We start from the raw sequence: 62,391 nt of genomic DNA on the forward strand, positions 1-62,391 counted from the left end.
AACATTTCATATCTGGGTGACACGCTGAGCAAGACACCTGCTATGCCCCTCACGGCTTCTATCCATGCACCATAGAGCATCCTACAAATGTTGAAGGAGGACACTGTTATTCCAAAAATGTGGGTACCCACCAGGGAAAACAGAGGCAAAGTCATAAAATTACATATCCAGGCTGCATTTGAACTATTCAGGTGGTGACAAAACAGCCTGACTAGTCCTGCTGCTGCGCCACAGCCCTTAATGCAAAAGCAGTTTTAAGTCTCTTGCACTCAAATACCCTCCTCTTGCCTCTTTATTCTCCCTCTCTAATAATCTGCATTATGCTGATACTAATCCCAGCCAGAGGACTGTTGTGCTGGATACTGTGCTTACAAAGCCAAGACCAGTGCCCTAAAGAGCTTTAAACCTCACTTTAATTTTGGTGCAAATTACGTAAAACAGTGTTCACAGCACTGTTCAACAAGCTGGGGACTTACTTCAGGAATTTGTATTATGTTGAAAAATGGAGTTGGACTCTTTTTCTTTCTTCAAATAAAAGCAAAACAATAACCTCACCGTCAGCAACAGCTTTTACCAACAGTAACCTGCAAAATTTTTACAACAGCAGAGAGTTTTTGACTGATTGTCCTGTGCGCATCAAATCTCAGCTCTGCTGTGGTGGAGACCTGAGTAACAATAACCACAGCAACACGCTGCCTGCACCTCTGCAACATCTTTATTAATGATGTACAGCCGAGCCCCTGCTGCTCGCTGGCGCTTACCACCAGATTTATGGCTAACTTCCAGGGCCTTTCCCACTACTCTTAATTTATTATAACAACAGTGTTCATACATGAGCCTTTCGTGGTAGGGAGACAGCAGCACGTCCCGTAGCATTACAGCAGATGAAGTCTATTAAAGTCCTACCAGTTTAGGCAGCCAAAGTCTCAGAAAAGCAAGTCTCTCCCAGTTAACAAGCTGTGAAGTTACTTTTTTAGCCCTTGTAAAGTGGAAGTTACTCTCTTAGCCTTTGCAAAGTGTTTATCACAGTCGTAAAAGAGTAGCTTGCATCTGGCCACTGACTCTTGCAAGGTGTCCCCAGGAGGGTGGCTGCAAAACTGCTTAAGTCTGAGCTGAGCCCTTTCATCTCCCACCAAGTTACCGCAATTCAGGTCACGGAGGGTAATCTCTTTTTCCAGTGTGATTTGATTGTAACTAAACCTCCCCAAATTCCCACCTCAGCCCCTCCTTCCTGTTAAATTTACCTGCTTTCTCATCATATATTTTTTACTCTTGTCCCAAACCGTATTAAAGGGCTGGCGGGCTCCAAGAGTGATGTTCCCAGGGGACCACACACCTTCCCCGCACCAGAAATTATGCAAAACCTGTAAGATTGAAGAGCAAAGTCTGGCCTCTGCAGCCGTCAGAGCCCCTGCACAGCCTGATCATCCTACAGACCTTAAAGAGATAAAATGGAGCCGTTTCCCTCTCTCTTGTCATCCCTGCCTGACATGCCACCTCGGACATGGAACTGAATGATCCTCTGGGGCCTCCCAGAGAAGAGATTCCCACCACTCTCTGTGAGGGCTGGAGGCAGCGAGCTGCCCTCCGGGGCCAGCCCTGGTAACGGTTGGCAGCCTTGTTCTTCACCATCAGTGCACTGGAAGCACAGGTTCATAACCAACCAGCATGACTTGAAGGTAATTTGCAATGTCAGATGAGACTTCTGGACCAATTCCTTCAACCAGCATAGTCAGAGATGCCTCCCCTACCCTTGTTATACCCCGTGTTATCTTACTCCAGCCAAAGTATACACATGAGACCGTCTCAACCCTGCCTTGTCCCTCCTGGGTCAGTCTCAGGCAGTCCCTAGCTCCACTCTGATTTACCTTGGGAGTGCAGGGCGGCAGTGATAGAAAACCAGCCAGGCAATCTTGCTCATAGGCAAGGCAGCAACAGCAAAGGCCCTGCACAGTTTATCTGTAATTACATTTTCCAGATGTATCCTGAATGAAGAAGTCATACATATTTTAATATGGTCTAATAACAATTACTCTATGAATCTAAACTATTTAATAGTAAATGATCCTTTCCAGTAATTTTTTTTAGACATTCTAATAGAATTTCTTTATTAGTAATTTTTTATTAAATTTGACAAGGTGATAACAAAAGGCTATAGAAAAGTATTCAGCTTTATTGTAGTCTACAGTACTTTTCCATAAAGGTTAATACGGACCCACCACTACTAATAATTAAATGGCAATACTTCTGCTGAGACTATTCAAACATTATAGTTCTGCCCTTTCGAGAACAATCCTTTGTTTTACATTTATGTTCTACTCTACTCTTCTGTGGTTTTCCCCATCAGTAAGCTACATTTGCAGAAATTTAGGACTATCTTCTCTTTCCTCCCCAGGTACTACTGGATATGCTCTAGTAAAATACAAAATAAAATCTACTGATCAAGACAATTCTAAAGCTGTCAACATATTTTGTTCCCTAACTATACATCCAAATCATCTCAAAAGTATCGTAGTCTTCTCTTGGAGTTGATAAGCCATTTAATGTATTATTCTGGTGACAGACAAGCTGGCATTTGCTACAAGCATTTTTATGATTCAGTAGTTTTCAGAGAGACTAGAAAACTAAGCAGCAGATTTACAATATAACAAAATAAAAGCAGAGATCTCATCTGCCTGATGAATGACTAAAGCAGCTTTCATCTGTGGATTTTCAGCTAGTTTGCCTGAAGGTGGAGAACTTATTGTTTAGGACCTGATAAAGCTACCCTCAGGCTATAATCAAATGGCATGTGTTGAAGACTGTACACATGCAGAAGGTAGAGAGACTGTTAACTCTGTGGTGGTTTCCATCTAAGCAAGACATGTAAGTGCAATAAATTTGAAAGAAAAAGGAGACACAAGGAGAAGAGAAATGCTATACTCATGTATATGGGCTAACAAGCACGCATGCACCAGCAGCTATGCCTGGCTGGCTGCTCTGCTCAGCCAGTTGGCTCTTTGGTAAGGGGGCCACAGCAGATGTGATTTTTTTCAGAGGGAAATAAATGCAAGGACAACCGCCGCTGAAAGACCATCACATACATAAAATCTGGCATCAACAGGCAGACAGGTATAGTATTACTGGCTGCCTTATTCCTTAGCAAACAGATATTAGATAATGCTTCCCTCTTGGCCAAGCAATGGGTCAGTGGTTGAGATGAGGGGAGAGCTCAGGCCTCTTCACTTCCATTCTCCACACCTGACCAGAGATCATGCCAGCTGTCTTCCAGCAAAGGCCAACTTCAGTAGCAGACACTTAAGCCGTGTTCCATGTGGGAGGGGCAAGCAAGTCATGTTTCACTCATGCATTTCAAAAAGACACAACCGCTAATAGCATGGGTGCCTGACTCTTGGCACCAAGGGCCACATTCAACTCACCTTCCACTGAGGGTTAACCAGGCTGTTTTGAGCTGAAATACCATAGGTGGTGTGAGAGTGATGGAAAATTCATACCATCCCAGCATCCTCTTATTCTGCCTCTCCATCACCTCTAATCTTTCATCTCCCTCTGCTAGGATTTCATCCGTACCGTATCAAAAAGCACACAGAAGTCAGTTCCTCCCCCTACAAAGCAAATGGCCATGAGGACATGAGGCACTGTCAAATCTGGACTACATACAAAGTCTTCTGAGGCCACTGGAAATACTGGCCAGTGACTCCATTTTCTATGCACGGGCATTTCGGTGCTTGCCATATGATTTTTAAACCATGAGTAATGCCAGCTTCCAAAGATCTGTCCTATATTTGAACCTTGCTCACGGTCTTTCACTTGCTTAGCCGTGAACATGATTTTAACAAAGCCATTTCAACCTCTTAGTTAATTTGTTTCTGAGGCCTTTCTCTTTCAGAGTGTGTAATTAAACTAAAAGAGCCTGGAAAAGCCCCTTACAGTAAATAATTTACAAGTTCCTCCCTGGGGACATTTTTTAATTATAACTCCTCTGGTCAGATCTTACAGAATACTCTGAGATAGCATTCCCTGCTGAGATTCTGAAATATAATTAACTTATTCCTTTGCTAATGTTTTTTTTTTTTCCTTAGCCTATCCATTTCTTATGCAGGGCAGGCAGATTTGTTTATAAACAAAGTAGAGATTGATAGACGCTTTGTCATGAGAATAGCAATAATGGCATTCACTGCAACACACGGGGGCATGTCCATTTGAGGAAAGATGATACTGTTTTGAAGCAATTTTTATAAATCCTACCCTGACAATCCAGCATGGAGAGATACAACAGAGCAACCAGACAGCCTCGATTCCTCTCCTTCTTGGCAGCCTGCCTTGCTCCCCAAGTGCCATTTTATGCATAGCAAACGTAAATAATTCTGACGCACCTACCAACCCCCTAACCTTTGTGCTTTGGAAACACAGCTATATACTATCAAACTGACAGTGATTTCATGTTATGTGGCAAAAAGAAAAACCCTGAGCGACAGCGGCAAGGCTGGGAATGTCAAATGAAAGCTGTCACATTTATTTAGCTCCATGATTCTCAAGACAATATACATAAATATTGTTTTACTATCCCCACCAGCCAAATGTTAAGAGCTATCTGCATCAGCCAGGGTCCTGCGGCTCCCCCAGCCTGGCCGATGAGCCTGTGATGATCTCCTCCTGACCCAGGAGAGGCTGGCAAGAAACAAAGCACCAGTTCCTCTTGGTCCAAATGATACAGTATGTTAAATCCTCATCCTTTCCCACTGCAGCTGTAGCCAAAAGGGCGGTTTGGAGTGAAAGCAGGAGAGAATGGCTCCATGATGTATTGAAATGTGATTGGCCAGATAAGAAGTTTGGGACACTCATTGCCTCAAGTCCTGAAAGCCTTCAAAGCTCGCTTGCTTTTCCTATACCAATTAGTTCCAGCAGCTCCAGCGAGCCCACAAGGACAAAGGTTGGTGCCTATCTGTGGCTGTGCTGGACGGGGGCCTGTACTTTGCATCCGAACTCTTGCTTTTTACTTTCCTCCGCATTTTGAACTCCCACACAGCAAAACTTATGACCACATCCTCACTTCTCTCTAAGCACTTTGTTTCTGTACAGTTGTTAGTGCTGGCTCTGAAGTCTCTTCATCATCATATGCTGGCCTTTTTGTACGCAGTTGTTCACCTGGTATCATCTGTAGTGAAATACATACGAGTTAAGCTAGCCCTTAGTCTAGTGAATAAATCAAAGCTCAGATAGCAAGATCAAAAGCTAATTCAAAGGGCCGGAAAGTGTTGTGACTAAATTCGTATCTAATTGAACAAACAATAATAAAACCAGAAAAACCCTCTTATATAAGAATGCATCAGAAAAGTTAACCCACAAGGTGCAGAGTTTTTGGATAAAAAGTTTGCTTTCACGGTAGCCATTTGATTTATGTGGCACAAAGCATCCTAATAAAATACAGTTCAAAAAATTAGTATTCAGCTTTAAACCAAACACCATGGCTTCCTCTCATTTTCAATGTGGCCAGCAAGAGGTGTTAGCCTCTGATTATGTTCTGTTATGCTGACATGGTCTCTCAATTTTGTGTCTAAAGTAGAACTGGAGCAGCACTCACGCAGTCACACCTAGTGTCACACTAACCAAAACCATGTAAACATGTCTCAGGATCCCAGATAAACCTCCATGCTTAAACCTTGAGACAGGACACCACTAAAAGCATCCACTGGTTTTGGTGGGGTAGAAGCAGGTAGCTTGTTGAATGGGGCTGGACTTAATATACACATTTAAAACATCTATCCATCAGATTTGGGATCCAGGTTTCCGCTGTGAAAATTACTGGCTTCAGCGTAGCTTTGCAGATGTCCATGGCAGGCCGTGCCATATGGCACAGTGCTGAGCCTAATGCGACCGGTGAACTCAAACAGCCTTGCAGACAAATCTAGAAATAGGTCTGCCACATGCAAAGCCTGCCCCATCTTTTTTTTGTTGCTGTTGCTTTCCATATGCTAACAGAGGTTCAGAAATGAAGAAGGGATTAAATTACTGCCAGGACAGACATTGTGGGAAAAAAGGGTCCAATTTTCTCATCACATCTATTCCCCAAAGGTCTTGAGTCTTAAGAGTATGTCTCCCTTCTGTCAGGCAGCACAGCTGGCAGCACTGCAGAGCTGAGAGGAGCTGGAGGACGCTCCACCGCATGCACCACCACTGACAGCGTCGTCTCAGCTTCTGTTCACACAACCCTTTGTGATACATGAACACATCTTACTCTGCATCTTTCATTTGGTGGAGTGAAATAGTTTGATAAAGAACTGTATCACCATCGTTTTACTAAACAGCCCATACTGCAAACTGCTACCAGCTGTCTAGTTCAGGTTGCATCTTTTCAGTACACACTGGTGGGAAGCCCAGCAGGCCAATACTGAAGGTATCTTCACCCCAGCCAGATGGACCTTTGTTAACACAGGATGGAGAAGCACCAGGGAGCACAGGCCAGGGAGATCTGAGGTGCTAAGCTTATGTTCATCCCACAGCAAGAGGATTTAATTAGTTACTGTATTAGCAAAACGGAAATAAAACTGAATACAAGCATACGGAGATGAAAAGGTTCATATGTACTGTAGGCATGATTTTGTTCTCAAAAACAGTTATTGTTGAGGAAGTCCTAAGGTCACTCTGCTCCACAGCTGGTTCTTGAGAATTCATGGGTTTTTTAATGATGACACAGAGTAGTTTGGTGAAAATAAATGTATTGATTTATTGATTGAGGGAGGAGTTAAACACGTATAGGAAAAGTGAAGTCATATTGAAGAAGGAACACAAAATTTTGACAGTTTGATTGATCCTGATTGGAAATATTGTGTCCTATTACTATGAGAGTGCAGAGGAAAAGTCACTATCTTCTTCCTGATTTCCAGGACAGTCTGGAGAACTGGAGAACAAACAATGTTCCACCCAAAAACTTACTCAATCCATAAAACCTGCTCTCTGCAATTCTTAGCATCTCTTTATCCTTTAACAAAGTACCCATACTTCACACAGTATTTGGGGACATCATAAATGGCCCATGTACAAAATTATAGAACTTAAAGTAATTTTGAATATCATTTTACAAAATAAGAGCTGTTTTTCTCCAGATGGAGAACTCACTGACTGCATTTTAGACGACATTACAAGCTTGTATTCAGATAAAGAACCATATACCAAAGCTATGGACATGAACCTTTTTTTATTAACAGATACTCCTTTATTTTAAGACAACTTCAAGGAGTCAAGTAAACAGTCAAAATTATTGTATACACTAAAATCAATTAAGGCTTTTCTCCAATCACCCTTTTTTCCCCAGCTTACTATAGGACTTACTGGCAGTTTCTTGTTTTGCTCATAGATGCACATAATATTTAAGTACTAAGAACTTCTACCCTAACAAGTATCTAATTCCAGAAAGGATCAGGAACTGTGATTAGTAGACAGTTCACTTTTAAACTGGAATAATAAAACTGTTAAGCAGCTTGTTCCTCAAAAGTATGATGAGAAGAAATGGTCCTTACTGTAATAAACAGTCACACATTCTTGTTTCTGTTGATTTTAGAATAAGAATTCACACCAGATATTTGTTAATTAGAAGCAAATCAATGCAATCCTCACTACTCTTACCACATTTACACTGGGGTGTTTTTTTGTTCAAACACAAATAGTGTATTTTATTGCTCCCAGTGTCATATATGACTATTAAAAAGTCACGATTGATGGATCTGATGTCTTTGGTTGGTCACTCTGAAGGTGGGCTGGTATCAAGATATTTTCAGCAGTCTTCATAAAGAATTTCATCTACTTGGACATCATTTTCTGCCATAGGCACTGATTCACAAATCTGTTCCCTAAAAGCCAAGGCAATCGTGTAAGGCTTTCCACTGGGATGTTTCATACATCTGTCAAGATAGGTATCATAATATCCTTTCCCTCTTCCCAGTCTGTTGCCTTTTTTGTCAAACCCAAGGCCTGGCATGAAGATAAGGTCAAGACCTCCTGTAGAAAAATGAAATAAACATTAGTCGATGCACTGTGGATTTCCTGATGGCTTGACTACATAACTTCAGACATTTGCAAAAACGCAAGCTTTGTGTTTTGCAAAATGCTTCCCTCTCTTTGATCAGATGAAAAATACTTTGAATACTAAACCTGTAAATTTACATTTTCATCTTATCAATTGCATACTAGATCAGCTGCAAAATAATTAGATCTTGAAAAGCTACAAGGAAAAAAACCTACATTATAACAAATGTATTTTATCATTTTAACCCCACACTTCCAAATACTAATGATTATGACTCTAAATCCAGGCAGAGACTGAACTCAGAGAAATTAAATGCAGGAGGAATCAGAAAATCAAATGAACTTCAACATCAGACACAAAAATAGAAAAGGAAAAAAAAAAGAAAAGAAGATGCGTAAGAGAAGAGAAAGCATCTTCTTGATGTAACTGTAAGATGTCATGAACCTTCACTCAACCTCCCAAAACCAATGAGCCTTGAACATAATATATTCTGGAAGTGGGTATTTGCCCTCTTATATCAAGATTTGAAGGCTTGTCTCTTTTATGTCAGGTTCCTCTTCTCCCAATGGAGAGAGCCTCCCAAATTTTTCCCAAATTACTGAGCCTCCAGCAATTTCCACTGTTGCTCCAGCAGCACACACACACATTCTGCTTGCCTGCCCTGAATATCCCTCCTTCTGGACGGATGTGTGGGGTATGGGCTCCCCAAGACTCTCCTGAGATTACACTTGATTGGAACTCAAAATCAGCTAAAAAAACTGACACAAGCTGCATAAGTTGCCAATCATCTGGACAAAACAGACCCAACTGGCTGGTGAAACCCTGACAAAAGACCCCACCAGCTCCTGATAAAAAGGCAAGATCAGCTAGGCCCTTTTTTCTTGCTTTGTTCATACACTGCGAACGGATGTGGATCAGCATCATGCCAGGTAGCCAGCGACAATTTACACTTGGCTGCCCACTTGTTTCAGGAGTCGATTCACATCACTGCCAGGTAGGCAAAAGAAACCGGCTGCCACGCTGAGCGACCGCCAGGCATGGAGGCAGCCAGCGTGCAGATTCCCATTACTTATGCAAGACTTGTTCGTTTACTGAGAAGTCTTGCAAGGATGTCCTCTAAACAAATGAGCTTCGCTGGCCTGGTGCTGACCGCTGAACCCAGGAACATCCCACTTACTAGTTTCACAATGCCAAGAAAGGCTATCATTACTTGCTGCTGTAGCAGACAGATGCTTAAGGAGAGAAGGGCAGGAACGTTAGTGGAAAGCCAGCGCAGACTAAAACACAGCTGACACGAGTCTGGAAAGAAAGCAAATACTGTGTCTCAGTCCACTGCTGCTTCCTTCTTACAGGAACGGTACTCAGCCTTGAGCAGCTTTTCTGCAACTAGCTTCTGCTCCTTCACCAGGGCTAGGATGGGGCAGGTATTTTTCCACTTTTCCTATGTCCAAACCTACTGTCTCTTGCCGTTTTGGACTGAACTGCTCTCACTACATCTGGCTAAGGAATGATGTCCAACATTCAAGGAGATGTGTGGGAACACGTACCAGAAGAACCAGAGCTAAGCAGAGTTTTTCACTTTCCAGGGTATCCCATCTGAGATCACATATCAACTCTGAACTGAGCCTGGAAGAGCGTGTTAGAGGGTCACATAAGACCAGCTCATTTGCACACACTTCCCAGGCTCCTGGGGATTTCCTTCCACTGTTCATTGTGCAGAGAAAAGTCACTGATGTGAACACTCATCCATCATGACCTGATGACTTAATTAGAACACTGATATAAAATATGCAAGACAACACAGTGTGAAACGCTTAGAGAAGATCAATCTTGCAAATCCGGCACCATACAGTTAAGAAGCATGGCTTTTTTAAAGAGGTCAGGGGAGTAAGAGGAGGGAATTAGCCAAAGGGCAGACCACAGAGTATTATCGGTTGAAATAAAAAGGAGTCTGAGTGTTTTACCACGCTGCAGTCAACTTTTGACTCATAGGACAGACAAATGGCAAACAAAGAGGAAAAGAAGCACAGGGGCAGAAGTATGGTCTCACCTGAAAAGAGATGCCATTTTTATGGTATCGCCACGTACGTCATGTTGGATGTATCATGTCACATCTCCTCAGCTTGCAAGTAAAAATACATATTTGCCAATTGTCAGGCCTATGGATTAGGACCTAGAAACCAGCTGATCATCTCCCCATTAGCACAGTCAGTAAGAGATTCTGCAGGTCAAATCCTCCCCAAGTTACTCCTGCACTCACTACTTACCCTCTCCACAATTTGCCTCACATCAGCTTTGTGTAGGTATTCAGGAGGCCCAGAAACCAATATGTACCAAACACTAACGATGCACAGAAAGAAATACACTCTGCCTTACACCTTTTTTTTAGCTGTTTTCACTCCATGTGACTCTCATGGCAAAAAGCAGGAAACATTTGCAGTCACTACTGCTGGCAGGTAAGAATGTACACAAGGGGCAAATCTGCAGAGTAAAAAGGTGCCATTTCTCCTTACGTTTGTGTTACAGACAGGAAGAAGACAAGTCAGGGGAAGCACTAAGGAAAGAGGGAATTGGCAGGAACAGCGAAAGGAAGAAAGATATTTTCGATGTAGTTTAACTGATAGCACCAGGCACACTCGAGTGAATTTAGATGTATTAAAGTACTGTGTTTTCTCCTGGGTTCTCTGGAGAAACAGAAAGTGTTTTAATGAGTCAGCTCCTCTATAATCATGGATTTTTTTATGCTGAATAACTCAAACAAGCTTGTGCAAATCTCAATATGAAAAATTACGCTGTAAGTACTGTAATAGTTACCCTTATGTTTTTCTTCTACTGGAGCACTGTGATACCGACTGCCTTTGTTCTGACTCACAACACACTGATATCCATGCAACTCACACTGCACAAGATTTAAGTAAAATGCCAAGCAAGACTTTCTGTAGAAAAATGACACAGCTACCCTGCACGGAGCCTGAGGGCAGCTCAAGCAGCATTAGCCCCAAATCCTACCCCAGGATCTACAATGAATGGCAGAGAGCTGTATGGAGAAAATGCTTCCCCGCCACATAACTTGGGGAGCAACAAAACCTCTTGTGGTGCCTGCGGCAGCGTGGGGGAAGAGCTGTCACAGGATGAGAGGTGACACACAGATGAGACCAAGATTGCAGACACATGAGATTACTATCAGCAATGAGAGTACATCAACAGGATGGCAGGTGAGGGTAAGAACATCTTACCCCTCTTGGCACAGGGCCCTCATGCTCCCAGGCCCTTCCAGCCCTGCAGGACCACTGCTGGCCACTCAGGATGTCCTGCAGGCTTGTCTGTTCTCACATCCTACTCCCCTTGCTCCCACAGACTCCTGTGTGAAACGCCATCCTTGTCCCTCAGAAGACAGAGCAGATACTTGGGCTTCAAACACCACATCAGCTTTTAGTGCCTTGTAAAACATGTTAATGGAGGTCTCACATTTGACACCTACTTCTACCCCTCTCCCTGTGATGTCCACTGTCCCCCAGGTGTCTGAGGTCACTAACTTGTGGTTCTTGGATCCCTGAGGGTCCTGTGACTACATGGCAGAAGCCCAGGAAAGCATACCCACAGCCAAGAGGGTTTTGCTATAGGTAATCTTTGCTTCTCCTGGAATACTTGCTTGTGGTCTGCAAATTGCAAAAGGCTGAAAACACTGTCTCAAGCCACAATGTACTGCTCCAGCTTCTATGTAGAGAACATCCGTGCTTCTTATACACTTTAATTAAGCTACTGGGTAAGGTTAGCAATTATGATGACAGTCACCTAATACTCGCTGTATCTATGTCACGAGCTCTTAGGGCCACAGCTCCTTCAACTGTGTAGTACCGTGCGTGAAATAATATACCCTGACTTATCTATCAATGTGGGCATACAGTCATGCTGACACAGCCACACAGGTTTCATTTATACGGCTAAATACAGCAGAGCCAGAAAACAAATTGATTTACAGGATCACAGGTGGTCAATACTGTTGAATTGTCAGCACTCTGTCTGGCACTGCCAGTCCAAGAGACACCCACGCTGGCTCCAGGGGACAGGATTCCCATGGGCAGTAAAGACAGAAGAGTACAAATCTGGCTCCACTGTGCAGTCCTCCTACACCAACAAAACTGGTTTTGCTTCTCCAGACATAGACACAGGCTTTCCTGCCGCGTGCCAGAATAAGCAACACAAATCCTCAGACTGATGCTACAAAAATACTGCTGCGATGGTCTGCCACAAGGCCTCATGTTATTAAAGATACTATGAACTGGGGAAAAGATAAAAAACCCAGTATTGCCTTAGGGCCACAGAGGCTTCACGTGAGACCAAAAAAGAAGAGACAGACCAAGTTCTCTGGTCGTGTGGCCCTGTGTTATTTAGCAGTGTAGATACAGTCATAGATTCAGAACCTGCCATGTGGGTGTACAGGCACACTCTGTTTGCACTGACTTGCGTACATCTATGCAGACATACCTTATGTCACAGAGAAGTGAAATGACTTGCCCAAGGACTCAGGAAACGTGTGGCAAAACTACAAGCAAAAGGCAGGTGTGCAAGCTGCGCGTCCCCTGACTTAACCAGCAGACCAAAACACTAGCATACCCTCTCTGGTGTTTTAAATAGGAATACCTGGTTTCGCTTCCTCCAGGCAGCTGTGGTGAACCTCCTCAGTTCAGCAGTGCATTTCTCATTACCCTTCGTGATGATATCAGGTTTGATTTGTTCCCTGGGGAAGGATTTTCTCCTTGCACCTCATTACCTCTCTTCTTCTTAATCTGATGTTCCTATCTGAAATGTCAGCCAGTATATTCAGAAGTGTTCTTGACAATGGTTAATTATAGAAGAGTCCATCAAACTGCACAGATACGGGTCATGTAAAGACTGCTGGGACTTGTCCTGCCCTCAGAAAGAGCAGCCAGCATGGCCCCTCTCCTCCCAGGTTTGAAGGGGCTCCACCAGCCCACTGCCACCCACCGTGTGTGGTCATCCATCTCCCCCTGCACAGCCAGACGGTTCTAACAGAAGATCAAACTGAAATACTCTGTCATCCCACCTTCTCATCCCTCACCACCACTTGCTTTCTGGACACAGTGAAGCGCCTGGGACCCATCAAAGCAGGAGCTAGGGCTCTTGATCCTCGCCTCCAAAGCACTTACAAGAGGATGAGGCAGAGGCTGAGCTGCAGCAACTCCTGTGTCCCTGTAAAGAACGGCAATGTGCTCATAAAAATCATGCTCACAGCACAGACGCCTCCTGAGCTCAAGCCTACAAGAGGTCGACAGCAGTCAGCTCTGTATGCCACTGCTGCTGCGCTTCACAGCAGCAGCAGTGCAGTTTGAGCTTCTCCCTCAAGCACAGAAGTTTGTGTATCATCTACTCCATCACCACAAGGATGGCTTGATCCTCCCAGCCTGGTACTTTGGGCAAGAACCTGCTTTTCAGTGGTTGGGTTTTTTTCCACACACACTCACTCTGCAGTGGAAGTCAGGGTCTCCCCCTGCTTTGCTCAGGTGTAAATGATTACATACAGTGCAGGACCAGAGAACCAGGACAAGAACAGCCTTCTGTTGAAAGGAAAGGAGCGTTTATGCCATAACAATGTCAGATCAGTCTATGCACAACCTCTGGGGAGCTGACAAATATCTGAAAGCTGTTCATTTCCCAGGAAAGAAAACTTACTGTGGTCCTTTTCTGATCTAGCAAGGACCACAATGGAGAAAAAAAACCCAAATCCTTTTGCAGGAAAACCTTACTTTTCAGTATGAAAAGGGTGCAGTAACCATCTGCTGCCTCTGTATCTGCTACCCCAGCACAGAGGAAAAAATTAACTCAATCACTTGATACTAACATTTTAAGTATCAGTCTCGGTGACATGCAGAACATCAGCCAATGAGACGGAATAACTCAGAAAGTTCTAATTAATGACAGAGCTGTTACCGTAACCTTAATAACTGTCAGCATCAGCACAGTTAGGCCTCTCGGGTAGGTGATAACTTCTCAACATATACTCTATGGGGCACAGATCATCCTCTTGTTCTGTATTTACAGAGCACCTAACACTGTGGTCTGGGTTAATCACCAGACCTCGGGGAAAACGACTCCACAGAAATAAATATTTCAATTATGCTGCAGCAAAACAAATCCCTTTCCCTTTATGACTAGTGCAAAGCCTTCTCCCTAGAACATCCTGGGTGCCCCTCACACCACTACTGAGGTTGCAAACAGCTTGGTATTTCCTTCCAGATAAAAGTTTTCTGCCCTTTGGAAAAAACCTGCCTTTAGTTTCAAGCACAGCATCTCTGCTGTTACACACTTGCCTTGGTATAAGGTCGAAAAGGGAAATGCCAGATCTGTTCTGGCCTAATCCAAACCCTACCACAGTGCATGGTTCCTGGAAGGGCTGGGATTGCTTCCAGAGAAAACCAACTCCTTATGCCAGCTAAACCCTGGAGAAGCCAGATACTGTTATATCCCCAACCAAATGAGCAAAGAGACAAAAACATTACCCTTTGCTGCAATTGATAAGAATTTGAAAAAAAGTCATTCATCCAAACACAATGATGCTGACTTCTTCCAGTAACACAGGGGATCACAGACATAAGCAGTTACATTGCTTAACTTTACCCCAGACAGTCTGCTAAAATGCAAATGCAATCCCTTAAACAAAAAAGAAACTCTTATCTGATAATTCCTATTTGCTCACATCATACAGCCTTTGAAAATCAGTATCAGAAGCTCAGCATGAATTCTCATCTTCTTGGAAACCTAAGTTACAACAAAGGATCAGATCCTCCGTTACTATAAATCAGCACTGCCCCACTGACTCCCCTCTGCACCAGCCTTGGGAACCACATGAAAAATATCCCAAGTTACTGCTACGAGTTTGAGAAAAATCAATTCTTTCCTCTTGTAGATATTTGTTGTTGGTTCTTCATAAACACCTCTCCTCTAGTGCTCACTCTGTAGTCTCCTTATGATTCCAAACAGTTACCTAACAGGACTAAAAGTTGCATTTGATTGAAAAAACAGGTAATGTTAACTGCAGTCAGTATTTTTCTCTGGATGTTTCCCCTGTGTGAACACCTTTAACTGTGCAGTACCATATCACTTCAGCAGGACTTACTCTTTTCTAACTATTCATAGACATCTGTTGCTTTAGAAGGAGAGCCAGAGAGATGCTGGCTTTTTACCCCGCACACACTAGCCAGGCACAGGAATCAAAAATCAAAGAATCGCATCCTAATCCCACAGGCTTCATCCATGGTCTCCTGCTATGGGGCACACCCTGAGGCCCTCAAGGCTAATAATGCTCACCTCATCCAGAGAGAAATGCTTTCAACACCAGGGGCAATCGCTTGCTTTATTTTCATTCCTATTTGCGTGTGGCAATGGCAGCCACCAGGAAGGTTTTGTGTCCTTTTGTCTTCTAAAAAACTTTTTACCCACATCCACACACACCCATAACCCACCAATCTACCTTTTCTATACATACAGATGCCAAGCAGACTATTTCCTCTGCAATCCATGTGCCCCAGGTAATTGGTCCACTAGCATGACTGAGGCAGCTTCTGTTATTACTTCAATAAAGTATTTTGCAGAAAATAGAACCATCAGCAGAATCTACAAACAAGCACTGAGCAACTCAGCATTTATCTGTCTACTCATCCATGTCAGTGCTTTGTGTCAGCATGAAACATTGGTATCCACAGTTCACACTTGCCCTTCTGAACTACAGAATAAAATATTTATACTTCTCCCTGAGAAGCTACATGATAGCCATCAGTCATACAGGTTTAAAACAACTGAGTGGCAGCCACTCTCCCACTATTAAACCTGCAAAACAGAATAATAAAGCCGTTTGATCAGCTCCTGTGCCACTAAGCTGGGATCAAGCAAACACCCTCCTATTTTGAATTCATTTAAAACAAAATCTTATAAATTTAGTGCCAATGCATTTGAAAGGTTAAGTGCTCTGCACAGCATCAGTACGTCTGCCCTGCACAAACAAACCTATCCTGCTCCACAAATAAGTATCCTTTCATGTGTCATCAGGGAAGCTACTGTGTAACGCTAAGACTTGTGTTCAAACCTAGCTGGTTTCACAACGTGGGAAGACTGTGTGAGGCTACAAACATCACACTCATTTCCCCTGAGGTTTAACTAGTGTCTCATTTTCAGATTTGCCAAATGTCTACCTAAAAGAAAATTTGAACAAGTACTTTTCTATTTCACTATTATTCATCAAGTCTGCGTAAGACCTGTAAATAAACCATCATCACTCAATGCCACCTACAAAAATGTCTGGTTTTGCAAATTCAGAATAAAGGAAATAATGCTTTAGTTATCTGTCTGAGAAAAATGACTTAAGTGCTCCTGATATTCAGATATGTGAGCAGAGTTAGAACAGTCTGACTGGGAAAACACGGGCAACGAAAAATGTTTGGTTCAAAGGCTTGCATCTGGGTTCTCCTGTGATTTTAAACCACCAAAATACTCTGAAACAAGATGTACCAAGGAGCAATTCCAAAGAGAGGACAAACGGCATTAGAGCCACTTTACATCACATCAACACATCTTGTTAAATCAGCAAATGCTGACTGCAAATCTGTTCCTTTAGAGAAACTCACAAGGCATCGGTGCTTGAACTGTTTATGTCAGGATTGTCATAACACTGCTGCAGCCTAAAATATACGGATCTTTGTGTTTCTATGTGTTTTTATGTGAAATTTTTAAGATCTTATCAGCTACACTTCCCATAGTGTTTATCTGAGCGCTTATGCACTACTTCATTTCTTCACTCTTGGTCCTCTTTTGCATGCTGCTGTCTGGATATTTTTAAATCAAAATATGACAGAAGTGAATCATTTGGGGATTTTTTTCAATACATCATGCATCACTATCAATATTTCCAACGCCCTTTGACTCAGTCAGCAGATAGCCTATCATAAAATACACAGAATTGTTTGTGAAATATGAACGGTTAAGATATAAACTTCTTCATTGGTGCACAAACCCGACTCCTGTAAGGAGCGACACCACTTGATGGGAACATTAGACATGCTTACAGGCAGAGTTTATTGAACCTGTCGAGTCAGCTGGTTTGGAGGTGATGGCACCTTCACTGTTACTGTCAAACGAGTTAACATCACAACAGCTGAGAAATCCTGCTTCTTCCATCACAAGATTTTATTTTATCTTTTTAAGCTTGCACAGCTTAAAAAACCCAACTCTCCCTGGAATCCTCCACCTCCCTCCCTCACTCCAATCCCTGATTTTTTGGAGACATTAGGCTGGAGCACTTGTTCTCCTGTGTGTGTGAGTACAATGTCTCGATGAGGTTTTAATTATAGAAACCCAGCCTAAATGACACCAATACTCCACACTGAGTGTATGGAACACTGACACCTGCCGGCAAAGGGCTTCATGTCACTCCCGGACAGGAATTTGCCCTCCCTCTACCCCCCAAAAGCTGATACCCATCTCACATACACAGCAGCCAGCAGAAACAGGAACTGAGTCCAGTTATGATGCCAAACATGGAGACCAAGAGCTATCCTTACACTGTGAAACAGCAGTATGAGTCTCCTGCTCCCTGAAAGCCAGTGGCTCTGGGCAGGTCCAAGGAATTTCCCACCATACAGGGGAAATGACAGTGTATTTTGAAACTCAGCAAAAACAGCAGGGATTAACTGTGCCAGGAAGACAAATCTTTTGTAGCCAGAAAAGTGCTGACCTCATTTACTAGCCCACTAAACTGGCAGAAAACCAGCCCTAGGAAAAGGAAACAAAAAAAAGTAGTAATTTTCTGCCAGATCCATGAGCTGAATCTGCTCAGCAGTGAATACCAGAGATGGCACTGGGGTTGGGAGGATGAGAGGAGCACAGAGCTGGGAGCAAGAAAAAGGCAGCAGGACTGCCCCGTCTGGCACCAGCCAGCTGCCAGCAGGGCTCATCTGTCTCACCAAACCGCATCGTTAGTCCACATTACCCTACACAGGTGGGCAGCAGGAAAAAGCTTCCTCTCCTGTTCTTCAGATTGCACCGATTATGTGCACAATGGCACAGAGATGAGCTTGGTGTTGGCTCTTCCTTTCCAAAAATGAAAATAAAGCGAGACAAAAATGTCTGTTTGGATTAATTACCACAGCCAGAGATCCTTGCATGTTTGCATTTCCCCTGTATGAGTTCATTGTACAGACTCATGTCACCCTCCAGAAATGAACCTAACTTCTTATTTGCTTTTGAGAGACTCCTGTTTCTAGGAAACAGTATGAAGAAAGTGACAATGCTACTGTTCACACTCACCTTAGCAAAATTAGCTCTTTGAAACAAAACACTTGAGAGTCACTTGCAGTTAATTTAAAGCCATTGCCTATGTTGCTTTCACTTCTCTTTAATCTTTAATTGATTACAGCAGAAGTAATCTTTTTAGTTGTTTTGCTGAGTGCAAGGAGAATGTCTTCTGCAAGAAGGCAAACATCGATGTGACACTTAGGATGATTACAAGGAAAAGCACTCTTTTAAAGCCTTAATGAACTTTATGAAAGCAAAAAGCTGTAGTGTTCCAGAGCTCTCAGCCCTCCAGGTTCACTGCAGGACACCCTGGCACCAGCGGTATTAAAATTAAACCATACAGTGTTCATGGTTTAGTCTGTACCAAGGAAGCTCAGGCCAGAAGGACACCAAAGTGATGGCACATAAACACATCAGCTTTTGCATTTCAGAGCATTTTTTCAAAAGCCTTTCAAAGAGAGAGACTGTAATTATGCCATACCTGTTTCTAAAGATGCACCAGGAGAAGCTCCACAAAAGTGTCTGCATTCACCTAGGAAATTGTTATTAAGTTGTTTCAGAGAGTTGTGGAAGCTGGTGCAGACATCAAGGGGAAGGGCAGATGCCAGCTGCAGGGGAGAGCAATCCCAGTGCCGGGGATGGAGTCCCATATCTTTCAACTGAAGTCTGGGATGCAGAAAAACCCTGAGGGAAACAGTTGCTATCACAGCTGGGTCCAACACCTGAAATATTTTATCTCCAAGCAAGCATTTTCCTATCTCTACCTGTTACGGAACATGCTAGACAGAATAATGTAAAATTATTTTATGGATCTTTAATACTGGAACAGGCATTTTTGTAACAATGCGTCATTGTGGGATACCTGCATGGAAACCAGCAAAAAAGATTGCCCAGTGAGCTGATTTGAAAAGCAGTGTTATGGTATATACAGAAAGAATTAATGTCTGCAGTGCCACTACATATATTTCTTTACCTGGGCATAAAATTTTCTCTCAGGCATCTTTTCTCCAAAACCACATCAAAGAGACTGCAAAGGTTGAAAGAGAAATGGCTGGAGTAAGAAAACAGGCAAAGTTTGAGAGAAAAAAAAATACAATACATATAATACAGGTTTAACTAAACAATGAATAATAAAAAGAAAATAAACCAAACATCCTTATTTACTTATCATAGAAGAATGAACTGAAAGAAGCAAATTTAAAAGGAATACAGAGAACATAGTATTTCACACATTGTAGGAACATAATATAATATTAACATAATAGGGAACCTAATATTTCACATTACAACTAACTAACCAGTACAATTCACAGCTGTCAGAAGGCAGCAGAGCCAAGGGCTTAATACAAATAAAATTAGATGCTTGGAGGAACGCTCCAGATGCCCACAGGTAAAGAGAAAACAGAACTTGTCTGTAAGGGGATAAGCTGGGGATTGCAGCTGCAGAGGTAGGAAGACATTTCAGTTATTGCTACATAACTACAAGTTGTGAGATTTCCTGACTCTTGTAAAACACATGATGCTGGATTGTACGTCCAGAGCTCTGATCCTGCACTGTGTGAGGGGAACCATCCTCTCTCCACAAGAAGACTCATCACCAGAATGTTAATGCCTCACTTGCACTGAATTTGTTCTCCTTATGCATATCAAAAACTATGGCTCATTGTCTCCAAGCAGAAGTTCATTCCAAACTTTAAATCATTTCATTAAAAAATAAATTACATTAAGAGCTAAGCCTCAATTTTCAATTTTGTTTCGTGCCATGCTCTCAGGTTTTCTTTTTTATGACCAGTGTAAAAAGATTTTAATCTATCCCTTGACATATTTTGTACTGTAAGTTTTAATCAAATGTCCCAGAGGAAAAGAAAATCTAATAGTACCCTCAATCACTTTACAATCTTGTTTGGGGTATTTTTTTTGTTTTTTCCTAAGCAGTAATATTTAACTTCTCTGCTTTCACATACCCATATTTCATTTATTCCAGATACATTCCAATCTGCATGTATCTATTTAAATATTCAGTTACCCTGAAGCATTATTTACTACAAGTCTTTTTTTCAGAATGATTAGCACCATTTTGTATGGTCCCATTATGCCTTCATGTACAGCTATACAACATCTAATGGAGCTGAAGTACTGTATTAGATCTTTCCTGTGCTTCAAGACATAGCATTTTCTCCTCACACTGCTTTTTATTTCTAAACTTTAATGTGCCTCATATTTCAAAATGCTCCCATTTCTGGTGCATCTTTTTTGGGGGGGACACAACCCATTATCTTTTTTTTACATCCCATTTTATTTTGCAGCTGTTAAGTTAAACCTATTCCTCTTAAGACTGTATTGTCACCACTTCAGTCACACTTCTAGAGAACCGTGCTAAAATTTGGAATAACAAAGAATACTGATGGCATCACAAGGCCATCAGTCCTGGCAGCACATACAGCCTCTCCGAATGTATGAATAAACAGCAGGAGCTTAAAGACAGGTAGAAAAGAGCTTCTGTGGACTAAAATGTTTCTGCAGGGCAAATCCCAATGGCAAAGTTTAAAATAGGGCTAATGGTCACTCATGAATAATTTTAAACTACTTGAGGTTGCTTGGAACTTTAGCCTAGAGATAGTCAGCATTTTCCTTGCAAGAGGATCACACCCCCCAGCATAAATCGCCCTTAAAAACCAAATACAATCCACACAAATAAGTTGTCCCTGTCTGTTTCTGCTACCAGCATGTTGTTGTCATATATGCTACAGCAAGTCTCAAAGTGTTCTGGAAGTTATAAGGGGAGAAAGATATAACTACCCTCATCTTAAAAGGCAACATTCAACAGTTATGTGAAAACTAAGCTGCAAGAAGTTGCTGCTAGACATATGTTAGTATTTCCTCCCTTTGTTTCAAATTTGGATCGTTCCTTATTATTAATAATAAATACACTGTTATTTAAAGCACGGATTATCTAGTTAATATTTCACTAGTTATCTTGAAGGTTAAACACAAATATTGTGATTGGTAGGCCACAGTTTCTAGTACTGAAAATGCTGGAAGTCTCCAAACTAAATTACAAAATACAAGTCCAGTTTTTAATACATTCATTTCTGCAAGCAAAACTACATTGTGCTTTAGTAGAGTAGTAGCAGATTATTCAGTATTCCCCATTACATATAAGATGCTATATTTTCAAGTGCTGACATTTTTCAGCTTGGGTATTTATGCCAAACTTGGGCTGGGGAGGTGTGTTTCTTTTATTTCAGGCAAAATAGTTCACTGGTTTCTAAGAACAAAGCTAGCAAAAACCAACAATGGGGAAAGCTCTGTTGCTCCATGCTTTGAGGCAAGAACTTGAAATCTTGATCGTAGTACCCTCTGAGTCAACAATGTGCCTTTGAGCTGGTCTTGTACGATGTTGTACATGTCTGAAAACCTGTCATTTGCACAGGCAAAAAGGAAAGATGTGTCGGGGTTAGTGCAGGGCCTCTCTGAAGATGCTACCCTCTCCGTGTCACTGCTGGAGTCACAGCGGCATGGGTGGCCTCACAACTCTCTCCAGGAGCCAGTGTCAGTTTACAGGGGATGTTCCCTCCACCCTGGATACTCATTCCCACCCCACACATGTTGCACTGATACGGCTGCACAGTAAACTGGATCCATTCATCTGGGCTAAAAAAATCCCAACCAAAACAGGTTGGAGGGTGGAGGAGAGGAGAAAAATACCCTTCATCTAGAGCAGCAAACTGATTGAGCTTACCACAGAGAGGCAGGGAATATACTGAAAACATGAGGAGGGAAAACTCCTTAAGCCAGTATTGCTGCAAAGACCGAGCACATGGAGCTGCAGACTCAGTTCCTCCTGCCAGCCCTGCTCTTGACTGCAAGGACTCCGAAGGACTTTCATTTCAGTGGCTGCTCCTAGTCCCACTGACTGGGGCAAGACTGGGAACCGAAACATGGAAGGAAATGAGGACTGAAGTTTCACTAAGACATTTTTGGCACACCAGCGTTTACGCAACCCCTCATCACCGGCTTCCTACCAGCCCTTCAGCTGCATCAGTCCAAATCTGCGTGGTGGCCCTGTCTGAGAGAAGAAAAGCCTTTTATTGGGGCTGGGTTACTTCCAACCAAGACTGATTTCCCAGTATAGCTCCCAACGTGGCTGCAGGGCCATCTGTGCCAGCACAGGAGAGGAGGGGTAGGGACCAAGAGGAGGAGAGAGAGAGGGCAGCCGCGTATTTAATCAGGCACTGGCCAAAAGAAACAATTGCAAAAACTATGTCTTTTGTACATTTCAGTACAAAAAGTACTATTTAACAGAGAAAGAGTTTTTCTAAGCCAATAAAGAGAAAGAAGCCAGCACAGTGAGGAAGGAAATGAGTAAATTGAGACGGGGAATCTTGTATGTCTGGAAGTGGACAAGTGAAAGAAGACAAAGCACATGATCTCCTCCCTTCTGGCAGGGGCAAGCTATTTATGTTGGCCCAGCTGCCCCTGAAATGACAGGCTAGGACTGAGAGCAGGAGGAAACGGGGAATATGGTGAGAAGGGCCAGAAAAGGACACTTGGAGAGAGAGATTCAGATGACTGGGCAACAAGTGGAAGCATGGAAAGGGGCATTATGGTGGCAGAGCAATTAAAACTTGGAGAAGGGGATCTAGTCCAAGGATGAGACAAGTCTGGGAAATGATCATTTTGGAGGCAACAGAGAAAAAAAAAGGTGATGTTTGGAAAAATAAGCAAAAGAGTCTGTGTTCAGTAGGGGCAGCTCCTCTGCACAGCTCAGGCTGGAACCAGGACCCTGAGCCTCTGCTGCTTCTCCATCAGCAAACGCCAGTTAATATCTTTAAGTCGTTGAGCGTTGAAGTGATGAAGAGCTCATACAGAAATGAAGACCTTCATCCCCATACCAAGGTTTGAATAATGCACAGTAAAAAAAGGCTTGCAGCTCTAACTCAAACAGAGGAAAAGCAAATGACTGAGCTCATACTTAGTGGCATTCATTAACAGCAAGCAGTGCACATCTTCTCCATCTTTGAAAGAGCCCAGATCATCTGAATCTGGCTTCATCTTTGAATGAGCCCAGATCCAACAGGCAAGGACTATGTAATAATGTACTTAAACACTGGGGCAGAATTTACACAGATAAAGGGGCTGAATTAGGTTTGTATACATAATCCGCTTTCTTACATTTCTTAGGAGAGCACCTCACAATCCATTAGAGTAAGCAGATTCAGAGACATAATTTCTAATAAGTCTTCATTTTTTGGCCAAAGAAAAATATCTAGGCCAAAACCCCTCTCCCCATCACCCAGGTGAATGTTTTAAAAGTTGTCTATAATTTATTGTACACCTTCAACTACTAGTCAGTAGTTCAGTTCAGTTATGAACATTTAAGCATATTTGCTCAGGTCCAAGACTTCCAGCTGAGATTCCTCAATCCAAAGTTGGCCACCTGCCTCCCTTCAAAGAGGCGACCTCCAAGAATTTTACTATGTGGAGATACTCAATCCAGTCATTTTTGTTTAAGTCCCAGTAACAATAATATCTTTTTCAAAGGAACAACTTAGCTTTTCAACCGTAGTTCTCAGAGCAGGTTTAAGTAATAATATATAACATTACAAATGAGGAAACCCATGTCCAGCCCGCTGAATCACACCGCCTCCCTAAACCACATTGAAATTAGAGCTGCTGGGGAAGTGTCCTTTAAATTTCTGTAGGAGTTGTGCTAAAAAGCAAACAGGGAGCAAGGCTTTATCTGATTTACTCCTTCCAAAGTTGTGCAAGGTATCTACACTCCTGTAAACAATTACTGCAACCCACCTGAACTTTCATCAAAAGTATTACCTTGGGCAAAACCAGTGCATATTTATACTTCTGATGGGCAAGGATACAAATGGGAGTTGGTACCTATTAAGAAGACGTACCACTGGCTTGCTCCAGAAGTTGTCTAAATCTTTCAGCAGGTATAGCTGGAAATAAACCAAGTCATGCACCTACATGCACCCCTACTCCAAACAAATTATCTGAACTTCTTCCACCTTTGTTCTTTCTGTTACTGTGTCCATTTAGCCTGAAGAAAGCAACTTTTTGTATGAGTTACTGTTACCTATGCATAGTAGAGAAGACCACAGACTTTCTCCTACCAAAACTGCAGTGATCTTTGTTTATGCCAACAAGGTGTAATGTGGTGTACTGCCAAGATGAAAATGGGGAAACCCTGATCCAACAGAAAAAAGGCCCATTTCCAAAAGGAAGGGTTCATGTCTCTTCAACACCGTCTGTGAGTGCTACCAAAGACTGGAACCTCTATGCAAAAATTATACCTGGTCTTATATTTGAGCTATTCTTCACAATAACCATGCCTGAAGTTTTAAGGACAGTGTGAATTTAAGCTTTTTGTCATGCAAAATGAATACACTCAGAAATGACATGACTTATTTATGTACCTGCAGGGTATTTCTTGGAAATTACATTACAACTTATGCCAGCAATGGGAACATTACTAATGTAACACCATGTTATCTCCTTATAACAATGTAAATGCCTCAGATCACCACAGTATTTGATAACATCACAGAGATAAATGTTTCATCCATGCATAATTCCAACAATGGAGGATGGATGTAGTAGCAAGGCAATTTACATTCCTGAAAATGTACCAAAGTTCAAAAAAATATACTAACTGACAAAAAAAAACCCAGCAATTTAAAGACACACTGAGATGCAGTGTGTGTTTCTGTGGGGACAAATTGGGAGGGGGGTGGAGTCTGATTATTCAATAGGAAAAGAAACCCTAAACTTAATCTCTAATCTACAAAAACTAACCAAGGATAAAGGACCAAGTTCTGACTTCCAATTCAAACCAAATTATTCCTAAAATACTGAGTACAAATAGACTAAAACCAAGCTTCAGGCAGAACAAGTCTGACATGGACATACACCAGTTGTTACAACTGCTCTCTTGGCATCTCTCTGTAGACTGCAGTAGCATTTTGGCATTGCTCTCTGCCCATAACCATACCCTGGTGCAGAGAACAAAACAGCAGCTCCAGAACTAGATAGGTACCAAAGCTTGCTCCTGCCTCCCCCATCTTCACTGCCGGACACCTGGGCTGTCCCCAGCAGGTACATCTCAGTGCACTCTGCACCAAGTAGTCCTCGCTCCCATCACAACTAAAATTGTTGCGTGTTTACTCTGTGATCTCTGCAACAGACTTGTTAAATTAATTAATAGCAGCTCATCGGTAGTACAAAAGCTTGTCCCAAGTGCCTGAACTAAATTAAATCAACAGAACCCTGGACATTTTAAGGGTTACCTTCAGAAGCCCCTAAATCCCACCAATACACATAAATTTTTGACAAAAATTAGGAAAACAAGTAACAGTGCTAAATATTAAATGTAAAGAAGATGGTTGTATGAAACAGTGAAATCCCTTGCTAGCTAAAACATGGACACAGAAAGGATTCTGAATTCAGAAAGAGAGACTGAAAATAAAGGAGAAACAAACACAGTGAAGCGTTCTGGGAAAGTACATTGGCATCCCAAAGCAAATACAAACCCAAGTTCAACCAAACAGAGTCATATAAATGTTATGTTCCTTTATCAAGCATTAAAAAGCTGGCAAGTCTGTGAGGTGTGGAAGCTGTCTGCATGGTGAATTTCCACTTAAGAGAAAATTTTCCCAGACTGAGGTTTCAAGCATGTGTTCAACCTGAGTTTTCCATTAATAACATTAAATGTTTCTGCAGATGTTTCAGAAAGATATTAATGTCTTTACAAAAAGAATGCAAATAATGAATGCAGACACAGGAAAAGTAAGTTTTTTTACAAGTTTGTAGAAGTCGGGGAATTTTAGGTTAGAATTTTAGAAAAGAGAGGTTATTTTGGGACTAAAACACACACGCCACTAGCTAGATCTAAACAAACTTTTAACTTTTCAACCCTATGAAGAATCCAGTGCTTGAGACAGCATTGTAAGATCAAAATAAAAATGTGAGAGAATAATGATGGAAAAGACTTTACAATATTCATCCAGGCCTACAAGAAAGTCCTTTTATTTTCAGTCTAAGGTCTCAGTCTGGAGAGCTGTTCTGTATGGACAGGCTCTGTATCAGCACTGTGATTCATCCATGCAATACAATTTGCAGGATCAAAGTTTTCAGAAAATTCTTGTGTCAGCCTACAGGCATCACCTGAAAAGTCCCCTACCTTTCAGGTGGCACAAACTAAAGTTCTCAAAGTGCATCCTAAAACTGTGAATCCCCATGACTTTCAATGGCAGCCTAAGCCACTCCCGGCAAGCCCCTGTCTCCTTCACGAGCCTCCATGTTATGCTTGCTGAGACTGCACTGAGGATGTCCATGAATCAGATCAAGAAGCTGATTTATCTGGAGAGTTGAGTTTCCTTCAGCTGGATCAGCTGTGCAGTCTTGTTCCTGCCCTGCTGGTGTATCACATGGGTGGCACAGGGTAGAGAAAAACAGGAAAGAAAAAGGAGCATCTGCTTACACTGACTTAAGCACCTCTACAGCATATAAAACCAAAGTGTAACATTTCATTTCACTCTTGCTGTCAGATTATTTCCTACTGGCCTCCAGGCTACTCTGGCTCACTAACCCCACAATGTAGGAAGAAAATACTTACCACCAGCAAGAGCCTCCTCTCTTGCACTGTCATCATCACTAGGCTGAAGAATATTCCAGGATGTCAAAGCAAGTGAAGAAATGTCTTCAGCTGATGACAACTTCAGCATGTCCATGTGACTGCTGTGAGGCTTGTAACGTGGGATGAAACACTCTTTGCCTTGCTCAAAAATGTCCTTAATGATTTCTTCTGTCTGAATTTCATCTGGCATGCTCAGGAAGATTGCAATTCTTTGGGATTCTTGGTACTTGGGATGGCCAATCACCTACATGGGAAACTGATGCAATCAGTTTACGAAAAGATGGACTTACTTTATTTCAATTAAACACACAACTGGAGCAAAATATCCTTTGGAAAGGGTAGAGACACAAACAACCATGCAACATAAAGAGAATAAATTGACTTTGTTTCCTACTCCAACATTTCTATATCAGCAAAATCAAAATAGGCAAATTTTTGCACCTAGTGAACAAAACATTGTAACACAGGTTTGGGTCAGCAAAAAACAATTTTGGAGATGATCTTCTGATCCTTTAAATATTTGTGCCATATAGCACAGACATCCTCAAATGTCCAACATAACTGAAGAAAGATATAGCAGGTCAGAACAGACAGCTTATGCAAGACATAAGGTTTTTGCATTTCTTTTCTTCCATTCTTTTTACATGGCTCATCCCTCATCCAGGCCTAGGTAGAATGAGAAGCTCAGCAATGATAATAACTCAAAAGAAAATTAGCATCAGAGCAGATGACTGTAGAGCACAAAGTCTTCCAAGACCAGGTCCCTCTGTCTTTTTTTAACCTGAAACGCCTTCCCTACAGCAAGTTTAGATATATGACTTCAAACATCACCTGCTTCTAATAGGTGATCTTATTACTGCACATTTTTCAGAGCTTGAAAGAAAGATGGCCTTGCCATTTTTTGATTTTCATGAGGTTCTCTGTGCTGGGCTTATAAAAGACTGAATATAGGAAGGAAAATAAAAAACACTTATATGGTGAAAAAATGTTAGCAGATTCATACCTCACTATGTCTCTGCCCCATTCCAGATTGAATTCCACATTAAAATTTGAGAGGAGGTTTTTAAAAGCTTGTCTTCTCATTCTCTAGTACCTTACAAATTTTGTTACTTACATCTGGACAAAACAAATACAAATGTGTCCCTTCTCATTTAAATGTGCTTTATTCTTATTCTACACACTTGCAAGAATCTGTCAAAAATATCAGACACTTGAGAGACTGTGCTTATCTACGGAACAGAGAGCACCAAATCCTCTGCTCTGTGTTTGCATAACTGCAGGGTAACCTGCTCTTCTGAGCTTTAGCCTTTGCCCTGGCCCTGTTTTGAGAGATAAGTGCCCCCATCCGAGTTGAGATATGGTTCTCACTCCTTTTTTTTCTTTCTTTCCAGCACAGCAGTTAAAAGCCCAGGTGAAATATTCAGAGGATGGATATATTTCTGTAAGGAAAAAAACCCCACTCTGGACCAAGTTATGCTAATGTGTTGTTTGGCCATAGAAATATCTTAACAATTCAAACCCGTATTTTACTTCCTTTTGTAATTTGCCCAACCTTACACTTGGATTTTTCCAACTAAGTGATTAAGCTCTTAAACAACAGAATTTCCATGGTAGGTTTTGTTTGAAAGAACAGACTATTTAGTCAAACTGCAGACTCCAGACAATGCTGGTGATTCATGTTGTTGAGGGCCTCCAGAGCCAAATCTTCTCATGGGTTTGGACAAGAAACGGAGGCACAAAACTCTCCTCTTTCAAAGTGGTGCTGTGTGCTGTGGGTACCACACAGGTCCAATCTGCTCTGATGTGTCCAGTAACACATTGATTATGATATAGAAAAAAAAATGAGGTTGATGTAAAACCACATGCTAGCAGGAAGACACAATTTTGATGTTTTCAGAACTGTGTAGATGATGAAGCTGCTGTGACTCGCTGCAGTTTCTGAGAAGAGTGAAAGAACTTCCACACTTAACAAATATTATCTGCCTTTTGTTCACCAGGTGATAGCTATTTTTGCAGAATCAGAGCATGCAAACAGCATGACTTTAACCATGAACATAAACATTAAAAAAGAATAATCATCCAGTAGCTAATTAAATACTAGTGGCTAGGTCAGCCTGTGAAGCTATTTCACTTCGAATTTAAATACCATTTTGAGATGAGATTTTACGACTAAAAATATAGTTCAGGTGTTATAAAATAACCTACTCACTTTTATTAGCTGCAAGCACTGATATATGTTATAAAGCTACATTTTTGGCCTTACATTTTTCCAAATACTTTCTCAACATTTTCAAAAATTTCTTCATGTCTGCTGTATTACCCTCCTGTAAGGAAGCTGACTCTACTTCCTGAGAATTGCACAACGCCACTCTGTCTCAAGCAAGTTCAGAATTTTCAATTTGTGTCAGGTTATTAAAATGGCAAGATAACATCAATTTATATGTCCTATTTCCCAATGCCTTATTTTAAGCAAAACAAAAGCTGTATCTTTTCGTGTGCTCTCACTAGCAGAAATGAGTGCTCTGCTGCTGAGTTTATCAGCAGCAGTTAGACAAAGGCTGAGGACTCCTAAAACTGTGGTACCACATGGGCGAGGTGCATATAAAGTTGGCAGAGGACTGCATTTTTAAAGAGGATGTATGCCAGTATTTTCTAAAAATGGAGAGATTTAAGTCTAGGATGTGTGATTACTAAAATGCATTATATGATAGTAGGACATGCCATATTTTTTTTAAAAAAAGCATTCCCAATGAAAAAAATGTTATGTGAGTTCCAGTTAAGCTTCCTATGACCTAAAGTTTCTGTGCTGCCATGTCCCACTCATGAAATGGCTACACATTAGTATTAAGTGAAGTCTATAAAATGATTTGAGATACTGGCAGGAAAATAACAATATAAATGTAGATCATCTAGAAGTACCCGCTGGTGCTGCAAAAAAAAATGAGAACTGTGCTCTATTACATGCAGTGACTGCAAAATAAAATTTTATTGTGTTTATTAAAATGATAAACTACATCTATATAAAAACTTTGTAATCCAAACGCAAACAGGACATTTCAAAAGTACATGACGATATCATGCTGTGCAGGATACCGGTTAGGTAAACCCTGCCTGATATCTTTTAAAGTGCAGAAATTACGTTAGAAATAAAATTGCATGGAAGAAATACCACTGAAAGATACAGAAGGGGAAGGACAGCCAGTTAAACAACAGGCCAAATCGAGACAGTTGCTACATTTTCCTACGTGTTGCTAGGAGCCGGCCATAAAGCTAGCCCGATGTGAAACAAAATTTGAGATAAACACCCACCACGAACCCATGAGAAACCCCCCTGCTTTGGGGTTTATGACAGCGTCTGCCGCCGGTGTCACAAACACCCGATGACGGCCGGCGCTGCTCACCGCGGCCGCCGCACGCCCCACGGCCACCAGCTCCGCTCGCCGCCGCTCGCCCGGCGCGATGAGGGGGGCGGGCAGGGCCCGAGGCGGAGCTCACCGCCCCCGCTCGGCGCACAGCTCCGGGAAGGCCGGGGCAGCGGCCGAGGAGCCGCCGGATCCCCTGAGTCACCCGCTTCGGTCCCCAGCGGGGGCCTGGAAAGTCCCCGGCGGCCTTCCCCGCGCAGGGCCGGGCCCCGGCTCCTCGGCCCTCCCCCGCCCGCGGGCCGCTCTTCCCCGGGGGCCGCCGCGCGGCGGCAGGCCCGCGGCCCGCACCCACCTTGCGACTCAGCAGGCGGGACTGGCGCTGCTTCTCCGCCGCGCCCAGCGCCCGCAGCCGCTGCCGCAGCTCCCCTCGCAGCGCCCGCTTAGCGGCCCGCAGCGCCGCCGCCATCTCGCCGCCTTCCCCCGGCGGCTCCATGCGCCGAGTGAGCCGGGCCGCCGCGCCGGGCCTCGCCCTCGCGGGCCGCGGGGGTGGCGGCGCTGCCGGGCAGTGCCCCCGGGGACGGGCCGCCGCCAGGCCCCGCTCGCCGCAGCGCCGGGGCTCAGGCCTGGGTGGCCGCCATCTCCCCTTGGCTCCAGCCAGCGCCGCCCGTGAGGGTGCTGGAGGGCCAGCCCGCGCCCTGCCGGCCCCCTGGCAAGGCCCGGCTTTGTTTTGCTGTCTGGCCTAGATTACGAGGAATTTTCCCTTTCTGAATTCTGTTGAAGAAAGGGAAATTACATTCCGGCGGGATATTTTACCTAATTATTTACCAGATAGTTTCACATCCCTACGGCATCCACCAGTGGGCCTGGGCCGTGAGGGGCGGTTGTGCATGAACGTGCTGGGGCACACGGCTCGGGTGCCCTCAGCCTCGCAGGGCAGGCGTGCTAACCTGCATAACCGTGTCCAAAGAGAGAGACCAGGGGCTGCTTTTTGGCACATTTAATGATCCAACCAGCCTTTAAGCACTGAAAGAGACGTTTCTATAGGAGAATAGTTGTTTTCATAAATCTGTTCTGCGTGGCATTTGATGACATCTCAATTTAGCTACTGTGCACATTGATGAAGTCATCAGCTGTCCCACTCTGCAGCTCTTTGACCTCATCTTTTGCTCTAGAAACAGCATTGTGTTCTCCTGTGTATGGCCTGACAGCTGTAAGGATCCCTTAAACATCACTGCCCGGAGACCTTGGACACCACTCACTGTCATGTATGGATAATTTCATGACAGTTAGCAAAGCATATCTATACTATTTTATAAGGCTTAGCTAATACCCTTGTTGTTTTCAGACATTTTACCGTGTTTAGAATCTGGGTGGTATATTTTACCACAGCTTTTCTTGCTCTTAAATGCAGAGCAAATGGAGGTTTTGTCCTTGGTGAAGATAATCTGGAGCCCCTGGATCATTGATGATCCAGGCTTCTTTTGTTTAAACCCAGGCCCTACCATGAAGGCAAGTTCTAAAATTATTGCATCACCTAGGTTTTGAAAATGATTATTCTCACTGTAAAAAATTTCTTACTTTGAGATGAAAGATGGAGAACCCACTGCCAGAAGGATGAAAGATGGAGAAGCCATTACCAGAAGGAGGCCACTTCGTTCTCCCAGTGTCCTAAAGCCTTGTTTGTCTAAAGGATTTGTCTCAGAGAATAATGATGTTGTGTGCCACAGGCAACTGCTGCCTCAGTTTGGTTCACTTCCCAATACATCTACAAAAGAAGAGCGTTTAGACCCAGCTTGAGTTCCCTAATGACGGAGAGTCACTACAGCTAAAGAAAGCCCTTCTAGAATGAATTCTTGAAGAACTACTGTTTAACCTTTGAAAGCAAATGGAATTTGAGTCAGAACAATAGTTGCCCCAGACTATAAAAGCCTGGAAGTCTGTTAGGTCCTACTTGCAAATTTGCTGAGTTTTGCAGTGTGTCCCAAAACACTAATTACTGTCATCAGAGCTGATCCAGTTAATTTATTTTGCCACAACCTGTCTGTTTCTTATACAAGCTACCAGATAATACTTAAGAAGTACTATAGAAAATTAAAGTCTTAACATCCATGGACTTCAGGTCAAACCCATATACCACTTGGATTCTCCAGTAGCACTGTGATAGCTTTTCTAAGAGTTATCTTACTCAGGTTAGTAACTTTTCCCATCTTCCAATTTTTCTGAGAGAAGTGAGACCAATCATAAGACTTTAAAATACATATTTTAATGTATTTTTCAAAAAATATTAGTGTATTTACACAAATTTCTCATTTAAAAAATGTTTTGTACTTGCCTAATTAAATAAATCTAGTTTAACAAAAGTTCTGCCAGATGACTACATTACACAAATTTGAAAGAACATTCACTGTAGATATGAGCAATTAAAAAATACAACAAAGAAACACATACCATTGCATTAACAGTAAGTGAGTGCATATTTTTAAGTTGCCAGCTTCCACAAATTGTTCTTCCCATAAAAGCTGCTTAGTCTGCATCAGTAATTTGTACCCACTTTTACACTGGAATTTGCATTTCATTTTTCTTCACAGACCCTCCCTCCCCCCGCTTTTGCTTATACAAAGGTTGCAATAAAATGCATTACAGTAGTATTTCATTTACAAAACAAATGACATTAAAACTTGTTTCTTAACCCATTGGATTGTATTTCAATAAAACAATGTCCTTTCATGGAGGTGCCACAGAGATTCCAAGAGCTGTCAGGATGTGGAGAATGATCACTCTCTCAAAGCAGTCCTGCCTGGAAAGGGTGGCTTGAATTGCTGCATGATGCTGTGTTGATACCTCTTTGGAAAGATCTTGTTTGAAGGTTTGGCAATTAGGATTGCATGTTAAACATTGTATTTAGTAAAAATAAATACAAATAAATTAAAAACAAATTATGGAAGAAAATTACTTTCTCATTGATATTGCTTGGAGGAAAGCTTAGCCATGAAGCTTGTGGCAATATCTAGATTATACATGAATGGCAGGTCCATTTATTTCAGTAGTACTCTCTGAATAAGGAGAAAACAGCTATGAATATGGCTGTAATTTTGGAGAAAGATAGTAGTGATCTTCTTTCAAACTTCGTTAGGAAGCCATTTTCCTATGGAAAAAAACATGCACAGTTAGGGGCAGCTTACAAATAACACGTAGGAAAAATGCACCTCACACTGCTGGTATCAGAGTAACGGAGTGCTACAGCATTGTGCATAGAGGGACAGGTTTTCTGAGCTCTACTTCCAAAAGATGAATAGGGCTTTAAAAACAGTAGCTGCAAATAGCTGCACCTTGCTGAATGTTTGTTTTATCTGCAAGTCAAGACTGTGCCCTCCTTGTGTAAATAGAAAATGAATGTGAACTGTATCATCTGAGCCTAGATCTTCAAGGAAGATACAAGTACTATGTTTCTGATGTAGTAATATACTTACAAATATCTTCCTTTAAGCCTCCTTATTCTACTATGATGAGACACGTATTATGACAGAATGTTGCCAGGAGTTGATACTTCTCTTAAATAAAATTGACTCTATTTGAAAGAGATGGAGAGAGAAGCCTTTACAACAAATCTGATGCATCAAGGGTCCGTGACTCACTATCACCTTCTTTTTACTGCTACCAGACAGAGAAAGATCAAAACAAGCAAAAAGAAAAAAGGAAAAGCAAGACACTAGAAAACAAATGAGGGAAAATGTAATAGCAAATAGGAAGTATAAGAGAAGTGGGACAAGAGAGGGGTGGGAAGAGAAAGTAACATTTACATATAGGTAAAGGAAAAAAGTACCAGGGAAATAACTGACACTGATGTCATTGATTCTCAGCTTCCCCTAACTGCAAAAGAAAAATGTATTGGTGTGATGAAACTCTGCAAAGCAAAAGGGACCTTCCCTCCACTGGCAGAAGGGAATTTCAGCAGCTTGGCAAAATAATCCACATACTGACGAATGCTTTTCTAAGCATTGACCATTGATAGATGGAAGTTCTAGGATTATCCCAGTCCAAACAGAAAAGATTTAACTCAAATTGCACTTACCTGTAGAATTTTTTAACTAAAACTGTTTTGGGGTATTAAATAATGGCTGTGTTGAAATCCACAGCAAAGGTATTGACTTCAGCTGTGAGGATCACACCTGTGTCTTCTTCCCCTACCTTGAGCTTCAGTATTTTTGGATCAGCTCCTCTACGGAAGCAAAATTGCTGCACTAACCTTAGGATGCCACTTAATTTTAGATTTAAATTTAGATTTAGATGCATAGTTTAACCTGCTTTGAGCAGGAGGCTGGAACAGATGATTTCCTAAGGTCCCTCTCAACCTGAATTATCTTATCATCCTACGATTCAAGACTATAGGGTTTCGACTGTTACAGGTACAGGAAGTGCCTTTTTAAAAAGAAAGTTGTCTTTTAGCATTGTTCTATTTAAAGCAGAAGCAAAGCTTACATTGTAAGCCTCAAGAAGACATTCCAGACATCAAATATTAACCAACTAAATAAAACCCTAAATAAAATGTTTTTGACAGTGTCTGTAACAATAGTTTCCCTTAATTAAACAAAATCTCCTAATCTAGACTTTGGTTGAAAATGAGAAACTTACCCAGCCACCGTTTGCATCTATCCATTCGGCTTTGTTGTTTATTATGTACTCTGTGATGAAATAAGAAATCTGCTCCTTCTCCTCTCCAGTGAGCTGAACTCCATGCTCTTGAAGCTTCTTAGTGAGAAGACCTCCAAACGTAAATATGGTCATAATTCGTCCCCAGTTAGTATTTCCATCAGCAAATTTTTCTTGCATGACACCATTGAAAATTCTCTTGGCAACAGCTACAGAGGTAATATCAATCCTGTCCAAGAATGGTCTGAGAGCCTCCTCGGTTTGATCTTGCAGCGAAGATGCAATGTTTCGCAAGACATGAGCAACCCTGGTTTGGGCTGGTCCAAGATGTGACTCCTGAAGCACATATTGCAGATAATCTTGAGCTAAGTAATAAACGTAATAGAACTCAGCAGTTTCCATTTAGAATGAAATGCAGAGAGCAGTGCAGGGCTCTTAATCGGGGTCAGTAATGAGCAGCCACAGGACATGCACACAGCTTTGTATCATCTGGTTTTGATGGAATTTTTTTGCTTTTACCACAGAAGTTCCTGTAAAAACGTAGTGACTTAATGGTTGTGTGGGTTGTGGAATATGTCGCAGCGGAAATGAAAGAAAAAGTATCTGCTCAAGGGAGACAACATGTCTTCTTGAGTGATTTATTATTTCTCTAAATAGTATGATTCCGCAACTAAAATCTACCAGCTTTTACCACATTCTTTAGCAGCATAAATTGGCATTTCCTAGGGACTTTTGCTATGTAACACTGGCAAAGGTTTGCCATTTGGCTTACAAAATGCTGAGAATGGTGTATGCTAGCAAAGGTTAGGCGTTTGACTTGAAAAAACATGCCTAAAAAGTATATGCTATAGGAGCGTGCAGCCCCTCCCTCCACCCCCATCTTCCCCCCACTCCAATCTCTTCATTGCCAGGGGTTAAGGCTGCAATCTGTATTGCAGGTTAATGGGTTATTTCTGGTTCACAACTTTCTGAAGAAGCTGCTAGACATTTCCAACAGGATGGAAGAATGGATAAACTTTCTTCAGCACTCAGGGAGCTTTACATAACTGCAAAAAGTGGGAACACAACAGTGGTACAAGTATGGATAAAAAAGGGGAAAGCCAGCTTTATAACATTATCCCATTCTGGACTTTCCCACACTCTCTCTGTGAGTACTCTTCAAGGTCCTTCTTTGAAGATTTGAATGGGTAGCTTCAAAGATTTCTTTCCCCCACGGGGAGTTCTGCTGTAAAAGACATTATTACTATAAAAGACAATGCTAATGCAGTCAGCATGTCAGAACATGGGATGGAAAATATGGGGCCAAGCTAGTGATGTGTGATACCATCTGAATCTTTCATGATAGGTAACAAAGAAGTGTCATGATACCTACAACAACTGCTCTTAGATTCAAATTTGCGATCAAGAAGTTATTTTTTGGGAGAAGGGGTAGCGGTGTCTAGCTCCTTACAAACCTCTTCTCCTGAGGCAACCTGATCTTGCTAAAGGGTCAGGGTGTGTCTGTAGAGGACCTCACCCCGTTGCAAAGGCTTCAGAGCAGCAAGCAATATGATGTTTGGGGTCCTCTCTTTCTCCATCCCCCTTTCTTCATCCCCTTACTTCTTACCCACCTTTCATTGACAACTGTTCCTTCTCTGAAAGCAAAAGGCACCCCCAGCCCCACACACCAACAGCTCATCTTTGCTCCAGGGATGTTGGTGAGCCTGTTTCTGGTCCTGAGCACTCCCTGATGCTCAGATCTATGGAAGATGAGCAAAGCTGCATGCCTGGTGGCCAGCACAGGGCTTGAGTCTCAGATGCCAGGATAGCACTGGCACCTCAGCATACTGGAGCAAAGCATACCTAGACCGTGATACAGCTCTGGTGTCAGTATATTGCTAACCCTAGCTAGCCCCCCCCGAAAGTGTATGCTGCTGCTCTGACATCACAGTTTTGTAGAAACCCATTGAGTAGACCAGGGTAGTTTCCAGTTCCTTCTCTGTTTTTTTCTTCTGTGTGCAGTGAGTGTGGCTCAGAGTGATGCAGTAGTTGTCCCTGCACATCAGAGTTCGAAACCTCAAGCTATCACCAGCATAGCACAGACATCAATCACTTCAGTGATTCAGGAAAATATTTCCCCCACTTTCTCTTGGAAGCAAGTAAAAAGGTGACTTGGTGCTGTGTTCACCTTTGGGAGAGAATGGGTTTAGGAGGGCAGTGTGAGCTGGAAAAACTCTCATGTTAGAAATTACCCCCAGGGAAGGATGTGAGATGAGGACTGGGAATGGGCTGGGGGTGGGAAGCTAGCTCTCCTCTCCTCCATACACACATTCTTACCAAAGCTCATTTTGAAAGTTCAGAGGTGTCCTCTATCCAATACCTGCAGCTGCTGCTTTGGCAGAGCTGTTAGGCTCGCTTTGCCTTTGTTATGTTCAGTGATTTCAGCAAACTGCCAACATTTTATGAGGAATGTAAATGGAAAAAAAAAAAAAAAGGATGAAAGGATGTGACAGTCGTTAACTCTTCACAACTCAGCTAAATCTGGGCAGAAATTTCTGGGGCAGAGGGAAGGCATTGCTCTACCCAGACAGCTTCCCTCCTGTCAGATGCTTGCTGCAAACAGGGCTGCGAGAGCTACTCGAGGAACAATCACCAGAATCCTTTTTCTATATAGCACAGTCTGTGAAGTTATAAATCACTCCTGCCTCTCTTAATAATTGATTAATGAAAAGCTTTTTGTAGTCTTTGTGAATATAAGTAATAGTTGAATATGAGAATAGTGCACAATACCTAAGGAGACAAGTTTTGTTTTCTTCACCACTGACAGCAGCAGAGCACAGACAGAAGCAGATATTTCTTCATTAGTGGAGCGTTTAGGATTCCAAGGAGGGTGATGAAATAAGGCTATGAATATGTCACCATTATTGAAAAAAATCAATGTTAATACCTTGGCAATTTTGGTGCAAATGCAGCCACTTACAGTCTCTTGATCTCTTAAAGGGCTGTAAGGTGAAGCTCAGCGCTCAGCTCCCAGAAGGGGGTGGCAGCTCTGAGCAGACATCTCTAACAGCAAGCTGTGACACTGGTGACCAGAGCTCAGGATGTAGCTGTTGAAGCTGCCCCAGGTCTATCGACTTCAATGTTAGACACATTTGCTTTTCAATAGCATGTAGCTGAGGGTGCAATTTCAAGTGTTGGACATTTAGTAGCAATGACAGTTTATGTATCTATATACAGAGTCAGACCAGAGTGCATAGCCCAATCTTCCCAAGCGCTAATGGTCAACTCTGAGCACTGTAAGAAATCAGCTTTGGGATCTGCTGCCTGTATCATGCCACTCCAATGCTCTGATTCTCATTTTCTACATTAGGCAGTGTCTTCCTTTCTCCTACCAGACTTTATTCACATTTTGTAGTTGTAATTGAATACCTTTAACTTAAAGAAACTCTACTTTTCTTCCTACCTGCTCTATCTCCCCAGTGCTGCATGGACTGCATTCTCAAACACTGCACTGCTGCTTCCTTATTTTCCTCTTTGCTGTATATACTTTGTCTTTATAAACAATAAGTGTTAATAAAAGGTTTGAAACAGAAACCAGCTTGACATGGAAGCTCAAATGCAAACCCTCCCCTCGCTACCTGGCAAATAGCAGGGGGCCTCAAATACTTTAATTTAAATCTGTGCTCTGTGGATTTCACTTCACATCCTACCCTAACCTGAAAAGGCTTATTTTCCAGAACAGATGGGAACTGAGTTGACAGATCCTCATAAAATTGACTTGTGAGAGACGATGTTATCTCATCGTGTTCAAGACAAAACTAAGCCAAAATGACAAAAGCTTCATTGAGCTATTCATGCTGCATCTGCCTTGCCAGAGTTGTTCCAGTTCCAGGTGAATGTGGGATCTGAGAGCTTTGTCTGGAGGAACAGTCTGAGGCCTTGAGAAAATTATTGCAGATTTTTTCTGGTTTTCTTCCTTTTTTGGTGTCCAAACCAGGGTGATTTTTTGTGGTATTGGATTTCATTGCAAAAGAACAGCTCAGTTCACTTGTAGCTTTCCAGCTGTCCTGCACAGCCCTGATATAAGACTTCAGGAGACTTTGGTGACTTTTATTTACCCTCTATTTTTCTGTAAATTGGAATATGCAAGCTGGCTTTTCTCTGAGCTGAAATGGTTAGTTGGTATTAAATGCAGAGGCTTGGGTTGCCCAGTGGAGTGCTGCCACCTAGTCGCAGCCGGCCTGGCTGCACGCAGAGGAAGGAGCCCGGCACAGGAGAAATCTGGTACCTCCCTGGATCTCGAATACACGTTCCGGTCTTCTGTGCTTTCAAGTTCTGCATGCAGCAAAGAACTAAAATACAATAGGATTGGGACTCAGGCCCGGTAGTGATCTAAACTGATAAATGATATTGTGTTTCCTGAAGAATTCCATCAGCTGGAAAGCACCAAAGTCTCCTGTCCAAATCTTGGAAAGGTCATCTCCATAAGAAGTTTTGGGAGCAGTTCATTCTAAAACACTTCGGCCCATGTCCTAATCTTTCTAGGATGGAGAAAAAATAGCAGGATCCTGGATCTCAAATTCTGTGTCAATTGAAACAGAGACTTAGAGCCTGCTTATATTCAGTATATCTCAGAGACGCAGAGAAGACAAGCTCCAAGAAAGATAGGAGGATGTGGCTGGTTTTGCATCTTCTGGGCCAACCGAGATATTCTGGGCCAATTGTAAAGCCAAAGGGGTCCCCAACATAAACTAAAGCAAGTAGCTACTCCAGCTTACTGTTGAGCTGTGGTGCAGTCCAGAATGACTGAGGGCTGAGCAATATGGCATAAGCTCTCTCCTGCTCCCCAAATACCACACAGCAAAGGCTGGGAGGATGGATCATATGAAGATGCACACCGTGGCTCTCCATGGCTCAAGCATGAGAAGAATTATCTGAGAGGCCATTCTGCTCCCCTTATGACTCCTCTATAGCACTCCAGTGACATAAGGGGACTGTGGGAAGGGCCAGGTTTGGCTTTGCTACTCAGGGTTCAGCTGCTGCCTCGTCACTTCCTCTGGTAACTCATCTCAACTCAGAACTTGGCTTCTGGATACCAGCTTCTCTCATCATCATGAGTCAAAGAGGCAGCCAAACACACTGCTCCACTATGCACGTGCCATGTGTCATCATATGCATATGTGTAGACACATGTCCTACATTCTCATAAGCCTTTCCAAATGTTTATCTAGGGTTAGGAGAATTTGAACAAATACTCATAGTTGTCAGCAGCAAGCCACAGAAACGTAAGGCTCCCTAAGCTTCCCAGACAATGCAGCATGAACAAGTCTTGGTAGAAGCTTAGCAAGGCCTTGCAGATGCCATCAGAAACACTGTCTGCTGAAGCCAGCTTGATTACTGAAAATAGTTGCTCCCAGAAGGTGGGAAAAAAAAAAAAAAAAAGGTCTGCTGGGGAGTATTCATGAAATAAGAGGTCAAGAGCTCATGCCTCAATATGATAACCAAAACTTTGTGTGTCCCTCGCACCCACAAGTCAAGGGTGGTCTTGGCTTTTGGTTCATTCTGCTGCGGCAGGTGCAATGTGAACATGTGCAAAGTCCATTTGTATACTGATCTGCAGCTTTGGTTCAGATCTGTGTCTTCCAAAGAGGTAATACCATCGGGAGAGACAGGCATTCAACATCAGCTGCACCAATGATTTAAAGCTACTTTAGATGGTGGTGATACTCAGTATGTGGTGAGACAGCATTTCAGTAACGTATCTGAGCCTTACTTAGCATACAGAGTCCCACTGGATGAGAGTTTCAAAATATGAACAAGATTTAGGTAAAGAGTTTCCACTGAGCATGAATAGGATATAAGTGCCCAGTTCCTTTAGATGCCTTCAAAAAAACCTGCAGCTATTCAATAAGGCTACTAACAGTTTAAAGTTAGACATGCTTTTAAATTCTTTGCTATTTGATTTTCCACAGGAAGCTTATGTATCTCATGTTTTTAAAATAAATGGCTTTAAAATTCAAGCTCACTTCCCAGGTACAATTTACCTGGATGCCTCGGGGGTTTGCAGTCCTCTACATCGGCCCAGGAGCGTGCTTGCTTCTGTGCTTCTCACTCATTTAAATCAGTCCTGCATCTGCTCCTGTACTTGTCTCTTATTTAAATCAAGACTGCATCTGCTCCCATTACTACTAGAAACCTTTGCACTGGGTCAAGTGTTAGTGATTCACAGATTAAATATCTTTCCTTTAGAAGATAATGTATTCTTTTAATAAATCATTTTACCCCCCTTTTACAATATCCCCTCTGTTGATGACCCCATAAAAGAGAGTTGTAGCAACACTAGTATTTCTACTATAAATCACTCTTCATGGAGGTTCATAACTCATCTTTAGTTTGTTTTATATGCAGTGTTCCAGTCTGGGGGCATATTTGTTTTTATTCCCCTTTCAAATTGGTTTGAATTATTTTATGTTATAAAAATGGACAAAAATACAAATGTGCAGTGTACAGATATTTTCCTCTTTTATAATCAATACAGATCTTTGAATAGAAATTATGTTTAAGGAAATTAATGTGATTTCAGTAATTTTCATATGCTGACAATACTTACACTAAAACACATTTCTGAACCCTAATTCAGCAATTTTGCTACGATTTAATTACCTTCTCAAATGTGTATTTGCATGAAGATATTGTGGTGCTAGGGCCTACTGTTTACAGCCTTTTTTTTTTTTTTTTAAAAAAAGCCCTTCATCTAACATACGAGGAAGACACAGACTACATTGACATTTGGTAGGACTTTTCTGAAGTCTAAAACCAGTTGGTATGAAACTTGTTCCATCCACCCATAGCCTAAGAAACTGGACTGTATATGGTAGAATAAAATCTCCTGCATAAGTCAAGTGCAAGGAAGAACTTGTGAACCTAATATCCCAAACAACCCTTCTGGAGGGTTTTTTAACCCAAACTGCATTTCTCATTCTTCTGATTTGCACCATTTCACCAGACACTCTGCTGTTGGCACTCTGCAGTATTTTCAAACCCACAATGATTATGTGTAAATTGCTGCAAATTATAGCAAGAAATTAGCTGTAACTCCCGTGGTATATTTTTATCCTTGTGTTTATTATGATTTTCTGATCCTCCAAAAAAGCATGCTGAGATGGCATTTCTGTGCTCCTAGGAGAAGGCTGTGAGCAGAAATAGCTAACTAATCTGTCTCCCCAGGTATTTATATCACATTCATTGCTGTGCTGTCTGAGCATGTAATACTATCCCCTCAATCTTTTTAAGTGAAATGACGTCCCATTAAATAAGTGTGAAGGAAGCTGATGCTACCATGACTAGTTATCCAAACCTGCTGCCATTATTTAACCAAAGCAGAAAGAAATTTGATTTTGAGCTCATTTTTTAATCATATAACATAACAGTGCTCTGTGCTTTGAATTACATTTGCCCATCCCTTCATTGCCATGGCTGTGTGTAGAGCCCCCGGTTCACCTAGGGAATTAAGCCTGTAAGCGTGTTAGTAATGATGCTAATACCAGTGCCTGCTCAGGCCCTAAAATGCTCTGTCTTTCAGAAAGCCGAATTCTTTTAGACCCTTTCAAATAATGTCAGTGCAAAGCATTTACTTATTTGTGCTGACTGTTATAAGCAATGAAGCAACACCTAAATGCCCCATTTGGGAGTAGGGATTGTCTTGTGCTGGGTGTTTCACCCATTAAAGCCAGGAGGAGTTTCCTGCCCCAGCTCACTGAGCGTGGGGAGAAGCACTGAGCCGACACAAAGCCCACTGGCTTCACAAAGCAGCAGGAGTGGGACCGTGATAGACTTTCATTAGGCAACAGTGAGGATGATTGCATTTAATCTGTGAGGCATTTTAATGGCTATCGGTAGCAACAGCAAGCAAACTCCATACCAGCAGCTCAGTGTATGTAATTTTGAGTTTCCACAATAAAACCCCAGAATACCCATTCATCCTTAGCAGACTTGCTTTTGTATCAATTTGGGACTAGATTCTTGGCATGCCAGGGAATTATGCATCATAATGACTTAATCAAGGGCTTTCATAGTGTATTCTAGAGCCGAGAAACCTTTTTAAACCCAAATGCAGATGGAAGCTTGGACCCAGCAGCGAGTGCTTTACTCATGAAGTCAGAGGAGCTCTGCACAGACTGACCCCCTGTGCCTCAGCAAAGCTCTATTGATTTTGGTAACTTCATCTGTGCAGGGATGTGAATCTATCTGCAGGGAGCTAAATGAAGCCTAAAGTTATTGATTTTCAAGAGAAAAGAACTTTATTTAAAGATCTCTTATGTTTTCTTAATTATTCCTGATTTTGAAACATGACATCACAGCAGACTAATGATATTAAGGAGCAACAGTAAATAAAACAGCCAGTTTCACATGATTTAATGCAGCAAGACCAGAGAGAATAGGATTGACTGATTTAGACAAGGTTTTTATTTGCTCTTTGTGCTGGATAAGTGTTAATCACTCAATGAGAAACTCATTTCCAATGGCCAGTGCTCAAGCAACGTAAATAATAGAAACATCCTTGTTTCTTCTTTGCCCTTAATCTCCTTTTGGAGGCTTGACAATAAATAGCCATTCCCAATCTATTTTGCAACTCAGAACCCAGATCCAAAAAACCCCCATCAAACATAATTAGTTTGCTTTACATCCCTCCTTTATATTCCTGAGCTAATAAATGGGCACCGCAGTTCCAGAGGGAGTTCATTTTTCTGGCTGCCTACAGGGGATTGAGAGTTGTCTCACTTGAGAACAACTCAGTTGTTAGCTGGATGTACTGGCAGGGACCAGTGCTCTCTACAAAAGGTGGTAAACCACAAAACCTAGAGTCATTATCTTCAATATAAAACTTGGTGTTCCTATGGCCTGGCAAACCCCTTCAATTCTCAGAGTTTTAGTTTCCCCATCTGCTGGATAGGCTTCTCCAAAAGATTTGTTGATTCAGCAAATACAGCTTAATTTCCTACTTATACCACAACTTTCCTACATGACCTTGAGGAAACAACTAGTCTCTGTAACTCAGTTCCCCACTTCTAAAATAGAGGAAATAAGAGAATTACATTCAGGTGTGTGTCCTTTGCCTATATTTAGCAGCCTTCCCAAGGAGGCATGTTAAGGGGAGTTTATGTGTGTGCCTCAGCTGGTCTGGGTCATGCTGGGATGCCTTAGCCCAGGCTATTGATGACAACTTGTCTGTGGCCACAAGCCAAACAGAGCTGAAGCAGGTAAGAGCTGACTCAAAGGCACATCACTCCAGTCATTTGCCATCTGTGTGTGAGTCAGAGCCATAATATTTGTTTTCTTCTATCCTTTGTTGGAAGTCAGCAGAGCTGTTTATTTGTATGGCAGCTAGTGTGCTGAGGCCTTGATCTCAGCCAGGCCTAGGTGCTAGTTTTAATATATAATCTAATGTAGCATGTTATAGAGTGAGATGCTGGTTTTGGCATTTATATATGTGTGTGTGTATGCCTCTTGGATTCCATTCTTCTCCCACATGACACCGTAGCTAGTAGATAGATCTGCCTTAGAGATGCCAGAGATGTAGAGTTCATAATTCTTTGAGCATCTGTTTTGGTTAAGTCACCAAAGATTGAGTACTTGTGAGGCAATCTGAAAGACAGTTTTATCAAGTTCATCTTTTCAAATCACTTTTCTTTCACAGTAAGGCTTGCTAGCTGTAAAATTATTCTATTAAACTGTGTTACCACACTCTGAGGCAATTTGTTTTCTTGTTCATTGATTTTTGATCCAAGGTACTTGCTCCTCAAAATATTCTTCCTTTTTAACTACTTGGATAGAAGCTGATTTTGTATAATCTGGAAATTGGTGTAGAACAACATCATCCTCTGTTAATATCTCCTTTGTTATTTGCTATTCATTTTTTCTGGATAGTCAATTTGTGAGTGGATTCTTATTCAGCCATGGTCAGATTTTTTAGTGTTTAGTGTACTAAATTAATTTGTTGTGTAGCTTTCCAAAATAGTTTAAAATGATAGACTTCATAAAAGAGCAAAAATCTCATTTTAAAATAAATAGTTTTGTCAGTATGTAAGCTTTCGCAAAGTGAAAACTGGAAATAATTGTAATAGCAATAAACTACATTTACAGTTAATTAACTTGTAATCTAATAGAAACTGATCTCCCTTACAAGGTAAAAGTACAACACGCTTGCATGATGTAGTCAGGTTTTCTGTTTGTTGTGTCCAGCTGGATACCCAACAAAGAAAATAACTGGCATTTTATTGTATTAATTCCTTGCCAGACAATGCTCTCTGATTTAACCATGGCCTCCTGATTTACAGGAGGCCATTTAGGTGCATTGGGGATGTCCAGCTGTTGTGTCTCTTTGAGACATTAATGTTTTCATCCGAAAACATCCATGTAATCCAATCCTCTTTCCTCCTTTCTGTGGTATTAAAGCCCTGTCCTGCAGCCTCACACACACATTTAAGTTTTACTGATGGCGTGTCCTCCCACATGGAGGGAGGTAGCATGGAGCTGCAGACTTCAATCTGTAAAGCTTCTGTCTCAATTCCTAAGAGTTATGACCACTTCTGTCATCTTCTGAGGAAGCAGGGCTGGATAACAAAATGTGATCCAGAAGTTCACACTCTGGAATAAGGTTCACTTTTAGCAAACATATTCCCTGATTCCTGGTGATACTAACAAGATAAAAGTGCTGAGACAAATGTTTACAACCCCAATAATACACTGAAAGTGGTGTTCTACTGTGAAAAGTGACTCACTAAAAATGTCTCTTCCAAGCTGCAGGATTATTGGCTCTCACTGAGTCCAGACTGAATGTGCTCAGTTTACAAACAAAAATACGATATTTATTTCTTAGCTGTCAGCGATAAAAAGGGGTTATGCTCTAGGTCGGTTGCCCTATACCCTGTGTAGTCATTTCCCCAGGTAGGTGTTGCAGAGCCATGGCTTGGTAGTGTTTTACCTCTGCTTTATATTTACACTAGCCAGGTTGCAACTGAACGTGAATAAGGTCAAAATAGGTTCCATCTTTCTGATAAATGTATGGTTGTTTGAACCAGATCATCTAGTCAGCCCTCTTTGATAACACAAACCATAGGATTTCAGTTAGTACCTTCCCGTGTGTAGCTCATAACTCCCAGCTAAGACAGGCTCTGCTAGCTAGAGGAATTCCCCACAGCTTTATCCTTTCATTCCTTTTAATGGTTTTGCACAGATCTAACAATCTAAACGGGTGCCGATTCATACGTGCTGATAACTTGCAACCAACTGTTGTGGTTCCTTCTCCCAGAAGTCATTCCATCCCACCTCTCCCCCCTCCTGCAAAGACAAGCAGAATCTGAACCACTGCAGCCTGGAGGTCTGTGGATCAAGGTGGACAAACACTGATTTCAATTGTCCTTAATATCCTGGCTCTCAGTTTGGAGTAGTGCAGTAGCTGTGATGTGAGAGCTGAGCCATCCTTATGGAAGAGGCAAATCTCTCTTGCTGCCTTACTGTAAATCAATTCTACTTGTCCATCAGAGCCTTCGATAGATGATCCTTGTGTGTGACTCTGGAGCTATCTGAATGGTGGTGCAGTAATGCTGTAAACCAGCTTTCCACCCTGAGGTACCTGTTTGATATTCAGTGACAGTTTGTTCTGTACAGTGGTACCTTTTGCAGCAGGTTCAGTGGTTAAACCACCAAAATGATAGATAAGAAGTTCACCATTAAAACTAAATACCTTTACTGGTGGTGTCTTTCTGCCCATGTTCCTGTATGTCCCTGTACTTATTTAAGTTAGAGTATGGTGACAAGATATTCTGTCACCTTTAACAGTACACAGACTAACATTGTTGTCTCTAGTCCCTATCCCCCCCTTATTAAAGTTTGGGATTTTGGTGCCTTCTGACATTTAAATTGGGAAGAATGCTGAGTCAGCACAAGCTATCCCTTGTTATTGTGGGTAAATGATTGCACCAGTCAGTGTTGACTCCTAAGGAATTTGTAGAAATTTATTTCCAAAGAGCAGTTGAGTTATCAGCCTAGAAAGGACTGATCGATAGCAATTGGTTTCAGCTATTACAGTGCTTTTAATTTGGCACATTGTCCTTTTGTCATGCAACATCACAGGATTTCTTCTGGCTTGAGGAACCTGAAGAAAGAGAATATTGACTTTTGAGTGATTAAAATGTGTGAAGCCTTACCTTCAGTTTGTCTATAGCATCTCTGTATAGAGAGAACAAACTATTGAAGTTAAAAAGATTATTAAGGCAATACAGTACAGGGAAATTTTAGTGGAGAGATTTGGCCATGTATGTCTGGCCATATTAATGGAAATCCTGCTGCTAGATCCCTGTGCACCCTGCTAAGTAATTTGCCTAATGATTTCGGTTAAGCACAGAAAACAAGCACCATCTGAAACTTTGACAAACTATGCTTGATGCATGGGAGCCAGAGAGAAAATGCAGCACTGCGATATGATACCTCGGTTCCCAGTACTGTAAGTGAGGGGTAGAGACTGGTGTTAAGATAAAGATGTCCTGGGACATCAGTGCTCACTGTAATGGATCCAAAGCCTGTACCATGAATCCAGATTTTATCCTGCTGCTAAGAATGCACCTTTCTTACTCTAGGTCTCAAGAGTCCAGTTGGGCAACTCCTGACTGACTTGGGCTCCTGGCTTCAAAAATGACACTCAACGGTAGGGTCTAGGTAATCCTTAACTTGCAAAGAATTTGGCATTGGGTCCAATTTGGACACAAACCACTTCTATAGTGACTTTTCCCCATATCTTCCCTGTAAGCAAGATTTCAGCCCTGGTGTATGCTATTCTGGTACTTCTCATCTGCCTTTGGCAATAATTTTATAAAGGGAAGGTCTGGTCAGTTGTCTTCCCTTGCAGTACAGTTCCATTCATATAATGATAGATTATATAGGCAACATGATATGGACAGTCTGTCTGGAACCATCTGTTATTTTGGATAATAACTAAGTCTTTTCATAGTTACATATAGCAACACAGTGAATAAAAAAAAATTATATAATAGAAGAATTTTTCACCTTCCTTGTATTCAACTCTGATCTTCCTATCCTTCAAGTATACATGGCAGAGGCAGCCCCAAAGCAGAAGTTAGAGCTGACTAAGGGAATGCACTAACGATGCATCTCTCAAGTCCAGTAGAAAGCTACATACCCTCCTACCACATTTAGGAAAGATTCACTGTCTGTTAAATAGTGTGGTATTATCTGCATTACAGCTCAGACATCAGCAAAGCACCTACACATCCCTGGCTGAAGGCTGCCTGTCACGCACCTTCCCACGCGTATCATGTGTTTGGGCTGTAGTGAGTAAAGCTGTGCATGCTGAAGTTCCCCCAAGCCAAAGGGAGCTGGGCTTCACAAGTCACTGGACTGCTTAGGAAATATTTTAGAGAAACTCATGTGCTGCTAGAAATGAAGCTTTCACTGCTCAAGTCACAATCTTGTCCTTGAGCTCAACTGGAAACAGTGTACCGGGTGTGATGACGGGGAACCTAACACTGGTGGAAGTGCCATCACTCAGGTGATGAAACAACCCCAAAATACTTCGGGGCATATTTTTACAAGCAGCACCATATCAGCACTTATGTCCTCATCAAATTCCAAATCAAGTAATTAGCTGGCAATTTCAAATGGCAATATTATTGTTTGCTTCATTACCTACTGCACCTGTATAATGCTGTTTGTGCAAGATGGTCACTATTTCTCCAGTTTAGCAGCAGTTACATTTTAGCAATAAGCAAAAAGACCCATTATCAGCCTCCACAGCACCTTGGTGCTCTTCAGGACGAATGGTGCAATATAAATGTAGAGGATTATTTAAAAACCCATTGCAAACACTTCTAGCATATTAGCTGTAATAATAGTCTGACTGTTTTATTTGGCAATGATCCAGTTCCTTTGACAAGATACAGTACCTGGTGCATGTGCTTGCAGACCAACTGACTGGCTCATAAAATAGCCGGATGGCAAAATTATCAAGAAAAACAATGACGTGTTTTTATGTTGCTGTAAGTTATGGATGTGTAATGAAAGGGGGACATGGAGTTCTTGAGTCAGTAAGCATAAAGGTGAGGGTTTTATGGCAGCTCTAAGTTCTGAAGTGTGTGTTTAATAGGGATGATCTTTAGCTGCCCAGTCTGATTTTTGTGTACCAGACTAAAGAAAATAAATGTGAACCAGATAATTTAGGAATTGGGAAGTGTAGCAAGGCACTGTTTTCTTTGAGATCTCTGAGCAAAGGAAGACGATGCAAAGCATTTCTAATCAAAAGTAAAAATGTAAGAGCACAAATGAGGCACTGGCCTGAATTCACTCTACATGTAGTTTATTTGAAATGTGAGGGGTTATCAAGAGAAAAGTTCACTTCTTACATTTAACCATAGCCACAATAATACAATTATAATAGATGTAGTTTCTATGAGATTTAGTTTCTAATCTAGTGCTTATTAACAGATCTGCAGCCATTTTACAAAGGATGCCTCCAAGTGGGAATGGAGGCATAGCACAGTGCTGGCATGGACAAAAAGAGTTATATCGTATTAATTGGCACCTCTAAATAATATATATATTAATGTGGATAATACTCATCAGTATTAACCAAATAATTTCCTGAACAAATTATATCCAGGGATCTATGTAACTGAATTGTAAAACTTTTATTTTTCAATCAAACGTGTGGTTAAGCATGAAAAGACTCCCTGTAAAGGCTTACTGACAGCATGAGAGTGCTATTCAGTGATAGCTAATGAGTTTGAGTGTTGGTACGCTGTGTTTACTCAAGGCTGGCAGAACTTCTATGAACAGGGGGTTTCTACTGGGCTCCAAATTCAGCTCAGTTCTGGAGCAGAGCATCTTAGACTTAAGTAAAAGGATTTTTAGAAGCATCTCCAGAAAGATACTGTGAATTCTTCACCCTCTCTGTTGCTAGTTCAAAGTTAAGCTTGGAAGAGGGGCTAGGTAGTCCTCTGTTACCTTGCCAGCTACATGGGAAGAGTCTGTGGGCTTGTCAACTGGGCACATCTCAACTCCCAAACCTTCCTCAGTTCATGACCATTTGTTCCCAAAGGAAAGCCTGGAGAGAAGGAGATCAGTAACTGATCCTGGTATTTACATACAGCTCAACTAATTAAGAGATGTGTTAGGCATAGACCTAATTAGCTAAGACTTAGAGCACCTCTGTGCTGCAGATGCTTCTTATCTTTTCTGTTTCTACAGTGGGGCTCAGTCATTCACCTTCTGTGAACTATGGAGTTTCTTCCTTCACAAGTAGTGTCACCAGGGAAGAAAGCGTTACTCAACATGAGTAAATGTGACAGCAGCTGGGTCTATAGTTAAGTCTAATCTACTCTGAAGTGAGAATCGAAGTAGGCCTAACCCTGCTGGATGAGTCAGTGGCAGAATCAGGGCGAGAACAAGAATCCCTTATTACCAGCCCTGCGATATAAACACATGCCTTCCCTCACTGTATTCCCAACCATTCATTAACACAGCGGTAGCAGTTACATTCAGTTTATTTTTTTTCTCAGGATCAACTTTCACCTATTTTCAAGTTAGGCAGGAATCCTTCCTTCCCTTGCCTTTCTCTTCATCAGCTTTCTTTGCTCACATAAAACACCAGGAGCGTTAGAATCCTCGTGTCTGCCAACATGAAACAAAATTTGCTGGCAAATACAAAATGCTTCATGTTTGCTTGGTTGCCCCATACCTGTCACCTGGGTACAGGTCTTAGTTGCATTTCATTCTTCATGGGACACTGCAGCCTCATATGAACATTTCAAAGCTGTGAATCAGGCCTCCAAGAAAAGTCATGCATGACTTAAAATCACAAGGATGATCAAAAACAATAAAATGCATATTTTCAATTTGCCTTTGGGTTTTCTAAGGTTGTGAGGCACACCCATTTCAAGGTCTTCAAGCTCTTCTTTGCAGCCATTAAGACTAGAAATTCAGGGCATTCATTTTTCATGAGCTACACCTAATTTCTTGTTTTCAGAAAAACAGGGAATACTGTAAGACCTAATAGCCAGAATTGGCAACACTGGTGCTGTCACTGAATGTACTTAGTGAAACTGAGTGATTTTTCCTTTTCCATCTAGAATGAGGGTTTTGCTTTTCACATCAGCACAATGACTTGGCATTTGGATATGTCAAACTACTTGAGAAAGTATAGATTGCATTTGCTGAGACTTTTAAAAAATGGTATCAATGGCTTGGTGTTGGATGAAAGTCACCTGAGACTGCACTTTCAGCCTATGGCTGACTGCCACTGATTTGGCTTGGGCTTGGCATATTCATTTCATCTCTTCACCTTCACACAGCTTGGTACAGTTAGACTGAATATCATACTGTCTTCTCCCAAGCCTTCTTTTTTTTTCTTTTCTCAACATAAATTTTGAGCATTACAGCAAGATGCTCAAACAGTTAGACTTGGCATACCCCATCATCCAGACCTTCACACTAAACACCTAGCTGGCAGCCGTGTCCCTTGGATGAATGGGATTCTGCAAAATGACAGCGCAGCTTGTCTGGGCAGGGGACAGGCCCCATCCCAGAGTAAGTAATGAATTCCCTCAGGGGCTCATGGCCATCACAAATATCACCACCTTCTGCTTCCTGTGCTAGATGCAATTCCTAGAGCTTGTGTTCTTGGTTACAAAGAGAACGCTAATAGTACCTGCCAAGACATGCAGTCCTTCCCTTGAAAAAAAGGATGAGAAAACAAACTACATATGATAGATGTTAGTCATGTTGCTTATTGCAATGTTGGCACAATCTCCACCTGGGACTCCTATCCTCACATCCAGGATTTGGGGATGAGTCAGACACACTGCATATGTATTTATGGATGATCTGAGCATACACAGAACTTAATGGGATTATTTCATGATGTCCCAACTTGCTTTTGCTTCCCTTTGTGCAACAAGATGTCTGTAAATCCTAGACAGAGTCATTTTTCTCTGAGACAAGGTTGCCGGATGGAAAAACATAGCATGCCTACAGGGAACTGCATGTATGGGAACATCAGTGAGTTTGCTAGCATTTAATAGACTAATGGTACTAAATCCTACAATGTTACTGCTGGCCATGTGGCCTTGGAGATGATTTTCTGAAATCTCTCAATTCTGGAGTCATGTGATCACTCAAGAATATCTATTAAACTTTCAGCCTCTATATTTGTAAAATAAAGCTGGTTTCATGTGATTCCCCAGCATATAAAAAAGTGAAGACACATAAGAACACACCAAACCTGGATTTTGAAAACCAAAAGTCTGTAAGCCAATCATGTGTCTTCAGGGGACCTGAAAATTTATTTCTGAACAGCTTGTGTCGGCAACTTTCTAACTTTTCTTTAATAGCTATGTCTGTGCTCATGCCGTTTGGCTTCCTACACCTTCTGTAATAAAACTATCAATGTTATTTTGTATAAATTTAACTTTGTTTTATTTTTCCTTCTAGTTCTGGAGTCACTAACAGGAGAGATAATGTTATATACAAGGCAATTCATCAGGTATTACAAGATTAAAACATAGAATATATTTCCCTGGGAAATAAAGTTTTCAGACAGTCTTTTCCAGATACAGAAAAGGGATGAAAGCTTAAACACTGCCTGTTCTGGTTCCCTGCTTCTAGCAAAAGAAAGTTTGTTGGGTTTTTTTTTACCTTGAAGACAGAAAGATTGTTAAAAACAAGTATCCAAAACTGGAAGAACAAAAAAGGCACAGAGCTAACGTAATGTGTTGAAGGGACAAAGTTTGTTAGCCCTCAGTGGTATTATCTCACTTCCATGAGGCTGTTTTACTGCAGGAAAAACACAACATAGCAATGAATAAAATATTAAATGCTGCTGAGACTTTTATAAGGACATTTTTATAGTTCTACCAGGTGCGGTGGCATTCTTTTAATTACCTGGACATGACAAAGAGTGCTGCAAAGCTGAAGTGTTGATTCTCTGGTCTACATAAGGCAATAAAGGTAACAGCCAGGGAAGGCACCTCAACTGCAGGTGGAAGATTCTTGTCTGTGCTCAGAAATGGTCAGTGTTGTTTGTTCTGATCTGTCCACTTCTAACAGGTGGAAATAATTTTCCAGGGTATAACTCCTAAAAAATGTCACTTGATTCAGCCATCAGATGAATTCAAAGTACTGGTGTCCTCCCAAATGCTGGCACTCTTCAGTGTTTCCCATTGTACCTCATTCAATTTAATATACATAATGCTGTAAGGAGTAACATGCCCAGCCATCTGCTAATGCACACCCCTGTTGTCTTCCATCTTTCTCACTATGTATTTAGAGTCTTCACCACCAAGGACCCCTATGCTGGTGCAGCCCCTGCACATTTGATAACTACTCTGCTCTGCTGAACAAGCAAAGTTTGTGCAGGATTGTTCTTTGTCACCCCATCATTCACAGGACCTGACCATTGGAAATTTTACTAAACATTTCCCAAGATCTTACCAGGAACTCATTTCTCAGGAGAAGAATCAGTTCTGACTCCACTGAAATGTTTTCTGCAAGTGATGCCAATAAGAAATCAACATTTATTTTGCAATTAAGTGATTTGGCCACTGAGTACTAAGTCTAAATACTTCTCCCTATGTTAAACCTGCTCCCTGTATGCTGATGAGGGAAATGCTTCCTTATCAAGAGACTGAGCCTGAGAACACCTGAGCATCTGCCATGCCCTCAGCTACCACTGACTCCAATGACAACTGAACTCATCCCATTTTTACCTGCCTTTTGCAGGCCCTCTCCCTTCTTCAGGACCTGCTATAATCCAATCTAATGAGTACTTTTTGACACTCAGCAACTTGCTTGCAACATGAGCTATTACAAGGTAGGGAAGTATTATCTAACATCATGGCAGAGAGAAATTATGCATGTTGCCCAAGATCATGCAGAAAATCTGTTGTAGCACTGGAGAAAAAAGTCCTGGACACGTAACCTTTTTGTGTTAGATATGGACAAATACATAGGTCTTTAATGTTTATTATTTTCCCTGTTTTACTTATTGCTCTACTTTTTCTGATTTACTCAAGACTTAATATTGATTTTGAACTACACTGGGGTGTTTTGTTAGTAGATAACCTTCTGTTTTATGGTTCGTATTTCTCCCAATTCCTCTCTTCCAAGAGCAAGGGCTCTGGCAGACCAGCTCCAGCACATTTAGCAGTACTGTTGTAAATGATCAGTGGTTCTCCCAGTATTTTCTGCTGGATGTTATTGGCACTAGCATAAAAGTAGCACAAAAGGTTGTGTGTCTATACCACAGTTCATAATCCAGCATTTTAGCACCAACGCATCTCTGCCACTGCTTTCAGCTGTGAGCTGGGCCAGCTGAATTATAAGCTAGGTTACTGTCTCTTTCTCCCATCCCCATCACAAAGGTGGAAATTTCTCCTGGAGAAGAAAGACACAGAGGGGGATGATGAAACCTTCTGTGGCTAAGCCCACCAGTGCTCATCTGCCAGAGCTGTGACTCAAGGCTGTGATCACTGCTGTGTAGGTAGACACACTGGGCAAGGTCTTCATGAGTTGACTTGATTACCAGTAGTATTCTAGTCATTAAAACTAGAGTTTGGCACAGGCTAGTGACTCTAATATTTACTGAGTTATTCTGATTGGTTTTGGAGTCCACGTGGCCCAGCAATGGCTACACTGGTAGCAGTGCCTGAGATTTGTTTTAAGGTGGTTTGAGTACATCTGTATTACATAACAGCCACATCAATGCCTGTCATGTAGACATAACTTAATGTTGACATATTCAACTATATAATTAGATATGCTAGCAAATTAAAGCAGTATATTACGCACTATTCTTTGTGAGAAGCTAGTGAGCTTGGTGTGGAGTGTGTAAATATTATTTTGTACCAGGCAGGATAAGAAATTAGGTAAAATGAATATTCCCAAACAGACTCTAGGGAACGCTACATAAAAGAGCAAAGCACAGTGTAAAGTAGGTTTTATAAGACAGTATTTATGAATAACTTGAAGTACTTACATGCCCCAACTTTCTCATGACTGAAGTGCATAGGAACCCATCATATCTTCACATGCAGGACACTAAATTCTAGGAGCTGTGACTTTCAGAAATACCAGTGTTTTGCTAAGCAAAAAAAAAAAAAAAAAATCAACTGCAGTCTGGATCTCTGTGCTGTGGTGTGTTGCTCTCTTGCTGCAGAACTTTATTGTGGTAACTCTGATAATTAGCAATTTCCCAAAGGAGGGAAAACTTTGCAAGCCTGTAAGATGTCAGAATATTGTCAAATGGCCATTACTGTGAAAATAGAAGACTATCATGCATTCATTTTGAGGATTGAAGACTGAGGGGGCATAGATTTATTATCACAAATTCTAGAGACGTTTAAACAAAAGCATAAAAACACCCGCTCCAGGAGGGCTGATTGGGAGCAGAGAGACTGGGAGAAGATGCTTCTTTCTAATGTCATGACTTTCCTCTTTCTTTTATGAGAGGAGAAGTAGAAAAGGAAGAAAGAAGCAGAGAGAAGTCATGAGGGAGGTGTGATTTATTGCTCTGATGTTGTAATCTCCTGGTTTATCAACTATATCAATCCCACTACTCAGTACTAAGTACTTCATAAGGCAGCAGAAGAGAGGAATGTAAAGAGCAGAGAGGGAGAAAGATGAAGAGGGGAAAGGATCATGGGGAAGAAAGGAGGAATCGGAGACCTCTTAAGTTCCAAGTCAACTGATGTGCATTAAGAAACATTAGCTGAGCCACTTACAGCAGGATCACAAATGTGCCTGTAAGTGTGATGTTAAGACAAAACCTGTCTTCAATCATAGACCTGTCAATGAGCCAAATTCTCAACCTTGTTCTGTGTGTACTTTTGCTCAGGAAGTTCACTGGGCATTTACTGTGTGTAACTCTGGTAAGCTGCTAGCATGTGTTTTTAAAATGTCCTGTACAGTGCACAAGATGTTAAAAGATAGTATAGGGAATCGGCCACCAGACTTTCTTCAGATTAAATTAAATCAAACAGTATGTGAGCTGGACCAGATCTAGTTTTATAAAATGTAGCAGAGAGAGGGTGGGAATGAGGATGGACAGGCTTCTGCTGTTCCCTGATTCTCTATGTCATTGTGGTCCTCACATAGTCTACAGCTGCGTGGGAGCTGCTCACATGTGATGGTACCCAAGGGATTTCCATCTGTTACAGGAGAACAGGAACATGATACCACTTTTTCTCTGGCCCTTCCTCCTCCCTGTGTAGAGAGTGCAGGGAGTGTGGTCTGTACCTATGTTCACTAGCAATTCCCTGGGAAACTGCCAGCATGGAGGTGAGAGATGGATAAGACTCTGTCCTCCTGATGCAATACAATGAGTAAAGTACACTTCAGAAAAGCAGTAAGGCTGTGTCGTGCATCTGGCTAGGAAGATTTAGGGATTTCTGTGATTGCTTTAGGATCCTTGAATGAAAGATACTGCCCAGAAGCAGACACAGCTATCAATCTTCCAATAGGCTTCTTTCCTAAGGTAGAATACCAGGACAGCAGTCATCCCATTTCAGCTTGATGTCCCCTGCTAAAGTTTATGAGAGAGCTCAAAGCTGATCATGACAAAATACTTGGATATTATGGGACAAAAATATGTGCTCTAGGTATATTAAAAGTCTCAGCTACAAATTTCCTAAAGAAAGCATACGAAATCTCAAATGCATTATGAACATCTGTGAAGCTATAGAAATGTTCTGTTTTATTACCATCTCCAGTAAAACATTTTATTGTTTTTAAATCCACCAAAATCTGATGACATCTTGACAGAGAAGATTAATTGTCTCACTTAAGGAAACACTGATCAGATCTGTTTTGCTGTAAAACTTTTTATTGGCTGCAAATTTCAAGTCATTCCAGTATCCAAGACTGCTTTAGAAAAAGACTTCAGGCGTTATAATTTTACAAGAAGTGAATAACTGCTTGGAGATTTTTGCAAAACAAATGGCTTGCTTCTAAGCAATCAAAGCAACGTTTTAGCATCTCTAATGAGGTAGTTCCCTCAAGGAGCTGGAGAATACTGACACCAGATATTCCCTCTGTTGTTGCAGCAGATTTCTCTAGCATTGACAAATAGCCTATCTGAAATAGCAAGGTCAGATGGACAGTAACAGAACAAACAAGAGCATCAAACCTGTAGTAGTCTGGTGCTTTCGGCATTCCTAAACAGGCAGGTAGACGGATGAACAGGCATTTTTGTCATTTGGAACATTTGTATCTAGATCCTTGACAGACGCTTCAAGCATACTGTTTGCTTTCTAGACACCAGGATGTGCCCAGGCGCCAAGATTATTTACACAGAACAGCCCTATCCAAGAATCCAGTGACATAGTATGAGTTAAGAGCTCTGCTACATGCAGTGGAGGCAACAGAAAGCTGCAAAAGCAAAAACTGCCTCAGAGCACCCTCAGGGATGCACTAAATTCTGCTGGCTTTTAAAGGCCTCGGAAGCAGTGCTGCTATTAAGGCATTGCCAAGCAGTGCTGCTCTGACAACAGGATCTTTGCTCCCCTTAAACTGGAAGGGCTAGAGCAGAGCCAGATAGGGCCAGCTTTCTTGTGTGCAAGGAGACTTTTCAGTGGCCAAAGGAATATTGCTGTCCTGTTAGAGCATCTCTGGTCCCTTTATACTCATAGTTCAGCACCTGGTCACCAGAGCAGTTGGTAGCCTCTGGGCTTTCTGTACAGTGACCTATTTGTGCAAGGGTTTATGCAAACATGGTATATGGATACTTTCATGTTACAAAATCTAGGACTCCAGATTTTAGTTTTAAATAGTAATTAATACTAAAACCCTGTTTCTACAGTAGGGTGAAAGGCAAGCATATCCAGAGGTGGACATGTGTTAAGATGCTACTGTTAGGGGTAGGACTGAGGAGCACAGAGGGGCTCTTAGTGGAACTGGAGTTCGCTGTGTTAATGACTAGACATGCATACCATGAGCCACTCCTCCCCTGAAAGACTTTACTATCTACATAGACAAAGCAAGGGCAGGAGAAGAAAAAGCAGAGGTACAAAATAATTTCTTTGCCTGAAGTTACTCATCGGGATGACAATGGCACACTGTTCTTCTGAATACCAGGCCATGCTCAATGGACTATTTAACACAGATATTAAAAGCTTAAGCAGGGAGTTGTTAAGGCTTTAAAAGGCCCCAGCCCAGATTTCTAAACAAGGCTATCTAGAAGGAAGCTCCCAGATTTGTAACCGTGTGGCAAAACAATCTGCCTCATTTTGAAAGATGCTGAGCAGTGCTGTAACTCTGGCTAGAACCAGGCTGGAGCTCTGCTCTGTGGAGGACCTTCATCCTGTGCTGCTCCCTGCTCGAGAAAGACACTGAGCAGCTGCTTTGCTCTTGGGTCCCTTTTGCAGCTCCAAGAGTATCCGTGAGCTGCTGGCTCTGAAGCGGGTGCCATCACTCTGGGCAGGGCAGCACTGACCTGGCTCCACTGGCTACTCGGATACTTTCAGGCAGCAATGGGCATTGTCTGACATGCTCTGCCTGGTATTCTGCTTAATTGTTTTTACAGTTTTGATCCAGTTGTTCTCAACCTTTATCTGTGTCTTTAGATGTTGTCCTTGGTGATCACTCAGCTTTCCCCAGACCTCTTTCTTTTCTCCCACCCCTTGAGAGGCAGAAAAACATTAATTATTTTTAGGGATAGACTCATCTCTCTGACTGGGAAACCAGTATAGAGAAAATAAAAGTGGACTATTGAACTTTTTGTACATTACAAGGCTTTTTTATTCTTACCATTTTCATAACATACTTGATGAGTAAGACTCCAGAATGCCATACATAAATGCCAAGAAATGGGATTTCCATTTGTGCGTTTTTTTGATAAGAAATAGTCCCTGGGTTGTTTTGGAAAATGAATGCTGAAAGCTGGAAATCCTAATGGTAATCAGTGTTTTTCATTTCCATATGTGCATCTTTCTTGCAAACTATGTAGCATCAGCACAGTAAATATCCTTTATGTAATTTAAAAGTAAAATGCAGCATGAAGCATGCTGTTAGTTCTTGATGAAAGCATCATATAAACAGAAGCATGAGGGAATCTGAAAAGATCCTGGGCCAATTTCTGCTCTTGGCTAAACTCCGACAACCCCCATGAAGTCAGTGGCATTCTGGGCTTGCAAATACAAGCAGAATTTGGACTCTAATTCTACAGATCTCTGACTGTGGGCATTGCAATAGAGAGCTGGCATTGCTGCTCTTGAAAGGCCACTGCCAAATGACTGCTGGGCCCAATTTCCAGTAGGCCTGAGTAATTGAAACTCCAGCTCATCCTGTTAGGATAAGACATAGAACAGAGGTCAGAGTGGCTGTGGAAAAAAAAATCTGAGATTCAGAATCAAATAAACTCAAATTTAAGACTCAGTTCTTCAAGAAAGACTTGTGCTTATGTCTTTTGGATTTTTATAGGCTGTCTCTCAGGAAGCAGGGTCTGATTCTGCTCTCATTAAAGCCTATGGTGAAAATCTCAGCAGTCTCAGGGGCTGCATGCTGGGCCCCAAACAACTAGATTAGAAGAACTGAAATGATGTTAGCACTAAACACCTGATCCAAAGCCCACTGAAGTGAAGAAGAGACTTTTTATTTACCAGCTCTGAAGATACATCTACCTCAAAATGAATACATTACTAAGATTTCTCAAGTGATTTCTAAAGCTTTAGCAAAAGAAATAACAAGCTACTATAGCAGAAGCAAACATAAAAGGAACCAAAGAAAAAGGTCCTCTGTGTTAGCAGACAGATTAAATGGATTTGGGAGAAGGGAGCAAAAACTAGAAAAAATTCCTTTCAGAAAATTTCTGCCAACGTTTTCTGAAGATGTACATGAATAGATAGCCTTAAAACCATGAAAATAAGTTGTGCTGAGATATCAAGGTGATGGGAGCATTAAAATATGACAGGCAGATCTAAGTAATGCAGGTCAAGGAGATTAAACACTGTTTCAGTTGTGACATTATAAATAAGGAAGTAATGTTCACTGGTTGTTCTATTTCACCATACATCATCAAATCACTGGCATAGCTGGGAAACCTTTCACCTCCCTCCTGGATGTTTCAGGCTGTACCAGGATCCCCTACTTAATTGTCTGGAGCTTCTTTTTGACTGCTCTGTTGAAGCAAAATCACGCCTGGTAGAATGAAGTTGTTCCATGGAGATGAACATCCCATTGCATATCAAGCTCCATATGCTTCTGGTGGTCCTGTGTCCTGCTGAACATTTGTGTGCTCTTAAAAAACAAAACTATTCCTATCAACTTAAGGTGGATGAATAGCCTCTAACTCCTCTGCAGTAGTCTACAGAAAACAGTCTTCTCTTTTCATCTGCTGGCTCAGGGTCACTTTTGACTCCCCATGTTCTTTAGCTGACTTCTGACCCTTCCTCAGAGTCAGGGATGCCTTTCTCCGGGCGGTTAACAGTTTGGCATTTTCTTGGATTATACATTTCCTTCTTTCCTTATCCTACTTGAGTTCAGCAAGGTTTTTTAGCCTGTAAGTCCTGAGGTCCTCAAGTGAGAAAATTGAACTCTATTTCTTCAACATTATGTCTTTCAGTCACGGTGAATCAGGATGTACATTTAATTTTTAACTACATCCTTTATTCCACCCCAAGAATAAGCCTGGCCATCTTGTTTATGAAATTTCTCCCTCAGTGGCAGTTTGACTACTGGCTCTTTTTCTGAAGATGACATAAAAGTTTGTGTTCCTTATTTCCCAGTTGTTTGCCTCTTTTGAGTTGTGACAGCTCCTACCCGTACCAAACATCCTGATTCTGAATGCTTCAAGAAACCTACTTACTCCAGCATTACTGTAACTGAGTTTTCTCATTTTGGCACATCAGAAAACAGACGAGCTTCATACACAACTTGAGGAAGATCACATCTGAAAATTCTGCTGCCCCCCCCTTGACATTTGATGCCATAACTTAACATTTGTTCCACCATGTGTTGCTGGTCAATAACTCCTGGCAGGAGGTGTCCGTCTTGTTCACTGTTTGCATTTGCCTTTTTATTCCCACTGCTGTACTGCCAGCTGTTGTGCTGGTTGCTCACAACTGCAAAAGAATCAGTTGGCTTTTTTCTAAACAGGCATTGTAAATGTTTCACCCTACTATTCTGTGTCTATATTTCTAATGATGAGATGAAACCTGGCACAAAGAAAACAGTCCAAGCTGAACCAAAGAGAATTTAAGGTTTTAAAAAAAAAAATCGTAAAAAAAAGATAATCGTGGAGAGGCTTGGAGGAATGTGATCATCACTCCCCACAGCTCCTTATGATTACTGCCAAGACCATGAAAGCGCTCCAAATAATGTTGTGGGGAATGCTGTGATACCCACATGCAATGCAGGTCATCTTCTGTTCATGCAACCTGGCATTTGGAAGACTTATTGCATCAGCAAAGACAGCCAAGAGTGAATAATCTTTACCAAAATAGCTGTAAAGCTATGTTAGCACTTCCATGCTGGTTGCACCAGCATTTTCTGGTGTTGATCCAAGCTCAGATATTCAAAATAAAAAAATTAGGGGCCTTTTTCCCATTAAGTGCTTTTGCCAGGTTTATGGATCTGCTTACTTGGCTCACAACGTTGGTGATAGCTCTTACCAAAGGAAGATCTCTGCTTGGACTTTACCTTTGCTGAAATGTCTGTGTCCTCTTGCAATGCCTTCCTTAGGATAGTCTCAAGTTCCTCTGCTCAAAAAAGACCCAAAATTTTAAAATCTGTTCACTGTTCCCCTAGGAAATGGAAACATGTTTTACCCATTCGAAGCTTCTGTGGCTTCCCTCGAGCTTCACAACTGCTCACTTTTTTTACCTCCTTCGAAACTCTACAAACTTAGCTCACCTCCTGACAGCTCCTCCAGTCTTGGCCTCCTCCTCTCCACTATCCACAGATAAAATTCCTCTTTTATTTGGTTTGTTTCATCTCTCTGGAATCCTGTCCTCCCTTCCTATCTGCTTTGAGCCGCCAAGTCACTCCTGATCCTCAAATCTCACCGTTAAAACCTTTCTTCATGGTATAGTTTACAGCCGCCTGTGACATTAGGTGAGACTGTGTATAGCAACATGAAAATGTTCTGTACAAAAATAAGCGGTGGTGTATTGTCTCAGAGCCCCACCATGAAAAAAAAAAAAAAAAAAAAAGGAGAAGCAAGTCATGTGACCTACTGTAGATAACAGGAGATTCAAAACCCACAGCTGACTTTTTAGAGGGGATGTGAAGCGGTGGCCGGCGTGGGGCCGCGGGTGATGCCCAAACCTCCACAGAGCCCCCGCGCCCGCCCGAGCGAAACCCGCTCTCTGACAGGAAACCTTTTCCTTCACGGGTTTGCAACACCCCCGTGG

At 41.8% G+C, this 62,391-nt stretch overlaps 2 protein-coding genes across 7 annotated transcripts; both read right to left on the bottom strand.

Moving 5' to 3' along the window:
* Positions 1-6,702: 6,702 nt before the first annotated feature.
* Positions 6,703-30,931, bottom strand: MTHFS (methenyltetrahydrofolate synthetase). Of its 6 annotated transcripts, none has more exons than XM_074880182.1 (4): positions 30,702-30,931; positions 26,967-27,231; positions 18,816-18,866; positions 6,703-7,998 (listed from the first exon to the last, which is right to left on the bottom strand). In XM_074880182.1, the coding sequence occupies exons 1-4, from the start codon at positions 30,840-30,842 to the stop codon at positions 7,775-7,777; spliced, it is 681 nt and encodes a 226-aa protein (XP_074736283.1). In that variant the 5' UTR covers positions 30,843-30,931; the 3' UTR covers positions 6,703-7,774. The 6 variants fall into 6 exon arrangements, with proteins under 6 accessions (XP_074736283.1, XP_074736284.1, XP_074736288.1 ...); XM_074880187.1 differs by lacking the exon at positions 6,703-7,998 and adding an exon at positions 18,420-18,503; XM_074880183.1 differs by lacking the exon at positions 18,816-18,866.
* Positions 30,932-32,970: 2,039 nt separating this feature from the next.
* BCL2A1 (BCL2 related protein A1) lies at positions 32,971-35,423 on the bottom strand. Its single transcript, XM_074880551.1, has 2 exons — positions 34,982-35,423; positions 32,971-33,494 (listed from the first exon to the last, which is right to left on the bottom strand). The coding sequence occupies exons 1-2, from the start codon at positions 35,399-35,401 to the stop codon at positions 33,390-33,392; spliced, it is 525 nt and encodes a 174-aa protein (XP_074736652.1). The 5' UTR covers positions 35,402-35,423; the 3' UTR covers positions 32,971-33,389.
* Between the last annotated feature and the right edge of the window lie 26,968 nt (positions 35,424-62,391).

The sequence above is a fragment of the Strix uralensis genome, chromosome 11 (assembly GCF_047716275.1).
Source record: "Strix uralensis isolate ZFMK-TIS-50842 chromosome 11, bStrUra1, whole genome shotgun sequence".
Classification (NCBI taxonomy): Eukaryota; Metazoa; Chordata; class Aves; order Strigiformes; family Strigidae; genus Strix; species Strix uralensis.

What these genes read in the sequence shown, in the direction of transcription:
- BCL2A1 (XM_074880551.1), bottom strand. Translation starts at nt 35,401, where the DNA reads ATGGAAACTGCTGAGTTCTATTACGTTTATTACTTAGCTCAAGATTAT. An exon ending in TAGATGCAAACGGTGGCTGG is followed by an intron (nt 33,495 to 34,981) that starts GTAAGTTTCTCA and finishes TTTTTTCCATAG; the next exon opens with GAAAATGGCTTCCTAACGAA.
- MTHFS (XM_074880182.1), bottom strand. Translation starts at nt 30,842, where the DNA reads ATGGAGCCGCCGGGGGAAGGCGGCGAGATGGCGGCGGCGCTGCGGGCC. An exon ending in AGAGGAGGCTCTTGCTGGTG is followed by an intron (nt 18,867 to 26,966) that starts GTAAGTATTTTC and finishes ACAATTTCCTAG; the next exon opens with GTGAATGCAGACACTTTTGT. An exon ending in TGGTGCATCTTTAGAAACAG is followed by an intron (nt 7,999 to 18,815) that starts GTATGGCATAAT and finishes ATTTTTCTACAG; the next exon opens with GAGGTCTTGACCTTATCTTC.